This window comes from Bactrocera tryoni, chromosome 4 (genome assembly GCF_016617805.1).
Source record: "Bactrocera tryoni isolate S06 chromosome 4, CSIRO_BtryS06_freeze2, whole genome shotgun sequence".
NCBI lineage: Eukaryota > Metazoa > Arthropoda > Insecta > Diptera > Tephritidae > Bactrocera > Bactrocera tryoni.
This window is the reverse complement of record NC_052502.1, coordinates 33,287,567-33,359,655: the sequence shown is the minus strand read 5'-3', so window position 1 is coordinate 33,359,655 and position 72,089 is coordinate 33,287,567. Positions and strand designations below refer to the sequence as shown.

Below are 72,089 nucleotides of genomic sequence, written 5' to 3'. Positions count from 1 at the left end.
ATATTTGTGCAATTATGTATGGAGCTTTTTGCTTTGGTTGAAAAATCGCCTCTCCGCCCCAAACAGAATTTTAATATGCCTCTTCATTTCTAGCAGCAGCAATGCCTAATATTTTGTACAAAAAATACATACATTATTTTACCTAAAGTCTCCTTTCACTAAAATCAATTGGGTATTTACGTCACTTGACACATTCACAACGGTAAAACTTTGGTATATTTAAAGAAAACGCTTATATGACTATATCGAATACAACTCGCTGCTTTTTCTTGTACATGTAAATTTATTGACAAGAGTGCTGCGCGAGTTAAGGAACGTATTCCTTATAATACTTGTAGTAATAAACATCAAAACAATCTTTTCTTTCAATAAACAGAATGCATCAAAACAACACTGAGTTGGAACAATTGAAATGCACTATCACTACAACAAACAAACCTAAACAAACAAACATCAAAACAACCTTGAGTTTGAATATCACAACAACCTTATCTTAAAACAAAGCATATGTAAACAGACCTAAACAAATAATATAATCTGTATCTAAACAAACTATCAATTAGTAATAAGTATCATACTAGTTAGTATAAATAGAAGTAAGAACCATGTAATAAGTTAGTCTTAAGAGTATTAATAAAGAGTACACATTTCGGTGCAGCTCAAAATATATTTTTTTGACTCATTTTTACTTCTGGTAAAAATTAACACGCGCAAAGATAGCGAGCAGGAAAATGGCGAATCAGCGATGGCTAAAAAAATAACTACGATAACATATACATAAGTATTATTAACGATAATTCATGCAGAAAGTGCAGGAAGGTAGGAATGTGAAAGAATACCCCCTCTGCTTGGGTCTGACTTAGATAGAACTCGGTATAGATATCAAGGATATCAGTTCAAGGGAAGATAAAATATCATAAGTAGACGTCAACCCTCTATTAAACTTAGCTAAAAGCTTTGACATCCTGCACGACATAAAGTTCATGCCGCATGAAACTGAACCTCTATCTGTTATTACAAAGAACTTCTAGATTTCTTACCCAATACTAAAAGGTATGTGTGTTTTTGCGGCTTTGATGACCATTATAAGGATTGAATTGTCACTCAGAAGTATTTCAGGAAGAAAATTTGCTGCCACTTTAGTGTCTTAAATGTATCCTAAACTTTTAAATTTTTCCCGAAACAACTTTTGAAGCGTTTCTCAAAAACTATTACATAGTTCTAACCAAGCAAATTCACTTAACATTTGGCATTGATGCTCATTATATTATTATTTCATTACCGGAACTGACACAAAAACAATATTTTTGATTTGTGCTACTTTTTATAAATTCGAAAATGTTAAAAAATCACTGAAAAAATTGATATTTTTTCAAAACAGTCGAAATATTTTTTAACATCTATGCTTCCCATCGTGATGGGAAATGTGTTGACAGAAATTTTTACTTCCATGGGTTTCAGAAAACCAGACAAGCATAAATTGTGAAATTGCACACGTCTTTCTTCCCCTAACATTCGCCTTTCTCTACGAATTTTATACTTTTGAAAATTTTTTGTAAACTCTTGTAATATTAAAAAATAACCGGAAAATACTTTTTTATTTTTTTTTGTAAAATGTGAATTTTTTAATCGTATTAAATATATAAGCTTATAAAATGGTTAACTGTGTTAATTACAAATATTTAACTGTACCCGTCACTTGTCGCAACATTCATTCACATCACTCATACGCCGTAGCCCACCATACAACTCACAGCACAAGAGTCCCTCGATCACTCATATGAGCTTTCGCTTGCAATTTGAGGAAATCCAACTACCATTATAACAGCACTCCACTTACAGTGAAAAGTAATTTTGATTAGAGTGACAAACTGGTTAACAGGGTTCAAGTTTAGCATTGTGGACATTGATTGAGGTCAGCAAATGAGAGAACTGGAAACGAAATGTGTGATATAACAGCAATACAGTGGCTGTAAGTGGTGTGCTAGTGGACCATAAAGCTAATAATAAGCAAATTGATAGCAGAGGCTAGGCCAAATAAGCTTTCATTTGCAAGAAGGGAATTGAGTTGTTTCAAGAGCCATTTAATGGCAAGTCAACCAATTTAAATGTAGGAGACTGGGGCCTAAGTAAGTATTTATGTACGCAGCAAAGTAAAATGAAAGCGAAAGTGTCGCATTTAAACTTCAGAATTTGTCTCATATTATTCTCATGTACAGTTAAATTTGTGGCATGACTGAAAAACCGTACCCCTTATTATTTATGGCATTTACACCATCCATAAAAGTGTAAAATTCGTCCCACCACCTGACTTTAATGTGCTGTCCTGCAGAAAGTATCCAATTTAAATTAAAACAGCCGTTAAATAAAAATAAAAAAGAAATAACAAAAACGCAAGTCAACAAAATATTTATAATGAATAAACAGTTGACCGAGAAAACGCGAGAAAAAAATTTAAAAAAAAAGCAAGTGAAGCACGAGCTTTATCGATTTTCGCTTAAACGAGGCGGATTGCACCGCAGAATTGTCACATGCAGCAGCAGAAATAATACAACAACAACAGCAATTAATGCGACCGGCCGTGGCACCTGCAGCAATGCGCGGCTGTTTTTAAACAAGCGAGCGGCTGAAGATTTTAAATATTCCGCATTTGCAACTGTTCGCCTCTGCATGCGTATACATGTGTGTATGTATGTGCGCAATTGCTTGTTTACAGTAAGTAGAAATGTAGGTATGCTTGTGGCCGCCAGCCTTTGGCGTACTTCATTCACCATCATGTACATGTAGTTGCTTGTTGCCGACCACACGCAGGTAAACATATTAACCGCACATTCACGCGCAGCCGCAACAGCAACAGCATTTACGCAAATATTCAGCAAATATTTACACAAAACTTGCGTCAATATATTGCGCAATTTAATGTACGACACAGTGCCTGATGCAGTTGCCACTAATTTTTAGAATTTACACTTATATTTTAAGTGTAAAATATTCATAAGTATTTTCTTAGTAATGGTGATAATTTAGCACTTCTGCAATCGAAAAGGATGAAATAAGAATTGGAAGAGAAATTTTTCTTTATTATAAGTTTATTATCAGCAAACCAATTCCTTAATAAACTCAGATAAGATAAAGAGAAATTGAACCCATTTAATAGCCCTTTATGACCTTTATCAGCGCCTGAAATGCAAAATAACGTAACAACATTTTCGGAAATTTACACTGGCATGAACGAAACACGAAATAAAATGGAACATGAGTGAAACAAAATTTTTATATTGGTTAAAACTGGTTTATACCTGACCGCAGAATCTGAAAATGTTGAACATATGTATTATTATGTATGTAATTTGAAGTAATGAAGCGAAATCAATAAGACACTCAATTTCGATTTTTTTGATGATACGTTATTTTGCATTTCAGGTGACGATATACATATATAAATGATCAGGATGACGAGAAAAGTTTAAATCCGGTTGACTGCCTGTCCGTCCGTCCGTTCGTCCGTGCAAGCTGTAACTTGAGTAAAAATTTAGATATCTTGATGAAACTTGGTATGCGTGTTTCTTAGTACAAAAAATGTTCCTTCGTAAATGAACCTAATCGGACTACTGCCACGCCCACAAATCGCCATTAACCGAAAATATATAAAGTGCCATAATTAAGCACTAAATTAAGATAAAATTAATTTGGCACAGGGGATCGCAGTAGCATGGAGCGCCTGTGTGCAAATTTTATTTTAAAAGTTCTCTAATAAACTACTAGATGAAATCGGAAGATAACCCCGTCCACTCCCCATATAGTGGTATTGTTGAAAACTACTAAAAGCGCAATAAATCAATAACTAATCACATCAGTGATATTAAATTTTACCCACAAGATGATATGTGGGGGCTTTATTGGAGCCTGTGTGAAAATTGGACGATAAGCGTGGCACCGCCCACAATTTAGTACGTAGCATTATTCTCATCGGAAATCGGATTGCCACTACGCCTACCTTCCATATAACACAATATTACATACCATTTGATTCTGTCACTTTCCAGTACACAAATCAAGAAGAAATTAATATAACGAGATAAAAGTTTTGCACTAATACTTCCTTTAAAGTATGCCATCTTATGACAAAAAAATATTATCTAACCGAAACTATTCGAGCTCCTAGGTACCGAATATGTGGACCCCAGTATCCACAGTTGAGATATATAGTACAATTAAAATTCCAGAGAATTTTTTCTGATAATAGTAATTTTGTGCATCGAAAATGGGTTGAATCTGGTCAATACTTTTCTGAGCCCCCACATACCTAATAGAAAGATTTTCGAACTTCCAGGTGACTTTATATTGTATATATCGGTCAATATTTGAGTTATCTCAATGAAAATTACAGGACGTGTTTTACTTATAACAGTAAATCTGTGTGCCTAATTGGGCAAAAACTTGACCTAGCTTCCGTATAACTATTAACAGGATTTTCGAACATACGGCTGACTTTGCTTCATATGACTGTTGATTCTATGTGAGGTACCTTAATGAAGCATAGGTATTTACTTGTTTTTCGTTGCTTTCAGTCAAATATACGCAATAACAATAATCGTGTTCTCTTATCCAACAATCTAACAGAATAATCCTTTCCGATGAGGTTCACTTTCATCTAAGTTGTGCGGTAAATAAACAAAACTGTCTATTCTGATGCAAGGAAAATCCACAAGTTAATCATAAACAATCATTACATTCTCCTACTTTGGTGTGATTTTTAGTCTCGTGGAATCATGGGTCCGAACTTCTTTCAAAATAAAGCTAGTGACAAAGTTACTGTCAATGGAGAGCGATATAGATCGAAGACAACCAAATTTTTATGACCGCTATTGGAAGAAATGAATCTTGATAACATCTAGTTCCAACAAAAAGGGGTCACGTGCTACACAGCACCTTGAACAACCCAACTATTGTTCGAAAAGTTTGGAGATGTGATTATTACAAAAAATTTTCAAATTGAATGGCCTCCAAGAGGTTGGGATTTATTAAAAATTATTGGCAATAAATTAGACTCCCTTCAAGCTTTAGAATACAATATTGAACGTGCTGTTCATGACAGACGAGTTGATTTAGTGGGAAAAGTACGCAAAAATTGGGTTTATCTTAGTTCCTTAAAAAAATAGTCGTGGATGCCATTTGAATGATACCATATTATTTTTTTTTGATAAGAATTCAAATCACTTTTATTGAAAAGCCCCATATTTCTGAATATCCAAAGTTAGATTCTAAACCATCCTCTGCGCGGGAATATCGGAGCCGCGACTACAGAAGAATTTACTCCTAGAACCTTCGGGCAGTACCCTTCGGTGGGTACTGGCCGTTTGGCAAGCGCACCCTTAAATGATCCTACTTTTCAATTTATATATTCAAATTTCTAGAATACCTCTTCAGAAAAAATTGATAACTCTTGCAATATGCGGCAATCTCATCACCTTTTAATAAATATTGGTATTAAATACAGGGTGTCCAAAAATTAACGGCAAGTTTAAATTTGTCGCCATTTTGTAGTACAGTGTTGACAATACTAAAAAAACTGACAGTCGACTATTTTGGCTGGAGCGTTAAACGATAAATCAAAATGTCTTCAATATTGAACAATAATTTAAAAAATAATGAAAGTTCAAAAAATAGTGTCTATTATTAGTCTTCTGTAACAATATGATTTATTTTAAACAGAGTTTTGAACGAAGAAACAGAAAGTACGAGGGCGGAATAAGCAGCAGTAATATCTTGTCGTTAACGTAAATATAATACTACCATCAAATGTTATACGATATATAGAGTAATAATAATTATTAGATTTTGTAGCGCTGCCACCTATCTCAGAAAAATACTCTACGTTGTGTAAGTAATTAATAAATTTAGAAAGTATAAGTGTTTCATAAGACTTTAATTTGAAAATATCTTGAAAGTGTCATCTTTTACTTTCAATCCTTTTGTTACACCTAGGTTAAAGTATTTTTGGAAATAGATTTTATACAAATAACTGTTGATTCAAGTAAAGATACCTTTTTCAATAGCCTCTTTTTACAGATCACGCGTGTGTCGCGTCAAGCTGCCGAGATCTTAAATTGACAGCGTACAAAATACAGCTTGTGCAAGAACCGAAGCCGCTGGACCTTCCCAAACAACATCGCTTCGCTCTATCGGCCTTTGAAAAGTTCCAAGAAGATGCGACGTTTTGGAGCCAAATTTTGTTTAGCGATGAGACCCATTTCTGGCTCAATGGGTATAATAACAAGCAAAATTGCCACATTTGTGATGAAAAGTAACTTGACAAGATTCAAGAGCTGTCATTTCATCCAGAAAAAACAACGGTTTGTGTGGTTTGGGGGCTGTTGAAATTATGGGTTCATAATTCCACAAAAACGATGCCGGTGAGAACGTAACCGGCACTGGTGAACATTACCGCGCCATGAAAACCAACTATTTGACGCCTGAAATTTAAGCTCGTGATCTCGGCGACATTTGGTTCCAACAAGACGGCGCCACTTCCCACACCTCACTGTACTTATTGAGAGGACACTTCGATGAGAAAATACACTCGTAGGCACGCAAACCTTCCCACTATACTTTCTTAAATTTTTTTCGGACTTTTTCGTTCGTTTGGGATTTTTTTTCAATTTTGTTTCTTAATGTTTTTAGTTTGCATAAGTGAACTAAATATTATCTAATTATAATTATAGTTTTCAATTAATTACGTTTAATGAGTAAAACACAAAATAGCTTTTGTGTACTTATACAAAAGCGGCCGATTTTATTGTTTTTAAAGTGATACAACTACTAAACTTTCTGTTTCAATTAAAAAAAAAATAATATAGAATATTAATTTCAAATACATACCATCTTTCAATTAATTTATCTATAGCTGAATGTGTTTCGTTTTTAATTATACTCTCGCAACAATGTTGCTAAGGAGAGTATTATAGTTTTGTTCACATAACGGTTGTTTGTAAGTCCTAAAACTAAAAGAATCAGATATAGGGTTATATATACCAAAGTGATCAGGGTGACGAGTAGAGTCGAAATCCGGATGTCTGTCTGTCCGTCTGTCCGTCCGTCTGCCCGTCCGTCCGTCCGTGCAAGCTGTAACTTGAGTAAAAATTGAGATATCATGATGAAACTTGGTACACGTATTCCTTGGCTCCATAAGAAGGTTAAGTTCGAAGATGGGCAAAATCGGCCTACTGCCACGCCCACAAAATGGCGGAAACCGAAAACCTATAAAGTGTCATAACTAAGCCATAAATAAAGATACTAAAACTAAATTTGGCACAAAGGATCGCATTAGGGAGGGGCATATTTGGACGCGTGGCCTCGCCCACTTATGGACCGAAAACCATATCTCAGGAACTACTAGACCGATTTCAATGAAATTCGGTACATAATATTTTCTTAACACCCTGATGATATGTACGAAATATGGGTGAAATCGGTTCACAACCACGCCTTCTTCCAATATAACGCTATTTTGAATTCCATCTGATGCCTTCTCTGTATAATAAGAGTATATACATTAGGAACCAATGATGATAGCGGAATAAAACTTTACAAAAATACGGTATTTGAAAAATATGTAAATGACGTATAATGAACTCTCGATTATCACTTTATCATGCGAGAGTATAAAATGTTCGGTGACACCCGAATTTAGCCCTTCCTTACTTGTTTTTAATAATTTTGATTAACAACATGTCATTAACTTATTTCTAAATAAAAAATTTCTATACCGCCATAAGTACCGCTATAAAATGTAGTCAAATATGCAAAATTCTTGAACATTTTGAGAGGTAAGGTTTGCGTGGCCATGAGTGTAATTTCACGTTTTGGGCCGGTCAACTGGCCATCAAGATCGTATGATGTCACACCTTTAGACTTTTTCCTGTGAGGATACGTAAGGTCTAGGATCTATGCGAACAATCAATCATCGATTCAGATCAGATTCGCCAGTTACCCGTTGAAATGATCGAAGGAGGCTTCGAAAATTAGACTCAACGAATAGACCATCGGATACGTAGACATTTGAAAGAGATAATCCTCAAAAAATAAATGCCAAAGGCTGTTCTTTCGAATGATAATTAACACTCCTCATTAAATTTGAAGCTTCTTTGTGTTTTCTTTGAATGAGTAGAAAACCTCGAAATGGAATGACGAATCGAAAACAGCTAAAATAACTTTACTAGCTAGCTACAGTCCTTCAACATTTTCGAACTGACATCAAATTGATTTTTAATAAAGATGTCGGTCCAAGCTATACTTGATTTTCGAATGTTCTCATTCTTACTTATTTAATATAATTTTTTTTTTTTATATTTTATAATTTTATAAAGCACATCACCAATATTTAGCAAATTTTCAGCAGCCCTGTTGTAATACTGTGCACCTCGGGTTCGCAGGCATGTAGACACTTCAACAGTCTCCACTTGGCTGTCAGATTTGGTTTGTCTGAAGCTTTTGACGCTTTTCAAGTTGTTGTTGTTTGTTAACAGCGCCTTTGTTGATGTTATTGCCACTGTCATCGTCAGTCATCAGAATGAAGCCTTAAATAATTAAAACAGTTTCTGATTACCAACGCCATAAAATGACCAACAGCACCGGAACAACAATGGAACATCAGGGCAGCCCACAACAACACTGGTGAGTAGCTCTGAAGTATAAGCTTACAAGGGGGTAGCAACAAAAAAAGTTGACAAAAGTACAGAACATTTCGGCATTTGCGATATTTGTATGCAGATATGTTTGTATGTACGTATGAAGTTTGCGTGCGCTGAAGCCTAGAGTGGTGAGGGGCTACAGACTCGAGGTTGTTGTTGCTTCAAATCTCTGCTGCTGCTATTTTCACGGTCCTTGTGATGTTTGCCGAACGCCGTTGGAATGCAAAGTGACTACCACTGGCATAACGGTATGCAGCCGAGTGTCTACGTTAAGTAGACTTGTCTCTAATTAAACGACAAATAATAGTGCCAACAACAACTTGAGTGGAGCACCCGGCTTGCAGTTTTTGCATGTATACCTAATCTAACGGTAAAGGGAGTTGAGGACGTGGTTGGCGGAGGCTAACAATGGAGTGAAACTCGCTTTTTTGACCAAATGACAGCTAAGTTGACTCAGGCGCTGAAGCTGCAACGAACATTTATGGTCACTAAGCGAAAGGGTTGAAACCGGCTGAATTACAGGATGTGACGGCGCTGACCTTTTGTTGCGGCTGTTTTGATGGTAGCGGCTAATGTCCAGTTTTTTGTTATTTGAAACAAAAAATATTAAGTATATTATATCTTAAATTAATTTAAAAAATAATTGAAAGTTGCTAAGCCAAATAAAAAACTTTTATATATTTCTTCTTTTTTTACCTTCTAACCTCTTATTAATATTATTTTACTAAATTCGTTAAAACAATTGGAAAGTCTGGAAAGGTCATTATTATTTTGTTCTTTAAGGTAAGATTTTCTGTTAAGTAAGGTTAGGTTAGTCAGCGAAGCTAATTAGACAAGACCAGTTTTGGTCCTTTGCGATACCAATTCGAGTTCTGTCACGAGATGCATGTCAGCGCTTGATGTGATACTGTTGATGAAGCAATACTTTTTAAAGTGTGGAAACATGATGAAGTCCAAAAAACCAACACACGTCGCAAACTTGTCCAGGACTTGACGAAAACCTGAAAACGGATAGTGTACTACAAAAATGAACACCTAATTGGACATTAAAGAAAGCAAGTTTCGAAAATATTGGGATAACATTTGCCTTAAAACACCTTCTAAGTTTGTCTTAAAATTATGTACTGACAGCTTTTTCAGCTTTATACTCTCATCAAAGAGCTCAATAGAATATTGAATGTACGCAAATCTTCAAAAAATGTCACCGGTCGGATGCGTATACACTGCTGGTCTTAGGTTAACCGGACCAACGATATTTTAATAAATTGTCATATATATAATCATGCTTGTTCTTATTGTCCAATATGCTTTTCTAATCAAAGTTCGAGTCTTCTCCGAAAAATATTTGCTCATAGTTGGTTGATTTGAGAAAAAATAACTGTAAATTCGAAGATTCCGGAAATGTCTATGGCAATCAGCTTGCGGTTGGTCATTGAAATAGACGCATTTTACATTTCTTTGTCTTGCGTAAACAAGTGCAGGATTTTATTGAAAAAGTACTAAAAATAAACAAATAATTTTTTCGAGCTACATTCAAAGTAATAATGGGAAAAGCTACTATTCTGAGCTTATTGGAACGTGAAAAAGTAGATCTTTTTCACTCCCCAGGACTATCCAATCGAAACATCGTCAAACAGATAAAACGCAGCTCCAGAACCGTTGATAGATATTTAAAGGATCTAGAAGAATATGGAAAACACTTTAAAGGAAAAAAGAAAGCCCTATCTGAACAAACAGTACGCCACATTGTTAGAATTGCTTCAAATTCGACTAAGCCTGCAGCTAAGATTAAGGAATTAGCCCGCGTAAAAGCAAGCCTTTCAACTGTTCAGCGTACAGTCAGAAATGCAAAACACCTAAAGCGTTTACGAATCAAGAAAAATCCCCTCTGAATGAACTATGCAAAGAAAAACGGCTTCGATTCGCTAAAGAATACATGACGTGGACTGTTCAAACTGGCACTCGTCTTAATGATTGACGTTCAGTAGTCTGTACTGTTGAAAAACGTTTTAATTTAGATGGCCCTGATGGCTTTCAATACTATCAACACGATTTGCGGAAAGATGAGTTATATTTAAGTCGCCACCACAGCCGAGAAGGTGGAGTCATGGTATGGGGTGCCATCACGTTTTATGGAACGATTGACTTGGTTTTTATCGATCAGAAGATGAACGGCGCTCTCTTCAAAACATTGTTGGAGTCCGTATTTCCACAATTAAGAGATCTCTTTGGACCAATTCCTTGGATTTTTCAACAAGGCAATGCACCCATTCATAATGCCCGGGTAGTAAAGTCGTTCATTTCGAATCAAAACGTTAATATCATGATCTGGCCACCATATTCTCCAGATCTTAGCATAATTGAAAATGTTTGGGGCTGGCTAACACGGAAGGTATACGAAGGAGGAAGGCAATACGGAGATAAGGAAACATTAACTGCAGCTATTAAAGATGCTCGGAGGGAAATTTCCTTGAGCTACATAGATTCCCAGTATCATTCTATGAATGACCGGATATATGAAGTTATTACTAACAAAGGAGGAAGTACTCTGTACTGAAATTATTATTTTTTTATTTCTAATAATTCAAATAGTTATACGCACTTAAAATTTAAGATAAAAATAAATACTTTTCTTATAAAAAATTTAAAAGCTTAAGTGCGTCTATTCTAATGACCAAGAAAAAGGCACCTTTTTTGAGTAGCTTTAAGAAAATGTTTGAAAAACCCAATTTTGTTAAGTTTCAATAAATATTTGAATATTATATTTAAATTATCATTAATTTATCCATGTTGTTGCATTTCAACTTTTTTTCAGTTATCATTAAAATAATAAATATTTAGCACACTTTAGTTAATATTTTGGGTATGAAGCAAGCCAATGATAGACATGAACCATCATTAATGTTAATGAGGAGGAATAATTTAGGAATATTATGTGGAAACTGTCCAACAGTCTTGCGAATTCCGCTTCAAAAATTAACCGAAACCTAAAAAAGAAATATTCTGTAAAACCACTGAAGGCTTCCCAGCCGAGTTTTATAAAACACATATGAAAAATTAAATTAGGCGTTGAGATGCTGGACTTCAGGCTCAAAGAAGCCTATTTTCTAGGCGATAAGGAGTTATATTGAAAAATGTGAAAATAATGCTTTTTTATCAGTCCACATATCCTAGCGCTTTACTTGGCAGAGTAAATTCCAGACCACACTAAACGAGAGCGGATGGCAGCAGGAGCATGTGACTCACCAGCGGAATTAACAACATCTATGCAGACGATTTAAAAATGGCTAATAGGAACCGCAGTTTATTGCTCGAAGCTGGATCGCAGTTTACTGCTCGAAGCTGGATCTTAGGCGACCGCTCAAGCTTTCAGAATACTGCAGTATCTTGCAGATGAAAGTCTTTAGAGTCAGGAAAGAGGCAGTAACAATGCAGGAAACAACATAAAAAGTATAAATATATACGTCCATAGCCAAGTGGCAGAATGTCCTTAGAAGTGAAGACGCAGTAGATGTAGCGTCTGCATAGTTACCGGGTTCCAGGTCAGAAAAGAATTCCGAAATCGCGGTTGAGATTGCGAAAAGTGTCATTCCTCTTGCTATTGAACCAGTACAGGAAATATGGAAGTCACTAAAAACGATATAACTGTGTACTACTGTGATCAAATTGTCCATTTCATCTCCTTCAAAGTCATCCCCTCCCGCTACAATACACTTATGCCAACGATTTTTCCAGTCATTGGAAAAATCCTTCGTCGCGATGGCCATCAGAGCCTTCTTCGATTCAGCTTTTATATCCTCAATTGAGTCAAAAAGGTGTCCTCGGAGTGGACATGTGAATTTGTTAGAAGTTAACCGAAGGTAAATCAGGCAAATGCGGTGGTTGCGGCGCGATATTAGCTGAAAATGTGTCGAAATGATCACGAATAACCAATGCAGTTTGAGATGGTGAATTATCGCACTTCTTTGTTTAATAAATTCAGACATAGTAAAATTCGAAGACGCGTATCTCAAATACTAATAAATATTTAGACGTAAGGTTTAGTATAGATGTCACTCACAGTACTACCAACTTATAAAAAAAATTCACCGATGCGAAAAATACGCGAAGTATAAATTAAAAATTCGCTTTTCAATCTCAATAGACTGAGTTCCAGGTCACAAAGGAAACCAAATAGCCGAAGAGATTGCGAAACAGTGTCATCTGTTTGGCTATCGAACCAGTAAAGGTTAACCTAATAATAAAAGCGCGTATTTTTTACTTATGCGGTTTTTAAAGGAATGTTGGACTGTTGTTGGTCACAAGCCCACTGGCAAGGTGGATGGTAGGCGGTTGGTAGGCATGTTAGAGGCGCTGTAACACTTCCTATGCTTCTGTTCAGCACTATCTTGAACTCATCTTAAATATATAGTAACTTCGCAGTTCAAAGAACTAGACGAAGTATTAAACGTAGATATCATGCCACAAATAGCGTTGACATCATGGACAAAGCATTCTTGACCTCAAATTAAGCAGAACTTCCATCTGGTACCACTAAGAACCAGGAGATCTATGTATGGCCTGACAGTCGGCCAATATAAATTAACCTCACCTTTTACTTGTTTATTGAATTTTCCATAATTTTCTAGGACTTAGCACTGCTTATGGAGATAAGGTTAGAAACAGAAGTATCGTTTTGAAAAATATATATTTGAACAACATCTTAAAACGGTATATTAAACATAAAGTAATTTAATTAGGAGTAATACTAACAAAACATAAGGTGAAAACAAACACAAAAAGCCAAGCCAAATCTCACTAAACCGGAACAGACCAAATTAGAAAAATAAAAACAAGTACACTAAACATATTTCAGTCAATATTTCAACGAAAAAAAATGCAACAGAGTCGAAATAAAACTTGGCACGATTGCGAAAAAAGGAGAAGTAAGAATAAAGTCAAAAGAAAGGAAGCAAGGCAGAAAGAAAGAAATTCCCAAACTTCAAATATAAACAGCTTTGTGCTAATTAATACAAATGGTTTGTTGCACAACAATCGGCAATTTCAGCAACTAAATGCACGCGCCGAAAGATAAAAAATCGAGTGAAAGAATTGCCAAAGTTTTCCCATTACGAACTTTTGCTTTGCGAAACAAGCGCACGCACACACACATGCCGTCGCGAAATAGTTTACCATGCGCGAATTTTTCCTAATTTTCACCGCTTGTGTGCTTAAATTCACGCTTGAATTTCGCTTTAAAAAGCAAATAGTAAGACAAATTTTTAAAGCAGCTTTGGCCACATAACCGCTGTGCTACTTAAAACATTTGCTTTATTTAAAGTTTGCACAAACTGTGAGATTTGCGCCACCCTCTCTCCCTATCTCTCTCTCCATCCTCCTCCACCAATTTACTTGCCATTAACCAGCCGCTTGTGAGCAACTTTGCCCATTTTACAGTTTGTTCGTGGTCACTTTGCTTAGTTATTTGCCAGCTGTTGTTGTTGTTGCTGGTATATGCAAAACAACCGCCCTTAGTGCAAACTTAGAGGCATATGAAAGTTATTGTTCGTACTTAAATGTACTTTTGCTTTGTGGCCAATTTGTTATTGTTTGTGTTGTTTATATTGAAAATTATGTCGAAAGTTTACTTAATTTGCAGTAAATTACGAAATTCTTTGAAAAAGCAGACATGACGTATGAGTAACCGGTATTGCATTCAATTATATTATGTGAGATGTCTTCCTATAGATGAAGTAGTAATTTGGTTAATAATGCTAACGTCATATCCAAACAGAACAAAATATGCTTAATACTTATTCGAAAGATTCATATTTCATTTTGGAATTTCGAAATTGAAATAATGGGACTCCCTTCAATTACACCACTAGACATATGGAATCGAATATATTTTTATACACTTTATATATTCACAATATTAAGATATACTTTTATATGAGTGGATTTCGTAAATGGTTTCGAAATAAATTTTGTCTGAACTGTATAAATTTTAAATTCATTAATTGTGTAAATGTAATTAAAATCATTGTAATAAGAGCTACGTCTTCAGTAGTTTACTAAGACAACTTCTTTGAATTTCATAGCAAAGTAACTTTGTTAGTATCAGAAGATAAAAACAAAGAAATGCCAATTTTCAGAATAAAAGTTATTAAAATGATATTAAATTTCTTTAAATTAATGTTCTATTCGATAAGCCTAAAAGAGAGAAAATCGATTTCTTCTCCATACAGTGGGCAAAAAATAATAAGATTTTTTAATTTAAATTACGCGCGAAAACCCATTAGTTGAAATATTTTTTCCTAGATTGTTATGAAGTAACGTAATCGGTGCTTGAAAATCGACAATTAAAACTGTCAGTTCCTGGCATCGGTGAAATATCCGAAGGATCAGTGAAACCCGTTTTGAATGATCATGTGGGCCTAAGAAAAGCGAAATCAAGGTTGATTAGAAAATAACTAAGTTTTTCGAAAAACAGCACCGCCTTAACATGTGCTTTCTGACTACCAGAATCTCATGAAACGCATTATTACTATTACAATTACTATTACTATGAGTCTTGAATTTATGCTTACGAAACAGATGATCGGCCGAACCTCGTGGCAAAGGTGAGCCAAAACCGCAAAAACCACGTCAAAGCAGGTCAAAAATCAAAAGGCAAAGTTGACTATTTTTTTCGATTATCGAGGTATGGTGCACTCCGAATACCTTCCGACCGGCCAAACTATCAACAAGGAATACCATTTGAGTGTTATGCGTCGCTATTCGAAGCGCGAAGCTATACGTAAAAAAAGGCCGGAATTATGCGCCCACAACTCTTTCTTTTTGGCACCACGATAATGCATTGATTCCTGGTGAGTTTTTACCGCAGCCCCCGCATTTGCCTAATTTATCCCGTGTGACTTCACGCTATTGATCAAACTCAAACGACTGCTCCGGGGAAAGCATTTTAAATCAATTGAAGACATTAAACGAGAATTGAGTATTTAAGGCTATTTTTGAAAATTAACTTTAGCAACTATTTCGAGGATTGGAAAAAACGTTGGTATAAGTGTTTTGACTTTGAGGGCAATGACATCGATTTTGACGAATAAATTAAAAATTTTAAAATTATGAAGACGACTGTAAACAAAACTCTGAGTTTTTTCAATAAAGTGCTCAGTTAAATGGCTGGTTTTAGATCTGTAAAGCAATACAAAGACAATGTTGAATCTAAACAGTTTGCTTTTTGGTCGGAAGGATACTTGTGTCGAGTAAATGTGCATATGCGCCTATTGCTTTATTTATTCTTTCTTGCACTTTTTTCCGCAAAAATGTATACTGCCTACCAATTACTGATAGGTAAGGTCTTCGAAATAATCAATTCCTTTATTTTGTTTTCTGAAATGATCGTTGCTTTTAGTAGTCATTTTCATTGATTTTGTTTTTCTGATGTTGATTTTTAAACGAATTTTACTTGACCCGGCGCACAGATCGTTAACTTTTGCTTGCAAATTGGAGTACTTCACAAATGTTAAGAAAATATTGCCCGCATAGGCAAGATCTTCAAAATATTTGTTGAAGTCTAAGTAGAGTTATCTTCGCTTGTCATCTTTGGATTTGTGTAGAGCATTGTTGATAATATTAAGAAATAAAATATCGGTGATCCACGCCCGATCTCTGCATATTGTGATTTCTTTCAAGCTATCAGCTTTTCAGGAACTATGTTACTCTAGATCGAAGCGTCTCTCAAATATTTCGCGTTGTAAGCTGTCAAACGCCGTGCTGCATCAACGAAAACCAGATGAAGAATCGACTGTCATTCGGCCATTACCTCAACTTTGATAAGTGGGGTGTCAATCTGTTTAATGTACGAATTAATTGGTGGAAATTCGGCTTCTCACTTTCTAAAAACAATTTTCCACATTTCGACTTAATACGGTTTAAAAGTATACCGAACATTACTTTTGGCATGATGGAGAAAATACACCACCGGAGTAGTTGCTTTCCAGCCTTAATGTATTATTTGAGATATCCTCAAGCAAGGAAAAACGATCAATTTAATCTATATTATCTCCTATGTAACCGTACTCGACAAATTGACCATCGTAGTGTTGAACATCATCCACGTTATTTTATGCTGATAAGAGTGTATTAAGTTTGTCAAAAAAGTTGTAACTCTCGAAGACCCTATTACTCGTAAGTATGGTATATACCACATATAAGCCATCACCGTGTCCAATTGAGTCGATTAGCCATGTCCTTCTAATTCCCTGTCAGTCTGTGCATATGCGAATTAGTCCCTCAGCCTAATTCCCTCAAATTTTGCACACGTTTTTCCTCCACAAGAACCTGCTCATTTGTCGGAAAGCCAGACCCTTCTAAGAAAAGCTGTTTTATTTGCAAAGATCTGACTGGATTAAAATCAGCGAAATCCCAGGAACATATTCTTAACTGCGCTTTACAACAACTTATATATTAATTATGGTTTGATTACACGAAAAGTAAATAAAGGATGATATATTTCGATGTTAACTTGAAATTTAATGCGTAATGTTTGTTATCATTCGAAAGGACCGATGGAAGGTCAAAGGACCGCCCATAGAGCGAAGCGATGTTGCTTAGGAAGGTCGAGCGACTTCATATCTTGCGCACGTAAAATGCGTCAAGTCGTTCCATACGTCAATCCGAGTTGCTGCGAAGGACACCGAAACAACTCCCCATGGGCTTTGTTAACACTATCAGCTACGGCTGCCATTTTTTTCACAATAATGAGTGCTGGGTCTCAAAATGGGTGATGGTGTTCCGAATAGTATGCTCAGTAGGCCGACAACTTAACACAACTTACGCGTGATCTGTCAAAGAAAGCCTATTGAAAAAAGTGCCTCTACTTGGATGACCCGTTACAATTAAGTGACATTCTTTGTATGACAGTCTAAAAAATGCGATTTTAGATAGTGATTGAATCATTTAACGCCGAGTAAACCTTGAAGGAAATTATAAAAATTTAGTTTTGAGAACAACGCGATTACGGTTAAACGGATTGAACTACACGGTTACACTTTAAAAACCTATCGAAATGTGAAAAAATCGTTTTTTTTTGTTTTGAATTTCACACTAAGTATGCGCCTTAATGAGATCCTAAACAGTCAAGTTGAGCATAAAAAAATTGCTGCACCATCCGAAACTAACTTCGAAACCTAGCTTGACCGTATGTTTTATATTGTTTAGATATCGATTATATAGATTTTAGGTACATTAAATTGTTTCCGTTCTTCAGTTAAATGCGTTTGCTGTAAAAACAACGTTATGCTGCAACCTTAAATTCCATTCGTCATTACTTGCAACTATTTGGCACAGGCTTCAAACTTAATAGTCAAAATAGACAAAATACAACAGCACCATTTCAAGCCAAATGCACAACCAACAACAATAGAGCGAGTCTACGCCTACTCACCGAAGAAAACGCGCAAAAAAAGTATCCAGGTTAAGCAGAAGCGGCAGAAGCGCAACCAAAACAGACAAGCGACCAAAAGTGTTGACTACTTTGGTCTACAAAATCACCGAAGCGCCAACAAAGCAAGCAATAATAATAATAATATGCATAACAACAATGAAACGAACAACAACAACCACAAATTCGGAAGATGCACCTTACACAGGTGTAATCTGCTGGAATTTCCTTCGTTCTCCATTTTTCCTTCGTTGCATTTGACTTTGGCTTTATGCCAAGAACTGCACACAAACACCTGTAAATACAGACACAAATAACCGCAAGTACCGGCAAACAGGCAAACAAAGCACAGCTGCGCCGAGCGGCAGCGGCAGACACCTGCGCGCCTTATGCAAACGGCGAAGTTGAAGTTGCCGGTGCAACAACAACCGACAAACACAAGCGGCGGTTGCAGCACCAAAGGCAAACACGAAATAACTGGAGCGCAGCCGAAGGCTGGAATGACTTCCGCTACGCAGGCGGTAAGTAAGCCGTTGGCTGGGCGTGCTGTTGGTGCATGCCACCACCACCAGCAAGAAGTCGGTGAAGTGGCGTGAGCAGAGAAGCGGTAAGTGAAGATGCGCAAAGTCGCACAAAAGAAATTTATTTAAAGGTGTCTGCTATGAAAACATCTTCGCAACGTTGTGTGTGTGTGTTTGTGCGCGCTTGCCGTAAGTCGGTGGTGAGTGGTTAAGCATCGCTTAAGCGGCTCAGGCAAGTTGAGTCTATAATTTTAGTCTGTGGTTTAGTTGGAATAATGCGAAGTGTTCGAGCTTGTTCGCTGAGTATTTATTTGAATTATTTAAAGGTGTGCATTCGATGAATGTGCGCATATTTAAAGTGGCAGATGGATGGAAAGTCAGAAAATGCTGAAGGAGGATGGTAAGATAGGGGTGAAAGCGCTTTAATATTATTGCAGGTCAAGTTTCGCACTATGTTTTTGTGGCTCACATTGATCAATTTGGGTTACATAGGCAACTAATAAAGATTCAAGCACTATGAAAGCTTATATATAAGCTAAGATAATAAATTAACAAGTTTAAATATTTTTTGTTAAATAATTGAAGAGATCATATTGGGTAGTCGAAAAAGTCTTTTCGTATTTTTTCAATAGCTGTCGTTGCAGTCGTAGTACTATGTATCTCCACTGCTTCCAATCGCATTGTGTCATACGATATAGTGTTGGAAAGGTGAGATTTTAAACTCCATTAAACCAAAAAAAATTAACTTCGGGAAAGTTGAAAGTTACAGCTGTTCAAAAAAGAGTGAAAATAATGAAGAAATTCGATACATTTTGAAATGTTTGTATGAAAAAGGGAAGAATGTCACGCAAGCCACCAATGAAATTTGTATCAGTTCGTGTAGCACAACAATGGCTCGCTCGCCTTCGTTCTGGAAATTTCGAAATTTTGATTTACACTGATGAAAGTTTTACACTGATGGAATAATATCTCTAGCGGAAAAATTTCAAAAAGTGATCGACCCAAATGATACTAATTTGTTTATTTATTTATTAATGTACTATAAATATAAAAAAATAAGTTCAAATTTTATTACAAATACGAAAAGACTTTGTCGACTAAGTAAGTCAGAAAAAACGAAGAAGAATCATTTTTTAGTAAATAAATGAAACTAATTTATATTTAATAATTAGCGATCCATTCTGAAAATGTTTGGCTCCTCTTCACCACGTAGCCGCTTTCCAGAAGAACCATCGAAACAAACACCTGTTGGCGGTGAGGATGATTTCAAAATCATATTTTCGAACTTCGAAAACATATTTTCTAAGAAAAAGTACTATATGCTAAATTTTCTTCACTGGGTATTATGAGCAACTACTTTTATGAAGGCGAATAACGATATACCACATAACGGGTTTTTCAATAAGAGCACTACAAACATATTTTTAAAGAAAACAAAAATGGTTTGAGATAGCAATGAATTTTTTTATTCGCGTGAAAGTACATTCGATGCCATAATGTGTGGAACTCGATTTCTTTTGCGTGGCCAACACGGGCACGCTTGAAGAAATTCAGACGCTGAACTCAATTTTCGACGCATTTCAAGCATAAATCGGTCGATACTGCTGCAATTTCAAGTTCGATATTCATACAAAGTTCATCAATCGTCGCTGGCTTGTTGGCATAGACCAAAGACTTAACGTAGCCACACAGGAAATAGTGTAACGGCGTCAAATCGCACGACCGAGGCGGCCAATTGACTAGACCATTTCGTGAGATAATATGTTCACCAAACTTGGTTTTCAATAAATCGATTGTGACATTCGCTGTGTGGCTTGTGGTGCCGTTCTGTTATAACCACATATTGTATAAGTACATATCATCCAACTCGGGCCAGAAATACTCGGTTATCATTGAGCGGTAGCGATTCTCATTCATAGTAACGTGCCGGTCTTGATCATCACAGAAAAATAACGGCCCAGTTTTGTAGTGTGCCTGTGGATTCCAATTTTCCACTAAACGCTCAACTGTTGATCTGACAGAACGATTATGACGATCATAAATTGGACGTAGCACTCTTAAAGTTGAAGACACTGGATACCGGATTTCGGTAACAAATTTAAATAATATCGACTCGTTGTTGGCTTCTTTAAATTTCGTTTCAATACCATGCCTGAGTAAGATCAGAATGGGCGTTTGGTGAAGATAAAATGCAGAAGGAGATATAAAAGGCTCCTAAATACATAGGTTTAGTTAGGTTATTTGGTAAAATTTTGAGAATTTCTTTATACTATATAATATAGTTTAAAGTATCAAATTAAGAACTGTCTCTGCCTCTGGTGTGCTTACTCCAAAATGTATATTTGTGTACAATATTATTTTTTACCTTATTAAAATATAGATGCCAATTGAGTATCACTTTCTACTTTAATTGAAATAGAAGTCAGTCACTATTAACCCACCAAGTTATATTCCAAACCAAGTTATATTTATTTCGAATAAATAATGTTTCAACCGCTTATGTTCAAAAACCACTTCAATATTTTATGCCACTTGAACTGCATGATCATAAATATTTAAACTCTCGCACACTCTTTCAATTTCGCATTACGCCGCGCACTAGTCAATTCTTTTCTCCAACACATCAAGCGTGCGAAGCGTTGCTTGCATTGTAGATCATAGAACTCTAAATATATGCAAATCCTTGCAGTAGTAAATCGCTAAAGGAATAAAACAAACATACACACACTCAACAACAACAACTGTGAGCTAGTTGCTGCGCCTTAAAGTATACTTTCGATTTCCTGTGATATTTCCATAAGCAATACTGCAGACAGACATGTACCATCCGGTAAGTGCAATGCTGTGAATTGCTGGGAAGCTTTTACGACATACTCTACCATTTGAGTGTCTTTCATTGGATTATACCAAAACAGAAAATACATATATATATAATTATCTATATAGTATATACCTAAAATAGTTATACGAATACATGCATATTTGTATATTTATGTGACTAACGTCTTTCTCGCGCATGTGAGTTCACTTGCAATATAATAACGGGCAAAATAGCGCATCCTTGCACCACGCACGCACGTGGCACCCACATACCCACATATTGCAACGTCTAGGCGTCTGCCTTGAGATGCAAAGACACTGCAAAGTAGCTTAATACTTTATGCTCGCAATGAAATCCTTTTTATGATGCCATTATCCTTGTTGTTATGCCTGCTATACACAGGCTTTGCAGCATTTTGTATATGTATATATTTATCTATATGTGTATACTGCTCATGAGTGTTATCACATTCGCATAAACTCGGCGATAAACATATTTATTGCATCAACGCTTACCACACACGTACAGCGCGACGAGCGGAAACGAATGGCAAGCCTGCTGTTAAAGCCTTTAGTTGATTCAATTAAAGCGTTTATTGTCAATGAACTAAACGCTGATTGCAAGACGGGGCTTTCAGTGAGTGTTAAAAATAGCATTGGTATTTAGAGTTAATTAAGAAAATGTACAGACCACGTTATGAACATCAGTCAGTTAAGAAAATTACTTGAAAAAAGCGGACATCAATATCAGAATAGGGAAGAATCAGTTCAGTCTGTGTCAATTGAAGAGAAGGCTCCATAATTCAATGCAAAAAAAAATATTCTGCTGCAGTGACATAGTTTCGAAGTAAGCGCTGGTTGAACTATATACTGAACTAAAAACAACTAAATCAATTGTTGAAGTAGATAACAATTGATTTAGCTTTTGACTTAAAAGCATTTCAGTAATACTGGAAGAATTTTGTACCGGAGTTCTATAGCCGTTTTTCAAATTCAAATTGAATATATAGGCAAAGCGATAGTTGCAGATTGGTATCTTGCTGGAGGCATCTAACTTAAAACTTTACCAACAATATTGCCATAGTGAAAGAAGTATACTCAAGGACTTTTCTGTGCCAGAATATTTCTGCTAATGAACCTTCGACCTTCCTAATAGCCCCTTTGCATGGGAGTTAATTAAACAATTAATGGACGTTTGCTCGATTAAAGCGCTAATTGAGATCGATTTACTATACAAAATAAAGTACTTTTCTTACTACATTACTAGAATAAATTTTAATCGAATTGAAATCGGGTTTAAACTAGAATGCAACTCCGCGAATTGTTAACCGCACTGTGTTTAACTCTACCGGTTGCTGTCCAGGCTACAAATTTGGTTGTGTGCTTTGATAAAATAGCGATCAGCTGATGAACTTTAATCATTAGAAAAAATACAAAATGAAAAGCGCAAACAAATATAACAGCCGATGGTTAATCCAGCAGATCATTAATCGAGTAGCTTGCTCTGCGAAAAGCAAACACTAGTTTCTCAATTACAATCTTAATGTACTAAATTAATTTGGCTATGCGAGATCCTAATTTTGCATCTCGCGGGCACTACTGACTGACTGAGTAATCACGAAATAAGCTTATAAAATATTTCACAAAAATAATTCGTGTGCAACTTGGATAAAAATATTGCCTACATATAGGGTCGTAGTAAAAAAGCGAAACTGGGATTTATTGCAAGCAATAAGGGAAACGTTTTCTAAATGACAAAAATACTTTTATATTCATATTTAATAATTAATAATAATAATTGGGACTCGGAAATTTCCAAAAGGACTCGAAATATTTATTGAAACCGACTTGAAGAGAAATAAAAAGAAACGCATAAGATACCATAAGTTCAGAGTTCAAAAAAATCATAACAATGTTATAGTACATTACTTCACTCCCCATTAATCACAATAAAAAGTTATTGGGTTCAAAATACTCCCCTCACAATTTCATCCATTATCAGATTATAATTAATTCCTGCACCAAGAAGCGCATACTACAGTTTCCTAATTACTCGGCCAATGAACTTAATAATAATCTGATCAGAACTGACTCGGACTGCCGGAAAAACTATATTTTCATGAATCTTAATACAAATCTTTACTACTACCTTAAAAATGGGTTCCTTTTGAGCCAATACAACATGCCAACAATTAATCCAATTTTCCAAACCCTTCTTAGTCTCGATTGGGATCGCTTTCAGCGAACTTTCATTTTTTCGGTTTTGGCAATTTTTTTGGCATGCCATTCGCCAGATTAAATATTGAACAGTTTCGATATAATAAGCCCATAATTCATAATCAGTAATGATGCGTTGGATAAATATCGGGTCCTTAACAACGTTGTTAAGGCCTTTCCGACCTTTACTCGACGTAGTTTTTGCAAAAGATTTATGTCGTTTGCTACTAACATTAACCAAAATTTGTTGAGAAAATCTATAAGAATATATTATGATCGTCTGCTATCTCTTTGGTGTCAGTACGATGATTTCAAGCAGTATTTCTTTAACTTTTTCGATATTATCGTCATTCACAGAAGTCCATTTGGCACTTGAGTAAATTTTTGGATGACTTTAAGATCTTCGCTGAACGCTTTACGTCACTCAAATAAACTTGTTCATGATAAAGTAGACACCCTAAAACACTTTGCAATATTTTTAAGGATTTCGTAGCGGTGATTTTATTATGGTGCAATTATTTCCCATTAACACGAATATAAAAATAGGAAAAATATTTTTCGGTTTTATTTTCACGCAATTTATAATATTCTTAATTAAATTTCACAATGATCAGTAAAACGATCAGTGATCTGAAGTAAAAACTTATCCCAAGTTGTTTCTGTAAAAATAATATTCAATATTAAATTTCTTATTGCAATAGGGGTCTCTCCATCACAAACTATGATATAAAGCCATCATAAGCACAACACATTAACCAATCTTTGTTAAAGCCATCAACGCTGCCAAACCATAAGCACCACTTTTATACTTCACAGCGTCTTTGCCGGCATAAACTTGCAAGGACCAACAGCAAAGGGGTACAGCGGATGCATAACTGCTTCGCATGACACATAAGCCGGATATAAGCGGTAATATTGTTTTGTCGTCATATTTACGAATGCATTTACAGCTATTTATACTTGCTACTTATTTTGTGTGTGTCTTTTTTACACTTAAATATGAGAAGTAAAAGTATGTTTTATGGTATTTTTCGCCAGAGTAATACTTCACAAAAACACCAAGAAACACGTATTTGTTGAAAGTAGAAGAGTGTCAAAGGAAATTGAATTTCTCACACATGTTAAACAAGTAATACGAAATGGGAAAAGGGATGAGGGAAATACTTGTGTATTTGCTATGAAATTTGATTAAGTTTAAATAAGTAAATAGAGTAATAAATAACTAAATAAATGTGCACACACAACATGTTTGCAACAACAACAGCAAGAATTAGTAGCATACACATAAATAAACATGTGTAAATAATTCAGAGGTTGGTAGCATAAGTGCGAATTCGCTTTCTGGGAAATCACGCAGCAGTTAGTTCAAGCAATGGTTTTGATCCTTAAAGTAGTTACAGGAGAATATAATAACTAACTAGTGCAAAATGGACTACACGTTATTTAATATTATTAATTAATAATTTTATTGCGCTTCACTGGGATCAATAATTATGCTAAGAAGCTTGAACGTGTCCAAAGTAGAGAAATTTTCGGTATTTCCGGTGCAATCTCAATTCTGTAGAGAAATCTCCATCAATAGCTTTAGGCTACCGGGCCAATGTAGTGTTTTTTAGGCAGAAATACCGCTACGAAGGGCAGCCTCTCAGAGAGGTGAGCATTCACTCCGATGGAAGAGAGACATACTAGCGCTAATTGTATGATCAAAGCTAGTCAAGGAATAAGTGCGGAATCGATGGCAAATAGCAAAGCCAAAGAGTAATTCAGAGAAGGAACCCTTACTCTGTCCATATCAGAATAGGACCGAGTTCGCTCTTCATAGACGACCCGCTTCCCCAAGATCCTTTTGGTGGGGTAGAGTAGAACGCAGAAGATCTTCTGACTAATTACTCTTAGCAAAGTTCATCTGCACATTGTCCAAAAGGCATACATGCGGCAAGACTAAAAACTTTAACGGACTCAAGTTACCAAATTTCTATGAAGGAGGGTGAAGTGTAAACGTCCAGACACTTTTGTGCTATTGTCTAGCATTTTCAAGACTGAGGTTGAAACATCTCGTCAGGCTTATTTTCGGCAAACATGGAGACAGAGTCGCAACTGACATTAGCTGATAGGCTCAAAGCGCTTTGTCGATTGGTAAGGAACTTATTATATTTTATAAAGTAGTTTTAGTTATCACTACAGACCCTCTTTCGAAGCTGCCCTAGTGTGATCCCCATTATGAGAGACCTCTTAACTTAGCCTAACCTACCACTAGCTCAAATATATCTATCTATAACATAAGACTTCTTGAGACATTATCATAAAAACTAACCATCGTAATTCCAAGGAAATAACCACGTACCATTTTTGAGTATTTTTTGTAACGATATTTTTAGGTATCTTGATCCCAGTCTATTACGGTTACGTAGTTTCGGCTACCGTGCGAGCGACTCATCAGCAAATATAAAAACCTGTTGAAAAACTAATCGAAAATTCTGAGATTATTTGACTTTGCTTATTTTACTTTATTGTTATGACCGAGTTCCTACGATTTGTTCTTTTTAAGCACCGTTTCTTAACTTTATAGTTAAAATTAAGGATCAAAGCGTACCCTAACGCAAAATTATCCAACGTCTTGAGGACGGTATCTTAGTCTACCATTGGTTTTTCAATATGCGAGTTGCATAGCCTACTCTGTGAGTTCTGAAGCACGTTTCTTTTAACTTCAAGCATGAAAAGGTTTGAATACTAGAACAGTCACTTATATGACGTTTTTGAATGTCAAACGAATCTAGTCTTCATATAACCCACTCATAATAAGTTTCACAACCAAGCCACGTTTCTCAAGTCAACACTACATATTGGCGAACCGAAGCCAACATTGCTTTAACGCTTTCATTTAGCTTTTCCGCCAGTGCCAGCTGGCTATAATAACTTCAGTTGTTATTGGTGTCATTGTGTCTCTGACCAAAGTTGCTATTTATTGCGGACAAGTAGTCGTGTTTTCGTCTTTATCCAAGTTAGCTTGCGTGCGTGTGTGTGTGCGCGTGTGTTTGCATTGGTTTGCGGTTTGTTAATGCCTGTCCTCGACGGTTTTCGGTTATTTTGCGACAACAAACAAATACAAATGACAGACGTTACTGCCCGGTTACAATATGCTTTACCGTTGTTGCTGCAGCTGTGCATTGCAACTCCTGATTGGAGTTGGAGCTGGAGCTTGTTTCACTCCAGCGACACTGGCCATGGCAAGCGTTCGGTTTCGATTTCGATTTCGCATGCAATTTGCGGTTCATTGAATCGGAAGTTTTCCCATTTAACTTAAGCCTCTTTAACAAACAATTCTATGACCAAAATTATTGTACACTTTGTATGCATATTATACAACGACCTCTATGTATGTAAGTATGTGCGCGGACAAGAAGGTGGAAATATGTCTGTATATACATATGTATGTAGGTAGCACCGGTGCGGCATTCATAAGCCCATATATGTTTACAGTTATTGAGGTGTTCTGTTGCATTAGAGTCAGTTGCCCAATTCACTCACCTGGTTAATAACACTAAAACTATTAAATATTCATGTGGAAGTCGTGCGAAAGCACATATTTGTACAGAGACATGGTAATACTTGGAGAAATGCTTTACTTCGGTTTTGTATGGCCTAAGTCGATGTTATTATTTATTTGTAATAATAATTATTATTATCCGTATTTTAGTGCCGTTTTTTGGTAAAGAAAATACAAAAAGCAAGGCAAAGCAAAAGGTTACTTGGAAAGCAATCAACAAAAGCATTCTCTATGGGAGTCAAAATGTGAAAACATTTATTTGTCGAGTTTATTGAGTACAAGCCCATGAGATGTAGACCATACATTAAATACAATATAAAAATTATTAGTGTTTTCCTTTTAGGAACAAATGGCAATACTTCGAGGACAATACACCCCAGAAAATAAACTTAAAAAATTTTATTTTTTGATCCTAAGTGGAAACGATTATTTTACATACGGCTCAAGCAGCTTACGACTTCCGGTCTTAGACCAAGTATGCTCTTAGTAGCCAAAGAACATCCGTTTGAGAGCGAGCTAAAGTGAGAAGGCGAACCATTCCTCCCCTCAGTTGTGCACTAGGTTTGGGACTCGCTACGTAAAAAACGCCTCCAATGAAAAAGAAACAACAGCCTTGAATGAGAGACCCCCCTTTCGATGACGAACATGGCAAACGCAAGGACTACGATTTAAGAGCATGTACCTAGAATGTCCGGTCCCTTAATTGGGAAGGTGCCGCTGCCCAGCTGGTTGATGTTCTCGTAAAAACAAAGGCTGACATCACCGCCGTCCAAGAAGTGCTATGGACGGGGCAAAGACTGAGACAAGTAAGTTCTTGAGGAATTTACGACAGTGGCCATATAAAAGAGCGCAAAATTGGTGTGGGATTCGTGGTGGGAGAGAGACTCCGTCAGCGAGTCCTGGCATTCACTCCGATGGATGAATGCGGATTTGATCCGCATCAAAGCGACTTCAACATATATATCTACTGCTCTGGAGTAATGCCAAACAAGTGATTGCCCACTTTAACGATAGGGAGAATATACCAGCCTTGAACTCTTTAACCGTGCATCCGAGACTAATTAAGTGGTACTTCTGTCCACTATCAAAATCGTCGCGATAAAATTAGTATATGTTCCAGGTCATGGCGGAAGATCATAGCCAAAGGTCATAACAAAAGAGCGGGCAACTGGAATGCTGATGGGCTGACACCTTAGCCACCATATCATTAAAATGCTCATCATTAATTCGGAGCTCCGCTCTCTTCGTGCGTTTTGCCAATAGATAGATGTCCAAACGTGGGCATCGCAACACTTCCTTCTTGAATGTCCCGCCTTTCCAAGATCAACGATTAAATACTTAGGAGTTTAAAGCTCACAGCTTCCAGGCATCCCAGTGCGCTAGTTGAACTCCTTCCCTGACTTCCCAAATAAGTGTGTACATTAGCTCAAGTGCGATCCCTATCAGAATCCTAGCCTAGCCTATGCAAACTAGTAGAAAGAAAATATTCCAAGAAGGTAAGTTTTGGTAAATGAGCACAACCGGACAACGACTCACGCAATTTAATAAGATACAACACGGGAATCATTTCGGCAAAACTTTAGAAATGCTAGGAAATGACCATACCCTATTTTAATAGAACGATACATATTTCCAAAAATCAGCAGCTGACCAGTAATCTGACAGTGAATTAGAGAACCAACGTTTTCTATTAACGTAAATAAATTGTATTAATTTGACAGTTCTATTAACTTCTTTAATCTATGGTATTCAAAGGAAAGACGGGAAACATCAACTAAAGAAGAAATTGTTTTTTGTTTCCAAATAAAATTATAGAAACGTATAATTTAAATAGTGGCTGTGACTCGACTAGTTAGATATTCTAGAAGAAACAATAATGGTTAATATAGGTGATACACTTCTAGAAGTAATTTTGAAGATTTCTGTCCACACTGAGACTATTGCTGAGGTAGTGTGAATAGGTAAAGTAATGCACATTTAAACTCGTTTTTCTCGAAACTAAAATTTTCAGATTTGTCTAATCACTCTCATCTTCTTCCGCGTGTTCTCTATATAGTTATTCATACTCGTTTTTAATGCCCAAAAGACATTGTACGAAACCATAGTAAAATACAATTTTTTTGGTTAAATTAGCTTCCTTATTCAATATAGTTCCCTTTAAATCTAATACACTGACCATAGTGACCCTCCAACTTTTCGACACTTTTTTTGTAGAACGATTTGTCCTTTGCTTCAAAATCGGCATCAGTTTCGGCATTCACTCCTTCATTCGACGACAATTTCTTCCCCGCGAACATTCTTTTAAGATCAGAGTACAGGGAATAGTCGCTGGGGGCCAGATCTAGAGAAAACGGTGGATGCAGAAGCATTTCGAAGCCCATTCTTAGATATTTTTCACAGATTTGTAACACGGTGCATTGCCTTGGCGAAACAGTACTTTCTTTTTTCTCAAATGCGATCGTTTTTCGGTGATTTCATCAAACCAAACGATCCAATAACGCTATGTAATAATTAATGTTGATGGTTTTACCTTTTTCAAGGTAGTCAATAAAAATGATTCAATGCGCGTTCCAAAATACGGATACTCAAAACCTTGTCAGGGACTCTTGCGTTTTTCCTCGCTTTGGAATGGGTTCATCTTGTGGAGTCCACCCAGATGTCTGTTAATTAGACTTCGGAGCGAAATGATATACCCATGCTTCAATCATTGTCACATATCGACGCAAAAACTCAGGTTTATTACGCTTGAACATCTCCAAGTACTGCTCCGAATCATCAACTCGTCAATGTTTTTGATCAAAAGTGAGCTCACGTGGCACCTTCATACTTAAATATTCGCAAATGATATGATGTAAACGTTCATTTGATATGTCGAGAATGCCTCCTATCTCGAAAAACATCACTTTCCGATTATCCAAAAATATTTTGTGGACTTTCTTGATGCTTTCATCGGCGTAAAACTAGCTACCAATTCTTGATGATTGATTTTCCTAGCGCAGTGTACGGAAACTCGTCGTCAACCCAAATTTTTGCTTCAACTGTATTTTCCCTTTAAAAAGAAATATTTTATCAGCACGCGGAATATCCTTTTTATACAATTTTTTCACAATAACAAAAGTTGCTTCATTCAAAATGATACAATTCACAAACTAATGATCCGACAACTGTCTAGTTTATGCACGCGTATATTGTAGGTTAGAGCTAACTAAAATCAAACGAATTAGATTCTAGTAGCGCATACTTCTAAATTGGCCATTTATATTTTAAGGTCCCATCCGCGGAGAAGACTGGTATCACTATAGAAGGACTTTTTAGCACCACCAGAGATCGCGTGTAAATCTAAAAATATTTAATTTTTTCTTAAAAAATTTTACTTTGCATTCCTAAATATTGTGTACTCGGAAAATTTATGACGAAATCGATTTATTGCGGTGTACAAAAATTCAGCGTGTTCGCTTTTAAGTCTTTTTTTCCACACTCCAGCTTAAAAGCTTAAAGGAAGTTTAACTCTCCGTGGGACAGAACAAGTAAAGAAGAGATTAATTTGCTATAAACATAAAAATATAATAAGAAGAAATAAACAACCATTCACATTCACTTTTGATGCCATTTTATTTACAATTTTAAATCACCTACATTATATTTGTTTATGCGGTGAAGCGGTTTCCATTTAATTCACCATCAAATCATTTATTTACAAAATCCGCCACTCAATCCCACTCACTCTGTTAAATCACATCAAAGCTAAGAATACGCTTAACAGCTTCGCAAATGGCTTCTCAATCGCGCTCAACACTTAACATTCCATACACAATTAAGTACAAGTGGAGGTGCATCAATAAAAGAGCATAAACAACGCATTACGCATCCTCAAACCCACTCAGAGGCAACAACACCAACACCACAGCCATCACCGCCAAATAATCTGTCCTTAATGCCACCTCATTACTGTTAATTGATTTCAATTAAATCGGACACACAACGTGCTCCAATACAAGCTGTGCGCCGAACTGGCCAGCAGACGGATACACGCCCGGCAAACAGCAGATAACGGTGCAGACAACGAAGACAACAAAACCAAATGGTTGTATTTAAGGCTGTAGTAACCATTAATGGCTACAACAAAAAGGAAAACAAAAATAAAACCAAAAACAAGCCAACAAAAAAGACCGCTGGAAAAACAAAACAACACGAACAGGAAACCGGAAATGTTTATAAATAAAGCAAACATGATTTGGGATTGTGGCCAAGCAGGGTGTGGAAGGCGACAGTCTGTCATTGCCTGGAAAGGCACGTAAGTACGAGGAAGTGTGTGTGAACCGCAGTAGCAAGCAAAAAGTAAGAGGCCAAATTAAACCCAGAGCTTTTGGGTAAAGAGGAAAAGAGCGAGGCGAATCGTTTTTGTATTTATTTACTCAAATGGTCAGTAGTAGAAGCAACTCCTTTTTAGACGGACCGCGCACTGTCTCTGATACTCTTAAGCAACTTGCTTAATGCTCTATAGTCAACCCCCGTCAGCGTCTTCTTTAATGATTCACCACCTCACCAACTCTTCAGCTGGGTCCTTATCGCTTTTTGTTGGCGTGCTTTTTGCGTGCCACCCTCATAAATTAGCGCATCCTTTCCACACCAAGTTTCCATTCCTTTGAGCTGCTTAACTTAATAAAAATATACTCCAACCATTTTATTTTTTTCTTTCTTTCTTTGCTTTAATTCGCACTTGCAACTTCTTTGGAGTCATTCAAGTTGATTCTTGTGCACTTGTTCTTGTTTCCGTTTCCACATCCGTTGCTTGCAGAGTTGTGGTTGTTGCTTTTTTGGTGTTGTTGCTGAAGTCAGCTCACTTACAGCTGCTGCTTTGAACTTCTTCGTGCAACATTTCAGCGAGTTTTCTTACACCAAGCCGTTTATTTGTTGTTATTGCTGGTGTTTTTGGTTTTGCTTGTTAAGTGCTGCGGCAAGATTTTTCGGATAAAAGTTAATTACAACTCATTGGTTTAATTTTTTGTGTAATCTTTGTTTTTCAAACTGTGCAAACAGTAAATGTGTTGGTCGAAGGAATTATATGTATGTGGGTTTATATGTCTAAGAACATTAAAACTTTTATGTAGTATTTGTAATTAGCCAAAGTGCAATTTACTTCATAATACTCGAACTATTATGAACTCAACTTGTAAGTTTGATAGAGTTTTTAGGAAAACTTTCGGTGAATTCGTTGATTTTTAAAGTTATTTTGAATACATATTCTGCGGAATAATTTACAAATATAGTTATAACCATCATAAAAAAGAAATAGAAAGACTACACCATGATTTTATATAAACTACTAAATTTATTTGTTTTAAATAAATATAGACTTTTTATAAAAGACGTCCTGGCTCTTGTTAGTCATAGCAAAATTTCAATTTTGGCACGAAAAAAAATTGTTATTTCCTTACTGATTCTTATTCACTCTGAAGCCTTATGGTTCTCGGGGTTAATCTGAAACTACGAATTCTCTAAATTTATAAATATCGAAAACCGGAGTCGAATGATATTTGAAATCAAAAGATGAAAAATTATATGTCAGATTTATAGTGATTTTATATTCTCTTTTGCGAAATTCTGAAGCATCGGATTTTGCTTCTCTGAGTACCAAACGTAAGTACCGAATTTTGACATACAGTAATCTACTATAACTACTCAAAAGCCCAAAGAGAATTCCGTACGAGTCGATTTCGTTTGATCGGTATTGATAAATTCTTTCTCAATTATTACTAAAATAAACAACCTTGATATTAATGTCTTTGTTCTATAAAAATGTTCTAAACGATGCACCTTTACCTTGCCTTAGGAAAAGAAAACATTTTAGCGCTTAAATTGTAACTACAATATAATTCCTGATCTTTAAGCATTTTTATTAAATCGATTTCGACTATTTTCGTTAAAGGATCCATTTTCTAGTGATGCATTATTGTACAGGAGGCAAAAAAGTAGTACATCAATTTCGGTCCATTATTTAATGGTAATCCTACGCCATCGAGCGACATTTTATTATGTCCATAACCTTCTCCTTAAAGTGAACAATACTTTGTCGAGATTTTGTAGAACTCTGTGTCAACTTTCGCCATCCGAATAGATTAAAACACTCCAGCTCTGAAAGTATTCTACGCAGCACCCGCCGCAGAGGAAAAGGAAGGCCTCCACTCCGTTGGAAAGAGCAGGTGGAGAATGACCTGCTACACATGGAATCTGCAATCGGCGTCATACGGCGAAAAGGAAGAACGACTGGCGCGGTAAGCGGTGCTTACGCCAATAAACAGGAAGAAGTGTCAAGTTTTATAGAAGAATCAAACACATGTACATATATTAAATATTTTTAATTACAAAAATTTGTTGGTTAATTGACTAAAAATTGTTTATTGGAACATCATTTTAATGTTCTTAATTCAAAATCATTTATAATCTCATTACTGTACGCAGTAATTGATATATAAAGCGTCTATCAATAGGGGTGGAATGATTTTACCAACACGTTGGGGCCATGTTAATTTACGGGTTTGTGTCAAATTTTGTCATTAAATTGCTGACAGTTTTGTCATTTTCTCATGACAAGTCTCAGTTTGGGACAATGCTTAGAAATTATTTACGATTATTCACATTCTCCGGTGGCTAATATATAGTTATTTGCATTTTCATTGAGAAATCATTTTCTCAGATGAGGCCCGTTTCTCACTTAATGGCTTCGCCGATAAAAAAAAATCTCGTTCAGGATACGCATTGCATCACAAAAAACTGACCGTCATAGCAATGCCGCCAATAGAATAAATATGAATGGAAATAGGATTACCATCAATAGCAAGCGTTATAAGACGATGTTAACCGACATTTTCTAACAAGACCGTGCTTAAATATGGATACATATCGTGCAAAGTTTGGCGACTCGTAAGTTTCGTCAAATGGTCCAGTAAAATATTGTCAAAAGTCTTCGCGGCTAAGCCATGCGATTAAACGCCTCTAGAATATTTTCTTTGGGGGTATGGTAAATTAAAAATGTAGTACAATCAACCAGTAACGGTCGAGGAACTCAAAGACAACAATCAGCATACTATAGCCGAAATTCCAGCTGAAATGCCATTGGTCCGATTCCTAGATATTTGGCATCGCTTTAACTGATTTGTGATACGGTGCATTGTCTTGGTTAAACAGCACCTTATTTTTCTTTAAATGCGATAGTTTTTCGGCGATTTAATTTTTCAAACATTGTCGCATATCGATGCAAAAATATTCCACCTGAAATGCTGCACCGGTGGCGGCCATTGGCATAAAATTATCTGCATAAAAAAGACAACCTATTTTAACCAAATTTGAGTGCTTTATTTCATTCTAAGTCGTGATACTTATTAGTAGACCTTTCTAGTGCAAAAATATTTCGACATCATAAATTTCGGCACTATTCTTACATATTTGCTTGCTTTTCAAACCCTTCCCACTAACCTACATATATTGGGACCTCGTTTCTGGGACACACGAAAAAATCACGGTTTGGTGCGGTTTATGAGCCAATTGCCAATTTATTGAGAGAGAAAATCACTTTTCACCTGTCGGCAGACGACTATTAAATATTTTTAATTTTCCAATTTGCGTTTTCCTTTAATATTTACAAATATTCCTCTCTAATTTAGCCTCGCTGAGTTTGGGGAACTTCTCTTTATATAAAATTAGAAATGAATATATAGCTGTCACAAAAAAAAACATGGACGCGATGTAAACAAAATTACTATATATTGTTAATGAGGGTATACCAAACTAAACAAAAATCATCAAAAAAATTTAAAAAATGGCAGACATTCAAAAAGATTTTTCTTATTACTCATATATTAATTAATTTTTGTCTACCAAAATTTCACTTTTCATTACATCGAAAAAGTGCAATACCATTGTATGGAGAAATAAATACAAAATAAGCAAAAAAAATCAAAGCGATCGGATGATTTGTCGGCTGCGCCTTAAATGATTACTAATTTGTCTTTGATGAATGTATAGAATCTTGGAAAATTCAAACACCAATTATATTAATTTTTTCGAAGGTTCACAATAGGTGTCGTGCCCTTAAGTCGTACATAGAGCTATGGTAACACTTGTAAGAAGCCTTACATATGTCTGTATGTGTTAAAGGCTTTCACAAAGGCGTATGCATAAGAGAAAATTTATACCGAAAAATTAAAATTTTCTTCAAACGAGAAGAAAATTATTTTAAATTGCTCACCACACATTGCAAAACACTTTCATTTCGAAACAAAATTAATTTGCAAATAAAATATTACTCATACGCCATGTACCTCCTATTAAGGAAAATTGCTAAACTTTAACTATAAAAAGTTTTTAATGATATGCCATATTAATAAGGATATAATTTCATGATTCGAGTAAATGCGCTGAATTTTTTAAATATTTAGACACATATTTCCTGATTAACTGCAGGAAAATAAGCTGGCAACAATGAAGTTACCAAGTAATAATAATAACAATAAGATTTCTATTAAAAGTTGTAAAAGCGACCAAAGTGTTAATAGTAAACAAGCAAAATTCGAAGTTTGCGGTGCAAAAATTTCAGACAAATAATTTATAATCTCCACAGAAGTGTCTTATAAGGTGCAAAATTCGAAGGAGTAAAAGGAAAGGAGAATGATAGGTAAGGCGGGCAGCAAAATATTTCGTAGTGTACAGTACTTTAGTTCAGAGGCGCTGATTGTGGCAATAAAAGTTTTAGAAAAAATTGCAAACAAATTGCAAAAAAATGCTAGATTGGTAATAGGAAATTGTAAACATTTAAGCAGCAGTGTTGATCCTCCACACCGGCGCGAGCTATCGGGTACTATATAACTGACGCATTGTGTTGTTGTTAGTGTGAGACTATTTGTATTAATTTGTTTTTGTTATTTGTGGCTATTGTGTCGGGAGAAACGACTTAAAAACTTTGCAAAAGAGTGGAAACGATGAAAACGTCGAAAAAAGTGTGAATAAATGTCTTTGGAGGTACGATGGTGATAAAGAAGAAGAAGCAAAAAAAGCACGTAGACAAAAACAGGCATGCCGCTATCAACTGGCCGGCTGCAGCAACAACAGCAGCTTACACAAAGGATAACGGCCGGCAGCCGAGCAAGCAGAGGCTATCGAGCGATTCGTGTGAATTCTTCAGCATCATTGAACGTCTTAAATCGATGCGAATGGATAGTAGGATTGGCGAGAAAATTGGCTTTATCACAACGTCTGCTTATGGAGTGGCGAAAGTGGAAGATATGAGAGAAGGCAAGTAAGCGATATGCAGCGGAGATAAAGAAAACGGTAGTCGCCTTTTATTAGGCGCTTTTTGGGGTTCTATTTTATCAATTTTTTTTTGCATTGTGTCTGCTGTGCGTTGGAGCATTGAGAGCTGCTAACAAAATTGGCACCATTTTTCTTCATTCTTTTGCAACAACTTCTTTATTCATTGCATTTTTTGCTTTCTTCACTTGCAAAAGTTTTTAGCCAGCTAATCTGGCAACATTGAAAAAACAGCGTTGCAATGCGTAGAAAAAAAGTGGTGAAAAAAATCACTGGCAAATAAAATTGGCTGGGCGGCTTTTGTGGCTTTTGCACATGCAGTGTTACTGTATAGTTGCTGTGCTTGTGTTGCTGTTGTTGCTGCTGCTGCTGCCGCTACAAGCGTTCAATCAAAATCAAAGCGCGCAGCAAATGCCATTTAAAAAATGCAATTCAATCAATATTAAAAACACATGTACCTACAAATGTGCTGCACTCAAATGTGGCATGCAACAAGCCTTTAATTTTGACCGGCCAACCAACCAACCAGTCGAGCGACCGAGCCAATCAACCAACTAAAAGCATATTTTTTCCACTTTACAACGCCGCCTGTGTTGGCATTGTTGTTTTCATTTAATTTAAAAATATTTTAACGCTACTATAGCGGTCTATTGCCGTTTTTTCCCCAGCATTTTTTCGCTACATTTTTGCTTTTTGTTTGATTGATTACGCTCCGGTTCGGTTTGCTGATCTCTTTTGGTGTTGATTTAACTTTGACCTCAGATATGTTTGTAATTAAATGCGATTGCCTTTGTATGTCCGTACACACACACATACAAACATTTACACAATCGTGTATGTTGTGCTGAAAAATTTAGCGATTTTTTCAAACGCTTCGAATTAAATTTTTTACATTTGCAATTCAAATTGCTTTGATATTATCTGTTATTTTGGCCAAATCGAATTTAAACACCAATTTCAATTTCGCATGAAAATGTAAAAAACAAGGAATGCATACCAAATTTTTTAATTGAAAGTTTACAATAAAAATGTAAGGAATTTTTTGATAAAATGTGTTATATTTACATAAGAAGAAGCACCCTTCTACCAAATAACCCATATGAATTACGAAGTATGATCGGTCAGTAGTTGATCAAAAAGTAAGATGAGCTGATTATCAAGGTATGGTTCTCCTTAATACAAAAAAAAATCGAGTTCGCAGATGGCCGTATTCGGACCACTGTCACGCCCACAAATCGCCATTAACCGAAACCTATGAATTACCATAACTAAGGCACTGCCCACTTTTTGGTGAAATCCCATATCTCGGGACCCGAACAACCGATTTCGACAAAATTTGGTATGTGGCATTTTATTCATATTCTAACATCACGTTGTAAAAATGAGTGAAATAAGATAATAACCACGCCTACTTCCCATATAGCACAATCTTAAATTCCACTTGATTCGTTCAGTTTCCAGTACACAAATCAAGAAGCAATTATTATAATGGGATTAAACTCTGCACGAATAACGCCCTTAGTGTATGCTATCTTATGACCAAAAACTGTTTAAATCCAACAAATTTTGTTGAAGCCCCTACGTATCGAATATTTGTATGCCGAAAATGTCGGTCATTGTCTGAGATATATACTTGAAATTCAGGGAGAGTACTTCGCTGACAATGGTATGTCTGTATGTCAAAAATGGGTTGAATCTGACCAATACTTCCTTTTGTCCCCATATGTATATCAAATATAAAGATAATTGAACTTGCGGGTGACTTTGTACCGCATATATCGGCCAATATGAGAGTTATCTCAATGAAAATGAGAGAGCGTGTTTTACTCATATCAGCATCTTTGTGCCTAAAATATATAAATTTGAGCGGAAACTTGACTTAGGCCCCATATAACAAATATCAGGATTTTCGAACATCCGACTTTAGTCTATATGATTCGTTTTTTAGTATATATATAAAATCTGGTCGATATTACACTAACTATACATATAATGGTTTTCGTTTTTCTAACAAACCTTTTGCGTCTGACAGCATATGAGTTATATACAGTATGTATACATATTTATATAAAATTGCTTGTATTTCGATCCTCAGGTAGACGTTTTACATCTTAAGGTATTTCCCTTACTTTGATTCCTGCAAGTTGAAAGAGTATAAAATGTTCGGTTGCACCCGAACTTCCTTACTTGTTTCAATAGCCTTTTTTTACAGATCACGGGTGAGTCGTATCAAACTGTCATATTATCTTTATTCAGTATTAATTGGCATTTCATTAAGGAAAGACATACGTCTGAATAACGTTGGCAACAATTCAACCTTAATATGAAATATTCGCTCAACAAATGGTCAACATAATCGGTCTACTAAATATATTATTCGAAACACCATCACCCATCTTAAGACCCAGCATTCATTATTCGATAATATTCAACCAAACAGACCACAACCAGCACGCAGTGAAGAAAATATAGCAGTCGTAGCTGAGAGTGTACATGAAGACCGTGGAGAGTCGATTCGGCGCTCTTCGCAGCAACTCGGACTGACGTGTGGAAATTGAAATAGTACAAAATACAACTAATTCAAGAACTGAGGCTACTCGACCTTCCCAAATGACATCACTTCCTTCTTGAGCTCATGAAAAGTTCAAAGAAAATCCGACGCTTTCAAGCTAAATTTTTTTCAGCGATGAGGCTCATTCCTAGCTCAATGGGTAATGTAATGAGTAAATAAGCAAAATTGCCGCATTTAGGACGAAGAGCAACCTGATGGAAATGTCATCGAAAATTGGATACCATGGGTGGACCGTTGGAAACGTAGCCGCGGCCAACATTTGAAGGAGATAATATTAAAAAAATAAATGTCAAGGAAGTTTCTTTTAAATGATAATAAACATTCAAAATTAAACTTGAAGTTGCTGTATTTTTCTTGAAAAAAGTAGGAAGCCTCGAAATGCATCACCCTTTATATAAAATTTCTTGAAAATTAATTGTATATATTTTATATATTTTAAATTGCCTTTAATTAAAGTCTTTTATTTATTTTTTATATCTTTACATTCCACCTTTTCACTTGAAAAATATTTTTAATGTGTTACTCAAATTTTTATATTATAAAATAATTTATCAATTTTTAAATATGAATTTGGGGTTAAAAAATTTATTTCTAATTTTCATCTCAATTTTCGGATTAAAAAGTTAAGTTTCAAATTCAATCATTTAATTCCGATTTTGGCGAAAACTTTTAATTAAAAATTTCAACCCTGCAACAAATAATATATTGAAAATGAAGAATTCCAATATTTAATTTAACCTAACGAATATATTGAATTTAACCTATCGAACCTAACCTATGTGTATCAGATATCTATTTATTATCAAAAAGAACGCAATCAGTTTTTCTAAGCAGAAAGTATATCTTGTTCAGCTAACACTGAAACTAGCGCTCCTTTAGATTCTAATACTCTTCCACATATTTCCGAAACAGTTGCCACCCTGTATCGATAAATAAGAGTGGCAACAAAACCAATCGCAATGCTTATGACAACAAACACACACCGATATACCGCTTTCTAACAAACCGAACTTTAATTGCAGTTGGAAGGGTTGCTGTGGGTGTCAGTGTTGGGTGTTGGCGCTTGAGTAAAGCTGGCTGAGCGTTTATTATTTGGAATTTACACATGCATAATTAATTATGATCAAAAATTTATCACGCGCACACAACCAGAATACACACTTGAAGATAACGTAACATATACATACACACATATATGTGTGAGAGTGCATTAGTTTGGTTGTGTGCCCGCATTTTAGGCAGACTTTGCCAGTTGTTTTCGGTTAAATATTTACAATTCGTGCCAAATTTGTATGCAAATCGCTTTTGGCTGCCACATCTCCATAAACAAAAACATCAAACAAACAAATAAATACATGCACAAGTACATACATACAAGTACAACAGAAAAGGGTGCTAAATGAAACTGAAAATACACTGCGAGTCCTTGCTCACCAAGGCTAATTTCCTCTCTAACACTTTGGCTATTGTGTTCATTCATTTCAATGATGTGTGTGTGTGTTTGTTGTAGCGCAGTATATAAATCACAGCAAAGGACCAGCAACAATAGCTGAAGTGTATTATTTTGCCATATATAAGACAAATAGTAATGCTTGCATAGAAGGAAGTAAGGAGTCGGTAGTGACATGATGTCTGTCCATTGCTTCAAATGCCGAGAATTACATCGGCTGTCAATTCAAGGTCTTTTGCAAGCATAAAGGGAAACAATTAACAGCGTAGACGAGTTTGTCAATTTCAGATTTAAGGTGGTGCCACTGATAGTCAATGCCGCTGGCAATTTAAACGGTTTTTGTCATATATTTATATATACCAATCAGAAACAATTGTCACATAAGAATACGATAAAGTTTAGCAAACTTTTGACACTGCTTCAAATACTGCTTCTATTTGGGGAATAAATACAACCAGTGCGCAGTAAACGTCTTAAAAGCCATAAAATCTAAAGGTTTTAGACTAGAAATTTAAAAAAGTAGTTTCAAAAAAGCTTCGAATACAAATAAATACTATAATATCAGGTTGTTCAATAAGTTTTGTCGTTCGTTCTTACTAGCCCAATATATTTTTGATTTTGTTGGTACACTCTTCATATGAATGTATGTGAAGTTTCACTTTAAACTGTCAATTCATTCTTTGTTTACGAGGCATTTAGTGTCGTCGTGTCACAGTATTTTTTTAGAATGGAAAAAATTCAATATCGTGCAGCGATAAAATTCTTATTTTTTGATGATTTAGTAGACGCTCTACACATCGCATTAGACAGTGTGAGCCATACTTTAAGTGAAATTTTTGGGTTTTAGAAAGCTGTATGCACAATGGGTGCTGCATTCGCTAACAATGGAACAAAAACACATTCGAATGCGACTCGGCAACATTTGGAGCGTTTTAAAGAGAATAAAATGGATTTTGTGCGTCGATTCATCACTATAGGTCTATCATCATTATCCTGAAACAAAACAAGACGCTAAAAAGTGGTGTGACCTGGTTGTTCGGCGTCGGAACAAGTTCGTGAGTAATCGGCCAAGAAGGTTATGGTATCAGTTTAATTCGGAATATTATTGCAACATTTTTGACAAGTTGAAGAAAAAATTTCTTGAAAAAAGACCCAGTTTGCAGAAGAAACAAAATCGTTTTTCATCAGGACAATGCGCCGTGTCACAAGAGCATTTTCACCATGACTAAATTATATGAACTAAAGTTCGATTTGGCCCCCAGCGATTTCCATCACATCAGGGATGGGATCCACAGATTGGAAGATGGTTGGGGAAAGTGTATTAATATTCAGGGAGATTATACTGAATAATAAAGTATATTTTGAATCATAAAATTTTGTTTTTCTTATCAAACGATAAAACTTATTGAACGACCTGTATAATTATCCACTAAGCAAAAATATTTTTTGGAGCAAGAATTTCAAATTCGAAAAGTCTGTTCCCTTCAAATTATCACAAATAAACCTGTATTTTATCTATCAGGTATTCACTAGTAAGTATAAGGTAGGATCCAGGTTACTGCAGACTGTGGTTAGATTCAGTTATCGGCAACGTAGGTTAATAGGGTCGCACTTGATCAGTTACAGCAAAGATACTTTATGGTTTCAAGAATTCCTAAATAAGAACAAAAAATATTATCAAGTATCAAGAAAGTGCTTTAAGCACTTTTAAAGGAGCACTCATAGTGTGTCTGCCTTTAAATATTTTTTAAGAATACACAATAAAATACTTGAATTTTTCGAGTTACATGTGATTTCCGACGGCCCTAAACACAAGGTTCTCTGTTGTTGGCCTGAAAAATATCTCCAAAAATATTGTTCGTATAATAAGCTACGATGGAGAAATTAAAAACTGGCAAAATGGCGGTCAAAACCAAAATTGGTCGACAAAATCTTCCGCAGAACCCTGCCCGAGTTTAATAGATAACACAGTTGTCACGACTATGGCAGATATTGACTGGAAACTGTTGCTGTTGAGGCGTATCTAGCTAAATTCTGAATTTGTAGCTCAATAGCGCAGCATTCAAATAAGAAGCTTATCATGGTTAGAAGTACAAACAGGTCTGGATCAAGACGTCATGCGAGCCTTCCCAAGGATCGGCCTGGCTGGAGATTCTTAAAATCTAAATCCTAATCTCGAACGCAGCCTTCATAATAAGATACCCTTATTTGCCTAACAGGAGCTATGCGTAAGCGGATCATAATTCCCCCACCCAGGAGAGGGTGCCAAAATGAACCAAATTATTAAAAACAAAAAAAAAAGAAATAACATAAGTAAAGTGGGGCTAAGTTCGTTGCAAACGAACATTTAATACTCTTGCAACTTGCACGAATCAAAGCCAGGGAACAACATTAGTGTGTAAACTGTCAACCAGAGGATCAAATTACAAGCAATTTTATTTATGCATAGACTATATATAACTCATACTCTGACCGACATATTCGGCATAAGGTTTGTTATAAAAACGAAAGTCATTATAAGTAATAACTTTATCATAAAGTACATCACATTCAATCGCCAATCTCATGGAGTAAAGTCAGCCGGATGTTCAAAAATCTTGATATTAGGTATATAGGGGTCCAGTTGTATGAGATAATCCCTAGAACATTTCACGCATGCGCGATTTATCTAATACACATTTATATACTTGTATATGTATATTTAGGTATAATTATACTTACATAACTGATTAAAGGAAAATACATATATTCCGCACGTACCTGAAATTGAAATTAAAAATAAATATTAATAATTATGTAAATATTTATAATAGTTCGATTTCTTAGATTTATATTATTATTATTATTATTTATTAGAGTAATATGAAATATTAAACTAACTTGAGTAAATACACACTATCTACCAGGGCCTACGGTGCGATTAGATTTATATATAAAAAAGGATTCTTCACAAATATTGATATAACAGGTACATTCCTTACTAAGTTCGGGTGCATCCGAACATTTTATACTCTTGCAATGGCCGATAAATGCGATACAAAGTCACCCAGAAGTTCGTAAATATTTATATTAAGTATATAGGGGCTAAGCGAAGTATTGATCGGATACATCTAACTATTGACATATAGACAAACCATTATAAGAGAATGATTTGCGCTTAATTTCAGTTATATACAGATATTTTCGTTCAAAACTGAAGTATGGGTAACGGGGTCAACATATTCGGTACCTAAGGGCTTGAACACTTTTTGTTGGATTTGAATAATTTTGGGCCTTAAGGTGACATACACTAAATACATTAGTCGTACAAAATTTTAACCCGTTATATCAATTCTTTCTTGATGTGTGTACTGGATAGTGAAAGAATCAGGTGGTTGTTATCCGATTTCGTTCATTTTCGTTCAATAATATAAAAATATGAGAGAAAGGCCACGTACTAAATTTTGTCAAAATCTGATGGCTGGATCCCAAGATATGGGATTTCATCAAAAAATGGGGGGGGTGCCACGCCCATTGTCCAATTTTCACAGCGGATCTCATAGAGCTCCCTACACTATTTCGTTTGTAAACTTCTATGTCTTTGGCGTATTTAGTTATTGATTTATCGCGCTTTTAGTGGTTTTTAACCGTACCGTTATATGGGAGTGAGTGGGATTATCTTCCGATTTCATCCAATTTCACACCGTCGGTAGGAGTTCTCATAATATTTTAGCTGGGCGAATTTGATTATTGTAGCTTTAGTGTTTTAGGAGATATGTACATTAAACTTATTAAAGGGCGGAGCCACGCCCACTTTTTTGACAAATTTCTTACCACAAGTGCCCCTGGCTACTACAAACCTTGTGCCAAATTACAGTTTTATAATATATCTTAATTAATTGTTTAATTAAGGCACTTTATAGGTTTTAATGGCGATTTGTAGACGTGACAAGTGATCCGAATACGCCCATCTACGAACTCGAACTTTTTTTTTTTACTAAGAAACCAGTGTACCTAGTTTCGTTAAGATATCTCACGTTTTACTTAAGTTACAGCTTGCACGGATGCACGGACAGACAGACATTCATCCGGATTTTAACTTTTCTCGTCATAAACGTCGTGCTGCCTATCTGCTCAGAAGGGTCCAACTGCAACCGCCAACTAATAACGAGCTTACTTATGAGCACCAGAAATCCAACAAAGGTCAGCTATCCTCGATCCTATGTGCTATTAAGAACTGCCATTTAAGACCAAAAGACACTTATGTATCTATGAAACGATTTGAGCACTTTGTTTAGGCGACTAATGTTGTTTTCAGTCAGTTCGCACAGGCCACAAAAAAAAGAAAGCTGGACTATAGAGTATCTGCTTTTTGAATCGATTTTATATTGTCATGGCCTGATCGAGATCTAGTTATTATCACACAAAAAAATTAGTTTAAAAACAACGAAATTTTTATCTAAAAATCTAATTAATGCGCAAATAACTTTCTCAAATTTTAGTCAACTTGCAATCAATAAAAAACACCAATTAATCGAATAGCCAAGTGAAATAGTGCGAGAATATAATAATCTTATGCCGCAATGCTATAAATCAACGCCACGCGAGTCGACCGACTTTACGCGCGGCTTATTCCAACACCAACTCAAAGCAACACCATAGCGATATGTAATTATAACCTAAGCACACCGTTTCAACAAAACATTATTCACTTCGGATCGAACTACGCTGCGTATACGTAACCATATAAATTTGTATCAAAGCACTGCGCAGGTTAGCGTATTATAAGCACGGTAACGCCGGTCAGGTACCCACAAGCATAGCAATCGGATACCGAATTCTAATTGGTAGTAGTTATTGTGATAAATTTCCTTTAACTCCTTTGTTTTTGCTCGCTACATTTTACACACAGCGATTCTATTACAGTAATACATATGTAGCTGTGATTGTTGTTTTTGCAGTTAGTCCACTCGGTTATCGCCATTGTTAGCGGCAAACGTTGGTGTTATTTTGCGGTTGTCTGCCATTGTCACTGTTATTTTTGCGGTTTCCTAAACAAGCATTTACATGTGAGCGTGAGCACGTTCGCACACTTTCACACATACATTCGCACTAGTGTCAGTTAGGTCTGCCTCTATGCAGCGTGTTTGTTTGTTTAGGTATTGGCCGCGGCTTGTGTGGCTCAAATTACCACTATACTCTGTTATCATTGTTTTTGTATCCGTTCATAAAAAATTCTAATGTTGTCGTTCAGCGGTGATACCGTTTGCAGATGTATACGTTCGTAATATGATACTCAGCTCTGCTTGGAAAAATTTGTTTTTCCTGCTATAATCAGTTTGTTTCTTATAACTAATCGATTGGTTGCTTTAAATGGGTTTAAAGTTAATTAAGGCAAGTAACGAAGTTACCAATTAGCGATTAACAAATATACAGAGAAATAAATATCCACAGATATGTGCGAAATACATTTACTAATTTGAACATTTCTCACTAAAAGTTGTGCAAGCACTATACTTCAGACTAAAAAATTCCAATTTTTATATCTATATATTAGCTTAAGTTCACTTTGCAGTGAAGAAAACATAGCAGCCGTAGCTTAGAGTGTATACGGAGACCGTGTAGAGTAAATTCGCAGCAACTCCGACAGACGTTTGGAACGACTTGTCGTTGAATACAAATCACAGCTTGTGCAAGAACTGAAACCGCTTGACATTCTTTAGCGACATCGCTTCGCTCTTAAAAAGTTCCAAGAAGATCCCACGTTTTCGAGCCAAATTTTGTTCAGTGATGAGGCTCATTTCTGGCTCAATAGATGTTTAAATAGGCAAAATTGCCGCATTTGACGAAAAGCAACCTGAAGAGTTCAATAACTGCCATTTCATCCAGAAAAAACAACGGTTTGATGTGGTTTGTGGGATGGTGGAATCATCGCATTTCTTAAAAAAAAATTGCCGCTGAAAACGTAACCGTCAATGGCCTTTTTTGATAACTGAAATTGAACCTCACGATCTCTGCGACATTTGGTTTCAACAAGACGGCGCCACTTCTCACACATCGCATCAATCAATGGATTTATTGAGACAATACTTCGGTGATACTTTAACATTTTGGGCCAGTCGATTGGCCAGCGAGATCATGTGATAGGACACCGATAGACTTTTTCTCCGGAGATATGTAAAGTCTAAAGTCTATGCAGACAATCTCGCTTCTCCGAATTCGGAGCAAGCGAGGCAGAACAAAGAATTTAGAAATCAGAAAACTAAATTCGTTTTATAACAAACCCTCAAAATACTTAATAACTCCACTTTGAAATACTTAAAAGCAAAGGCGATGACAATATACCGAAAAATATAAGGAATTTTCATTTGCGAAAAATGTTTGATATTAAATTTTGCATAGCCCCAACTGCCGGTTCCCAAATTTGTAAAGAAACTAAATGTCTTGCGACAAAGTTTATCAATGTGTAACTTTGAACAGCTTGCATAGTTTGTTCGATACGCTACTCTCTAAAGCTTGAAGAAGCAACTGCAGTTAATGAAATATATATATAAAATTAGATCCGGCTTTAAGCTGGGAACGGAAGCCTAATTGATGAAAATTTCTTTTCCGGGATTAGTACAATAATTTTTTTATGTTATAGTGAAGTTTGATCTCCAAGTATGGATTAGTACGTATTTTGCAGATGTTTGTTTACTAGGAACATTTTGTCTGACGATTTTTACCTTGAAAATAAAAAACTGAAAAACAGGTTTGTTTGAAATCTTGTTTTTTGAATAGAATCATAGCAACGGAATTGTTGGGAATACTGTAGAACAAGAATACAAATATTAAGTAACACAAAGCATTCAGTGAAGAAGACTTGCCGAATCAGCCATCCATCAACCGCTGTTAATAACAATATTATCGAAAAATTTAAAGAAAAAGTGTTTGAAAATCGTCGTTAAAGCATGGTGCACTAAAAATAGGCCGTAACAAAGAAAAAACAAAATTAATGCACAGATGATAGTCCTAATTGAAGCTTGGCATGTCAATTGAAAAGTCTCCGGTCTTACACATATATGTCGCTACAAGAATTAAATCCATATGATAAGTTTAGCTAAGTTATTTAGCCCTGACCTTCAAAACGCGCATGATTAAATTTGAAGGGTGTGGGGTTATTAGTTTGTGAGTTATATCATTTTGAGTGAAGCAACGCGTGTTGATAAAATATTGATTTTTGAAGTAGAAAATACAGTTATAGCAAAAATTTGGCTATGTTCAGTTTATACGTGATGAAATGAGCACTGATGACTGTATTCGTCAGAGGTTGTTACCGACGAAAACATCAAAAAGAAGTCCACAAAATATTTTTGAATGACCGCAAAGAGAAATAGCAAGCACTCTAAAGATATCAACTGAATGTGTACATTATTTTCAGTGACGAATATTTGCATTTGAGAAAGCTCTGTCCAAAAGCAACGACGAGTTGATGATTCCGAGTATTGTTTGGGGAAGTTTAACCGTAATAAACCCGAGTTTTTGTGTCTATATGTGATGTGGCATTAGATGAAACATGGTTCCATCAATTCACTTCGAAGTCCTATATCCGAGCGGACTGCACACGAAAACCCTATTCAAAAGCGCCGAAACAGTCGACTGGCAAGGTTATAGCATCTGTATTTTGGGATGCGCATGTAATAATTTTTATTGACAACCTTGAAAAAGGAAGGACCATCAATAGCTACTATTTTATAGCGTTATTGGATTGGAAAGCGGTCGTATTTGACCAAAATTATGCACCGTGTCAGAAGTCAAGAAAGCGATAACAAAAATTCAAGAATTAAACTTCGAATTGCTTTTTGTTCTCAGATCTCAAAAGAATGTTCACCGGCATGAAATTTTTGTTGAATGAAGAGGTTATCGGCGGAACTGAGGCCTATTTTGCAGCAAAGGGCAAATCTACAACAAAATTTGTATCGAAAAGTTGGAGGTTTGCTTTAATCAGTGTATCACTTTGAACGCGAACTATGCTGAATAAAGACATGAATTTAGTCAAAAAAAAATTTCTTTTACTATGATAGACCGCTGACTTTTCAATTGATTGTTATGGTATACAGCTGCCGCACAGACTGAGCGGTCAAAATCGAGTTCTTTAGGAATCTTTTCTATTTGGGAAGGATATATATTGTATATGCCTCAGTGCAACCGAAGTTAACTATTTTTTTGTTGTTTTGTTAAGTCTGGGTCAAATTATATTAAATATGATTTTTAGTTTTTTTCGCATCGAGTCACGATTGTGACCGAATTTAAAGCCAAAAACGCAATAAATACTATCGATCAACCGCCGCACTCACCAAATTTGACTCCGAGTGATTTTTTCTTGTTCCCACCACTGAAATTGCCGCTCCGTATTATAGCCGCAGTGTAACCGAAGTTAACCATTTCTTTGTTTTTTTGTACTGCGAGTTCTTAGCTAGATATACCAAAAGGTTTAAGCAACCAACAAATTACCGGATGGGCTGCATCAGGAAATTCATAGGTCAAGAGACTATTTTACTTAAAAAAAAAGCTGTAATAAAGTGGTACTTCAGATATCTGTTAAACAATCATTCCACATATCAATATCCGCTGTGTCTCTAGTAACAATCCTTTTTTAATATAATTGCGGAAAATTTTCTTGCGTATTCGGATTTATTTATTTAAAATCCGTACATAATAATTATATAGGCACATACATACGGACTTAAGTTTGCAATAAAAAATATATTAGCAGCAGGTTTAAGAAAAAATGCTGTGACTTGATTAGGCGGCGCATAGTTTCCGAGCCACTGGCTATTTTAATCCAATCACGATGATGATATACACTAGTAAAAATGGTCGGTTTCCCCTTTTCGCCGCAATGTGAACCCCATGAAACAATAGCAACTACTTCACCATTACAAATTAGTGGACCGCCTGAGTCGCCACGACAGGCATCCGCATCCCAAACACCTTGCTTGCCAGCACAAATCATCGTTTCATGAAAGTGATGCCGATAGAACATTCTACAATATTCCTGCGAGTATACCGTTAAATTGGCAACAATAGCATGTGCCGAATATGGACCACGCTATTCGTATGAAAGTAAAGAAAAATTATTTACAGTTTGTATAGAAATTATGAATGTATGCGCGTACTCACAAAAAAGAGTTGACCCCAACCAAGGATTTGACATGAGGTGCCTGGTTGCACCATTTTATTAGCTAAACCTATTATTTTAACAAAATCATTATCGTCGGGAAAATGGTGAACCAGCCGAAGGAGTGCGATATCGTGAGCTCCCTTGCGTTTAAAGTGCTCGTGAGGCAAAACATCTTGTACCTTCATTTCAACAGTGGTCTGTAGTTTTTGAAAACGATTCGGTGCGCCAGCAACAACAACAAGACGATGCGGACGCGTGACGACCTTTCGGCGACTAGAAGCATATAAGAGAATTGTATAAAATCAACAAAAGGACCTAAACTCTCACTCAACCACTCACTCAACAACACAATGCGCTGCGGTCATTATTAAATTGTCAGATATTATAGAGCCAACACAAAAGTGATTATCGCCAAAGTATGCAGTCGCCCGGGAGGTACGTATGGATACCACATATTTAGTAAGAGTATTCTTCAAAGGCTTATAGCCACCAGCAATTAGCATTTGGTATTCGCCGCTGTCATACGTGATATTGGGCAGATCTGTCGGCAGCTCGAGCTCTTTGCTATGGTTATGATAACCTCTGCCGTGTAGACCAAAGGCTTTTGGTACGCACAACAGCAGCGGCAAGAGATGGTAGAAAATATGCAAAAGATCCAATAAAAGCACCATCGTCATTTATTTTTTTTAAATAACTTCCAGTTTTTTAATACAAAAATATGAATAAATAATAGAAAGATTTACAAATATGCTACTTCGGAAATTTTTATGTGTCATTTGAAAACATACAAGTCTGATGAATATGATGAACAGAACAGAGTGTCGTCTAGTTTGGACTATACGAAATTTGAAGAAAATTTATTATAAAGGCGCAATGAATCATAGATTCTTTTATTAATTTAAACCGAAGGCGATCTTCATGCTCGTTACGATTTCCCTGATCTTCGCCGGCTAAAGTGACGTCACAACTATAGACCATCTAAAATGTCTTCTTACGAATTACAACTTTTTCAAAAGTTTTTCTTTTGACCACTTCTCGTGAATACTCACGGCTTGAGATGCTGACAAGTAATAGTTGGGCCCGAAAGTTTAATCCGAAATTAAGACAGCAAACAAATGGGTTTAAGTCCTAATAACAATACGCTCGAAGTTTGGAAGAAACATTCATCGACACTTAAATGGCGAAAGCAGTGTTGGGACGGATGAAGAAAAATATGCACCAACTATCTACTGTGACAACGTTATCGTCCCACCATTCGTACGAGACGAGGTGAGTACAGCTCGAAGAGAACCACGAAACCCCAGGGTCCGATGAATAACCTGATGAATTGTTTAAAACCGGCGGCGAGGAGCTGGAAAGGCGTATGTTCTAGCTGCTAAGCATAATTTGATTGCATGAATATACATATGTATACGCAATGATTGGAATATATGTATACTGTGCCGTAATCCCAAAAACGAAGATCCCGCAGTCTGCGCTAATTATCGCGGGTTCAGCCTTCTTAGCATTGTACATACAGTATTGTGTGTCCACCCTGGTAAGCCCATAGTTAATAAACTGATTGAACCTTATCAGTCAGGCTTTAAACCTTGAAAATCCACCATAGATCAGATTTTTAAAAGTCAAGTTCTGGAGAAGATCCTCCACAAACAGATCGACACCCATCACTTTTTTTATCAATTTCAAAGCCGCTTTAAACAGCACTTATAGGAGCTGTATATTTGATGTCTAAATTGGTTTCCTTGCAAATCTTATACAATATACAATTTTGCAGAACGACGTTGAGCACAACCATCAGCTCTGACAAAATCGGGTAGGATGCCTCAAAGCCATTTGATACCACACAATGCTTTGGACAGGATGATTATCTCTACTGCGCCTTCTTCAATATAATTCTGTAAAAAGCGGGACGCACCCCTAATATGAACCGCAATGGCACTATCTACTCTAAAAGTGCAATGTTACTGGGCTATGCGAAGCGAGAAGCGAAACAGCTAGTCTTATGATGAAAGAGTACAAGATAAAGTATCTGGAGTCCACATATAAAGATTTATCACGCCTTGGCGTCTATGTCAGTGTTGGCAGCGATAAATTTGAAATGGTAAAAGACATTATCTCTCCAGCATAAATTCAACAAAAAATATAATGATAGAAACAAGCGCAGAATAACTCTTTCCTACAGGTGCTATTTTGGAATCGATAGGAAATTGAAAAACAAAGCCCTCTTTTGATGAACAATAGCTACGGTCTATAAATCCTTTATCATTCCCGTCGTAATATACGGCGTAAAAACATGAATCATAACGAACCAAGATTAAAAACCACTTGGATTGAAATATCTGGATGGTATCACACATGTTCCTTTACACCCAGGGAGGGTTGATATTGCAGATTGGCGCAATCGGACGACCACAAAACCCCATTAATCGAAAACTTACAAAGTGTCTTTACATTAAGATACAAGGCCCTTATTTATTCCATCAGGAAGCGGCATCTACGGTTGAAATCATAAAAAGTGGGCGTAGCACCGCCCTTTAATAGTTTGAAAATATAAACCTCCTAAAAAAATCCAAAGATATTAATTGAATTCTCTCATGGAAAGTCTTTTTGGCATACCAAACCACCTTATGAAATACTAGGAGAATATCCGATACCAAACATCTAGATCACTGTTTCTATTGCGAACCTTTTAGCGAAAATAGTATTCCTATAGTATATGTCAAGAATGGATCTTACAGGGTTTGCCCGGAAAGCAATAGGACTTATTTTCTTCCGCCGCGACTGTATTTCGGAGCGGGCGCGCACCGACTTGATTCGGTAAAGAATATTCCTAGCTCTTGGAGAGTCAGGACAAACATTTCGCACGACGTGTTTCTGTGAGTGGTGCAAGCCGAAAATACAGCGTTCGTTAGAGCAGAAATACACGATTAAATTATATGTGAAACTCGGTAAATCTGCGACAGACCCGTTTGATATCATCAAGCAGGCTTACCCAGATGTTGCTTTAGCAAAAAGTGGTGTGTTTCGGTGGCACCAGGCCTTTTTGGAAGGCCGGGAAGAGGTCTCTGATGAAGACAGCGCTGGGAGATCTGCTACTTCGACAAACTCCGACAATGTGACTTGTGCGCGCAAAGTTTTGAATTCAGATCGTCGACTAAGTATTCATTTAAATTTCCCAGATGTTAAATTTATCAAAATCTATGGTTTATGACATTGTGCTGGCGCACTTGAACATGCGCAAGGTGAGCGCGAAGATAGTCGCAAAAGTGCACACTCACGACCAGAAAAATTTAGAAAAATTGAAATGTGTGAAAATGACCCCCAATTTTTGAATAACGTAATCACAGATAACGAGTCATGGATCTTTGAATAGGATCCCAAGACAAAGAGGAATGTTGAGAGAACAGAAGGCTACCAAGCAGCTTGCACCTCGGGTCTCAAAGCTATTCCGGAGAATGCCTACTGTGACGCCTTCAATGCTTGGAAATCGCGCTGGCAGCACTGTATCGACGCAGAAGGAGCCCATATTGTTTGAACTGTCGTCCAACGTTGTTCTTCCGATTCAATAATTAGATCACCAAGACCTTCAAAATAGTTTTCTAACAACAAAAACATTAGTTGAGAACGAGTGAATGATTTACCAGAAACTTCCATCTTGACGGTGTGATGCTTTAGGTAAAGATAGCGTACTTCAAAAACTGAGACTAATCAATATAGTAGAACAGGAAAATAAAATATGAACTTAAATATTTTACTGAGTGGTCCGTACTCGACTTTTTACTTTGAAATCACCTTCCTTTATTTATAGGTAGAATATTTCAATTAATAAAATAACAAATTTAACGTGGAACGCTGGCAAAACAGTATATGTCTAAGGCCAGGGTGCATAGCCGTAGTCACCGCTTGCTATCCCATACTCTTTAGCGTTTCACAGGTTTCGTGCATCAACAGTATGGAAAACCCAAAAATTTACAAAGGGGTAGTATTCACAACGGATAAATCAAGACCTTACAACAACGTAGTAAACGGACTAAATCTTCACAGCCCACTTGGCTCTGAAGCTAAGTTACATAATAGTTTCAAGCCACAGTCAACACTCAGCTCACACAAATTTATATGAATTAATTTAATTTATTGGCAATATTATTTCAGAGGACACTTCTATAATATTTTTTGTAAAATTCAGTTAAATAATATGTCTAATAATGTCTACATGCTCGAATCAAAAGTTAATGCTCACTCTGCTCACACTCACATAAGCTATACGCATATGGATATATAGAATCATTTTAAGATATAAATGCACAGCATATATAATAACGAGAGTAGTGATTTTAGTGACTTTAATATATTTGCACAGCTTGCCCTTTTGATCCAATCACGATGATGATATACGCTAGCAAATACCGTTGGTTTCGTGCCTCTTCCACAATACGATCGCCAAGAGACAACACCGGCTACACGACCACCGCAAATTAGGGGACCACCCGCGTCACCACGACATGTGTTAACATCCCATGCGTCTGCCCTGATGGCACACATCATAGTCTCATCAAATACATTTGGATAAAATTGTAGACAATAGTTATAAGAAAACACAATCATAGCACCATGTATAGCATCACCTGAGTAGGGACCACGCTGTACCAAAAAAAAAACACAAAAACCACAACAGAGTAGCGTTAATACTATAAACTCGCAGTAATACAAATAGTATACACACATAAAAGATTTGACCCCAACCAATGATCGTGCATATTGTGCCGTTTGGTATTATTCCATTGGAAAGAGGAATCACTCGAATAAAATCATTGTCGTCGCGAAAGTTGTCAGCGAGACGCAATAATGCTATATCGTGAGCACCATCTGGTACAAAGTCGTGATGTGGGATCACATCGAGTACTTTCATTTCGACTGTTCCTACGTACGGATTCAAACGATTTGGTGTACCACCAACCACTATAATACGATGACTACGTGTCACAATCTTGCGGCGACTAGAATTTTTGATGAAGAAATTTGATAAATAACAGCAGTCGCTAATAGAGACAAAACTCTACTCACTCGATTACGCAATGCGCCGCAGTTAATATTAGATCGTCCGATATGATTGAGCCCGCACAAATGTGATTATCTCCGAAGTAAGCGGTCGCTCGAGCGGTGCGTATGGAAACGATGTTTCTTTGTAGCACAGTGTAAAAGTTCCTATAGTTCCTCTCAGTATGTCCTTCCGTAACAAGCATTTTATACTTTCTCTCCTCCTGCGACAAATTAGATATGTTCATAGGTAATTTGAACTTTTTACTTGGCTGCTGATGGTGGTAATAATCGTGATGGCCGCTGATGTTCTTAAGACTGCGGACATTTTCGATGAGTAACAAATATAATGTGATACAATAGAGAATAGGCGAAAATTGCAGAGATGTCGACATTGATGTCACAAAAATTACATTTTTTTATTAGACAAATAAAAAGTGAAATTTGTATAATAGATTTGTAGATTCATTGAAACAGATTGAAAGGTACACAGGGCATAGACAAAATAATTGTTTATTATAGAATTGAGTGATGTCAAGAGTAAGATCGAATGATAAAAAAAATAAGAAAAAACGTTAACTTTGACTGCACCGAGGCTATAATACCCATCAAAAGAGTATTTTCATAGCAAACCAGGGTAGAAAGATATACTTATTCCAATTTTGATAGTGGTCCGATCTGTACTATACATTCGAAGATTGTAGCGATGCTTTGGAAAATAATCTCTGCCAAATTTCGTGAAGAGTAGTTCTCCATACAAAGACATGAGTTTGATCGGACAGCTTGTACGACAGCTTTATGCTATAATTGTCCGATATTAGTACTACCAGCATATGAGCAACTCAATATCTCAAAAACTGAAAGACTGGTTTGTTTATTTACAGACAAATATATCAAACTGAAATCTATGTAAAGAGAACTTGAATCTGTGAAGGGATTTTTAGCTTTGGAAGCATTTATTTAGCATAGTTTGAATGATCGGCTTTAATTTCATAACACCTCTCTAATAGAAACCCTCGTTCCTGTTGCCAAGAAACTGAAGCAGTCGATTTTCACAAGCTTCTCTTGAGGCGAATTTTCTACTAGCACAATCATTTGCTTTAGGTGAGTATGGCTATAATCGCTTGAAGCCACGTCCGAACTATAAGATTGTTACATAAAAGCCTCTCAACAAACCTCCCGAAGTTTCTGCCGAGTCCTGTCAATGTGCGTGGCCGAACCATTGATGGCCAAAGCTGGCCGCTTTTGGGCCCGAATTAGGAGTTTGACAGTAGAATACCAGCTCATAATAGACCTTTCCCTTCCACACAACAAAAACTTTCTGACAGTCAATCCCGACTAGATCCACTATGTCCAGCACCGGAACGGTGGTGTCGAAACCAAAATTGATTTGACTGTTACAGTATCAGAATCGTGATTTCGCCTTAATCGAAAGAGCGTCAACAAACTGATTGGAACTAATCACTGGTGCTTTAGACCTGGAAAATCAACAACCGACCAAATATTCACCAGACGCCAAATCTTAGAAAAGACCCGTGAAGAGAGAACCGACACGCACCACCTCTTCGTCGATTTCAAAGCTGCTTTTGACAGCACGAAAAGGAGCTGCCTTTTTCCGCAATGTCTGAATTTTGTATCCCCGCAAAACTAATACGGCTGTGTAAACTGACGTTGAGCAACACGAAAAGCTCCGTTAGGATCGGGAAGGACCTCTCAAGGTTTCAGACAAGGCGACTCCCTATTTTGCGACTTTTTCAATCTACTGTTGGAAAAATTATTCGAGCTTCAGATCTGCAGCACGAGAAGATGCAATCTTTTATAAGTCTGTACAGCGTACGTCGATGATACCGATATCATTGGCCTCAACATCCGCGCCATTAGTTCTGCTTTCTCCAGAATGGACAAGGCAGCGAAGCAAATGGGTCTAGTGGTGAACGAGGGCAAGATGAAATATCTCCTGTCATCAAGCAAACAGTCGCCGCACTCGCGGCTAGGGTCTTACGTCTCTGTTTACAGTCATAACTTCGAATTCGTAGATAAATTCTTCTATCTTGCAACCAGCATTAACACCAACAACAACGTCAGCCTTAAAATTCAGAATAACTCTTGCCAACAAGTGCTACTTCGGACTGTATACGCAATTGAGAAGTAAAGTCCTCTCTCGACGAACAAAAACCAAACTCAATAAGTTTCTCATTATTCCCGTCCTGCGTCCACGGAGAATACCGCATCCGCTGGAACGATGAGCTGTGTGAGATATACGACGGCATTGACATAGTTCAGTGAAATAAAAAAAGCGGCTTCGCCTGCTAGGTCATGTAGTCCAAATGGACGAAAATACTCCAGCTCTGAAAGTATTCGACGCAGTACAAGCCGGAGGAAGCAGATGAAGAGGAAGACCTCCACTCCGTTGGAAAGACCAGGTGGAGAAGGACCTGGCTTCGCTAGGAGGAAACGACTGGCACGCTGTTGTTAACTCGGCTATAACCGCCTAAGCGGTGTCTACGCCAGTAAAGAGTAAGATATATTGGAAAAATAATGGATTTATTTTTACTAGACCTTGGATTAACAATCTACCGCGTAACGTCCATAAATTCCAATACATGATATTAGTGGCCATGTATATACCACATAAATAAAGCAAGCTTGTTATTTGGCATGGATTTAATAAGTTCTTACGAAGAATACAACAATACAAGATATATTAACATTAAAATTTCGAGTTCTTTTAACACTGATAAACGGCTTTGCCCTGCCATTACCGATTTAATCCATTTCAAATTGTAATATATATCAGTGTATAAACTTGGGGTTTCACTCCGACCACAGCCAAGAGTCCAGGAAACAACAGCTACGAATTTGCCCCTGCAAATAAGTGGTCCACCAGCATCGCCGGTGCATGGATCATGATCGAAGCGACCTTGAAAGCTAGCGCATAAGTCACCCGGTGAATAACGGGGATGAGCCTTTTTACAATGCTCCTCGGTAAAAAGCTCCAACCCAACATGTGACACGCTACCCGCATACGGTCCACCCTGCACCAAGCAAGCAATAGACGATAAGTAGAACTAAATCAAACAAACCGATATCTGGGGATTAACTTACGTAGTAAAGTCTACCCCAACCGAGAACTATACAAATCTCACCATATGGCGGTGGACCTGTGGGTAGCGGCATAATTTGTACGCGTGCATTGAGTGTAAGACGCGACTTCAATCGGATCAATCCGATATCATGAGTGCTGTGCAATGTGAAATTCCGATTTACAACAACTCTATCGACGGCCATAAGACGCGTAGTGTTACTAGGTATTATGCGATTCTCCGTGCCAATCACAACAATTATTGTACGCGGACGTCGCGGAATTTTTGAAGAACTACACACAAAAATATACATAAATCATCAAATTCTACAAAATATTTGCAGATTTTAAACTAAAATATACATACTAGACCATACACTGCGCCGATGTGACTATCCAACGGTAACTGATAATGACGCCGGCACAATAATGATTATCACCAAAGTATCTGGTGGCGGTGCGTTGGCGTAGTGAAACCATGAAGCGGGTAAAGTTTTGCACGTCCTGCACACGTTGGCCTCCGGCTACCAGAAATTTGTAATCACCCTCCGATGTTGAATTTTCAATAAAGGTCCTACATAACTGTGATGATTGCAGTAATACGAAGACGGACAAATATATATTTACGCTACACATTACGCGAAATATTATATAAAATTTTTTAACAGATATATGTAGAATGTATGTGAATATTATAAGAAATTTACACATGTCACGTGCCCTACACAGGGTGTACCGCTTATTTTTTTTATCGTTTATCATGAGTCTTAATTTCTTTTTTTGTTTTTGGGTAATATAGTTTTTAACTTAAAACTTTTAATTGAGGTAGCGGAAAAAATCAACCAGCATCCATTTGACTAATATGACAGATAACTTTATAAACAGCGATTACAACAACAAAATACTTGAGTAGAGACAAAATAAAAAATTGCAAATTCCGGCCTCTACTTCATCGAAAACTTCAGCACTTAATGAAAACCTCTACTGCAACGGGAGAAGGTTGCGGTGGTTGTAGTGCTACTGCCAAACCAGCTGTACGGCGCAAGGTTGCCACAGTCCATAAAGACTCAGACCAAGAAAGTGCTGTAAGCATTAATGCAGAAAAAGAAGAAGAACTTCTTAGCTCTCCTGTGCAGGCGGCCGAGGATTCCAACTCTGGCAACAACAGAAGGCCCCGGAAGAAGACAAGAGAGAGGAGTTGAAAGCAAAAGCGAGGTACAAGGCGGCGGTCAGAATATGCGACCGTCCCGAAGCCAAGTTCAGCCAGAAAGAAAAAGAGGTGAAACGGCTGGCTAGGACTAGAGAAGAGATGAAGAATGGCCATGCACACTTCGCCACTTGAAATTGGTTGAATGCCTCGGATCCAGCGTACGCTAATCGCATTGAGGAGCACATCACTGGAAAGAGGCAGCGTCCGAAGGAGAGCGAACCGAAAGTGCCCTCGAAAAAGAGGGAATGCAAAGAGGTAGCCAGGAATTTAGACGTCAAGCACTCGGATGACAAACCGACAACGTCCAAGTCAGCGGCGGTATCCAATGAAATTGCGAAGCGGTGTTTGACCGTCGCGCCAATAGACCCCAGTAACTATTGGAAGCTCTCTTCTCGAGAATGAATGTCGAACGGTTATGGAGCAGGATGGCTTATCGGAGTCAAAGTTTTTAAATGTATGGGTAAGGAAAGCGGTCAGAACGCTACCAAACCTGTGGGAAGGAGCGAAACTGGAGGTGGTGGACCGCAGCAGTATTCCATCGGTGCCCAAAGTGAAGGTAACCATACCTCACGTGGTGGTACAAAGACAGAATCCGGACGTGCCAAATAGTGACTGGAGGGTATTAGCGTGACGAAATCAATCCGCAGCAGTATTCCATCGGTACCCAAAGTGAACGAAATCAATTAACGAAGATGGAGGCCAAAGCTTCATCCTCCAAATCAATAAGGCGGCAGAGAATATTCTGTACATGATGTTGGGAACGATGGCGTGGGGCGTGGGAAGCGAGTTCCTTCGTCTCAAGAAGCGCCACCACGCGGACGGCAGCAAAAACATGTTAAAAATCTGTGAAGTAGAAAAGGATCTCGGCATAGAAGAGATAATGGCTACTTCATTTGTCCTACAGGAGGTGGAGGTGAAGAAAAAACCCAGTCAGCAGTCTGATGGCCCCGAACCAAGGCTGAGGGTACTCCAAGTGACCCCCCAAAACAGTAAGAACGCCTCTGCTGAGCTTCTTCTCAAATTAGAGAAGGGCGGCTCGACGTAGCTTTAGTCCACGAATGTGGTCGCTGCGCTGAAGTCACAAAACTACACATTACGCTCGGGGTAAAGTTCAGCGATATTGGTGAAGAAAAGTATATTTTCCCATAATGAATTCAATCTTTCCACAGATGATCTGACGGTTGTGGTAGTCAAGGGTGCCAAGGAAGAGTATCTTTTCCTTCCATTCTGCTATATGCCACACGATTGCGAAGCGCCAACCGCAGAGATGCTAACGCCCATCTTACGGTTTGTGGCAGCGCTGACATCAATCAGCAAAGTAAGTCCCTACTCAATTATATTTTACAAAATAGTCTAGCTAGTCGAGGTGAGGGAATTACCTACACACTATACACATGTACAGATGCATGAGTAGAAAACTGGAGAGTGCTAAGCACAGCGTCGTTCTGTGACCATAGGTATATTTACTTCTCCATTAGGTCGGAAGCAAAGATCAGAAACGAGATAAGGAAAAATCCCAGGAAAACAACCTGGGATCAATACAGGGAGATACTATGAGGCATGAGACTTAGACCATGCGTGTATAACTCAGATGAAGTGCTTGGCGCCACAGTATTTACGAAAGTCCTAAATACAGCTCTTCGATATGCATGCCCTACGCTGCGACTCAAGCATCCTTGGTGGAACAAGGAGCTTGAGTTTTACAGATGCAAAGTACGGGAATGCTTCAACTGAGCCAAGTTACCAGAAAGCGAGGACTGTTGGAACAAACATAAAGATGTTCTAAGGAACTACTGCTATTTAGGTAGCATCATATCTAAAAACGGTGGATCAGCAGCCGATATACGAAACCGTATATACAAAGGTCGCGCTGCATTCGGAATCTTGGATAAAGTCTGGAGATCAACACATATATCCATATGTACGAAGCTAAAAATATTCGATTGAAGCGTGAAATCCGTTGTATTATATGGCTGCGAGACGTGGAATATTGCGGCGAATGTTTTACAATCGCTGCAATCCTTTTTTAACCAATATCTTCAAAAAATTTTGCGGATATTCTGGCCTAACGTTACTAGCAATGCTAACCTCTGGACCGTAACTAAACAGCTACCGATCCATATCGAAATTCGACGTCGTAAATGGAAATGGATCGGCCACACTCTACGAAAGCCTCACGACGACATTAGCAGAACAACGCTAGATTGGAATCCGCAAGGAAGCCGAAGACGCGGGAGACCAGCCAACACCTGGAGGCGGGAAGACGAAGCAGAAGCACAGGGAAGTGGTTATTCTTGGAGAGAAATTAAATTTATAGCTGTAAATAAAATGAATTAGAAGTTGTTTATTGAGGCATTATGTTCCACCTAGGAACTACGGGAAAAAATATATATAGTATATATAAGGAACTACAAAAAGTTAGTGCGCAGGACAAAGCGAAGCGGTTTTGAGCAAATTAGTTTGAAATTTTCGAGGCACTAGACTAAAGGAATAAAATTGTGCTTCATTCCGTTTTTCTAGAAACTACTTTTTTCGAAGCGATCGTTTCAAGATCTCAATAAGTAATCAGTCGGTTCATGAATACTCTCTAAATACTTCTCTATCGTATGAATAAAAAAAAACTTAAAATTCCGATTGGTAAGATTTCTAAAAAAAAAAGTAAAAAAATCGCCCATTATTTTTGATAATCTTACGTTTTATAATAAAAAAAATGGTTAATTTTAAGAGACCGTCATTGGTTTATTTTTGAAAGGACTTTTCACTCCTCTAGTTGAAGGACGCATAACATTATGCAAATATATAATGTTTGTTTTTTGAAACTTATTTTATGTATTTTTGATGAATGAATAAGCAAATAGTTCAAGTATTCTTATCAATTTGTACAGAAAGATTGAAATTCCGATATCTAGACTAGAATGCACACTTAAATCGATTACTAAAACATAATGTTATTGTTTTATTGTTATTAACATTGTTAAAACCACATAAACAACAATGTCATGGTCGATATATCTTCAAATTACACCTGAGAGCCAACACATTTTACTAACATATACATAGATGCAAATTTAGGTGAGTATAGTAGATGCTTTTATGCAGTCTCTTGCCCAAAAACGATTCAGCAAAACTTCATAATTGCTTCAACACTCTGCTGGGCAAAACTGCTTGACGGTGTCCTTGCAACATGAGAGCAAGTACATTATTCAAATAGGTGAGTGTGTGCATGTGTGCGTTTTTGTAGAGCTACATTTTCTGACAGTTTATGCAAAATTCGCCCCCAAAATGGCAATTTGCAAATTTAATGGTGTAAACAAATTCAATCAATGCATGTAAACAATGACAGGCACCAGCAAAAACAACTGCCACTGCAGCGTTGGCAGCAATAACGTCAACAATAAACAACAACATAGCGATACGAGTGAGTGAGCGAAGGAGTAACCAGCAATAAAAACGAAACGGAAACGGAAGTGCAAGTGCAAGGCAAGAAACCGCAACGATGCAAGTATGACCGTTACCCACGTACATACACAGATTACACAAAGTGTTCTCTGTGGCGTACACAGTGTGCGACATGTGCTTAGCCACATTTGATTTGATAATATAATATTTATACATTTTCGTGCCCTACAGAGGATATATTCAGTTAACCACGAACTTTGTAACATCTGGAAGGGCGCGTCGAAAACCATATAAAGTATCCATATAAAAGCTCAACGCGACGAATTGACTCGATTTACCCATGTCCGTCTATCCATCCGTCCATCTGTCTGTATGCGCACAAACTTGCCTTGAAATTTTACATTCGTTCCTTTTTCCCCAAAGCGTTGATCGTTAATCACAAGCACCGATTTCGAAACTGATCGTTCTGATAGGTTAGTAGCCGAAGTTAACGTTTTTTTCCTGTCTGAAATTTGTAGACTCCCAAAGAAACAGACAAATTTCAAGAATAACAAAAAATAATTAGTAATTTTATATATCTAACAAGTAACAATTACACTCGTGGCCACGCAGAACTTACCACTATACTTTTTTTGAAATTTTTTTATGTCTTTTTGGTTCGTTCGGGATTTTCTTCAATTTTGTTTTTTGTTAAGTTTTTAGTAAGCAGAAGTAAACTAAGTTATATTATCTAACTATAATTTTAGTTTTTAATTTATTATTATTATTTAATTTATTGTTTTTAAAGTAATACCGCCATTAAACTTCGTGCTTTAATTAAAAAAATAAAATAAAAAATAAAACATTAATTTCAATTATAGTGTAATGAAATTAAATTAAAGAAAATCACCTAATTCACTTAAAATTGGGCGGTGTCACGCTAATTGCCCAATTTTGACTACGGGTCCTTTAGAGCAATCTCATACCTCTCGATGATAAAATTTAAGGCATCTGGCGTATTTATTTATAGATTTAGCGCGCTTTTAGTAGTTTTTAACAGTACCCTTATATGGGGAATGGGCGGGATTATCATCCGATTCTATTATCAGAATGTCGGTTAAGTGTACTTATAAGAGTTATCCGAAGCGCTTAATTATAGCATTTTGTAAGTTTCCGCTTAGTAGTGTTTTATAGGTGTGGCAGTGGTCCGCTTACGCGCATCTACGAACACGTTCTTAATTTTTCGATAAGGAACACGTGTCCCAAGTGTCATTACGATATCTTAATTTTTATTCAAGTAGCACAGATGAACAGACGGTCGAACCAAAGAGTCACCCGGATATATCCTTTATATATGTATATACACCCTGTCATAAAAGTGTCAGGAATTTACAAATAAAACAAAAATTTTTCAATCATCATCCAAATTTATTTTATCGCCTTCAAAGTAACATTCATTTAAAGCGATGAACATGTGCCAACGCTTCTTCCAGTCGTCAAAACATTTCTTATAGCCACTTTCCGGGATGGCCTTCAGCTCCTCGCGTTTTAAATTGAGTCGAAGCGTGTTCCCCGAAGTGGATATTTCAGTGTGGAGAATAAGAAAAAGTCACAGGGGCCATATCAGGTGAATACGGTGCTTGCTCAATGATATTTGTTGAGTGTATGGCCAAAATTTAACACAAATACGTTAAAAAATTTTGTAAATTCGACAAACACTGCTGAGGTCGACTGACATAAGCATCATAATTAAGGACAGTTGTACCAAACTAGGAAAAAAGTTTACCTGCCTTCCATATAAGCGGGAGATGAGAGGGGGAAATGAAGAAATCCCGATACTTTCTTGACAGGGTGTATATATCCCTACATCTATCTCATTTAGTTATACATTCAACCATTAGGTGAACGAAACTATTATACTTTGTAGCAACATTTTGCAAGAGTATAAAAACAGTAGCCTTTCTAATCCCATATTTTTCAGATAAGTCTTCCTGGATTAATATTTATATATAGGTTTAACAAATTTAATATAGAGGAACGTATATGACTTTAGTCATTAAAACTATAGTCGTTTGAAAGGGAAATCTAGAATGTGTGACGCAACCCTTTGGCTAACACTCATAACTTTGAAGTCATTCTCACGAGTAGACAAATTCATCTCTATTGGTATTTGCTAACCCGCTGAAAAGAATGCCAATCTCAAATCATTTTGCTAATGTGAATTGAAATTATTGTCAACTTATCTGATAAATAAGTGATCTCTTGAAAACAAAACTACCAAAGTCTCTGATTAGAAGTCTATTAAATGCTAACATTAGATAAAGTTTGGAGAGCGGTGAAACGAACAAAAGAAGTATGAAAACAATTTCCCGGAAAATTCAGAATAGAGGAAACAAATAACAATGTTGTCGCTTTAAAAAAAACAGAGAGTAGATTTCAAGCAAAATATACAGAGAATTGCGAACCGAACACGATTAAAGTTTCAAGAAAAAAACCAAAGACTGAAAAATAAAGACATATAAATAAAACAAAAGAAAATGCGACATGTTGGCACTAACCAATGGTAAATGAACAGTGAATTCTTTGGATGATATTTTCCAAGCCTGAGAGAATCGTTTGGGCATTGAATTTAAAAATTTAATACTAATACTATTATCAACAAATAAATTGGTCCAATCAAGAGTCGCAAACTGTATAATTCCTGTACAAATATCAATATTAACACGTAAATGTTACATATAACGGCACATATGCATACGTGTAAACTGCAAAACCTTTACCCCTCCAAACACCTCGCAAATATAGTAAGTGGTATGGGGCCACAATCAGCGTTGTGGCATCAGTCTGGGTCGCAATAGTTAAATGGTCGATCAATCGTTATTGTTATTCACCTAGACCCCACACGCTCACCCTCTGATCCACATTGCATGTGAAAGTGTCCAGCTGCTGGTTGGGCTTTATTTTCTTGCTGTTGATTGTTTATCTGTTTGGGCCGAGACAAAACGATTTGCGCAGCAAAAGCGGTGATGGCGTGGGGAATGGTTGCAAGAGAAGTGCACTGAGGTTCATGTATATAGGTATATATATGATTTCATAGGTTTCGAATGCTTAACGCGTTGAGACTTTCATGCAAATGCAGTGAAATCACACAAGTATGCGCTCAAATATAGCACACATATTTTTATAGGAGCCGGCAAGTAAGTGCATGTGCTATAAAAGCATAAAAGTGTATAAGTGTGTTATTCTTTCACTTTGCCTCACATTCTTATTTACTAAAGTCGCTTAAAGCATTTCCAAAATTATGAATTCGTTGGAGAGTAAAACAAAAATTGGTGGATACACCAAAATAATAACTGTTTTGAAGGAGAAAATCGGTGAAATGGTACCACTAAAGAGAACTAGATTGAACAAAACAGTTTCACTCAATTTTATTGAGATATATAACTTTGATCATATAGAGTCAATTGCTGACTCGCAAAAACTCGATACTTAGATGACTGCTAGTCATCACCCGCACATTTTAACTTCGATCCAAAACACTTGGATTACCAGGTCCCCGAGCACGGTCCCAGCTGTCGTTTTTCTGCAACACATACCTTCGAGCGAAGTATGGAAAATACCGCTGGAGGATCCATTTTCTATGATCCTAAGCTTGCTGTAAGGGTTGGAGAAGAAGTACGCCTTGCGAACTTTTCATCAACTCCACTTTTATGCTTCCTGACCATCACAGCGTCTTCCAAGCGAAAATTACTGCCATGAAGACAGCAGTAAGTGTACTGCTCCGTAGCGGCGACCCTTTCATAGTGGAGACCATCTATTCCGATAGTAAGGCAACGATATTATTCTTGAGCTAGTGAAGGTATGCCTAGACACTTTAAACCTGGCAATATTGCAAGAAACTGCACAGCTGATGAGTTTACAGGCCAGGTACTTCAGTTTCATTAGCTTCAAAATGGGAATGGATAAGGCAAATGTTAGGATTTCTGGTTCACTACAGGATGGTTGGGCCTCGGACCAGCTCAGCAATCGTTTGTCAACTACTAAGAATTGTACAGTCACAAAGTCAAACTTCATAATCGTTAGAACTACAGTGAATCCCGAATTTTGCATCGGCCCTTCTTTATTGGCCTTTGTCAGATAAAGGCCAAAGCCTCCCAAAACTAATACTTTCTAACATCCTGGTGAAATAGCGATTATTGTGTTAAAAATCCCACTTTATCATTTATTCATTTTTATTTTGTGCGAAAATTCTATATATAAATTAAAAAATTGGTCGAAGAATTTGTGACCTCTAAATATTCATCTCTGAATAAGCAGGAGGATGGAGTCATGTGTAGAAGTTCACGCAAGTGAGGAAAGTTCTCTGAGTACCATTCACTTGGAGTAGCCAGAAACGATTCTTTTACATATGGTTCAAGCAACTCGCGACTTTCGGTCCAAGACCAAGTATCCTCTGGATAGCATACACTTCTGTTTGAAGGCAAGCTAAAGTGAGGCGAGTAGCCGCAATGACATTTACTACGGTGGCCATAAAACGGAGCGCAAATTCGGTGTGGAATTCCTGGTGATAAAGAGACTCTGTCGCCGAGTCCTGGCTTTTACCCCGGCGGATGAAGGTCTAGCCACAATTCGCATCAAAGCGAAGCCCTCCAAGATATCGCTGTTTCGCGCCCACGCCCCGACGGAAGCAAAGATGTGACCAAATATGTCTCTATGAGTGCTTGGAGCGCACCTATGAGAACTGCCCCCGCCACGTTGTCAAAATCGTGCTTTGGTGACTTTAACGCCAGGGCGGGTAAAGAAGGAAAATTCTACAAAAAGATGCGGCGACTAACAGAAGGTTTCAAGACCGGAGCATACTCTAGTAAAAGCCCCAGAGGTGACCTAGTGACTGATGCCCTAAACATACTAAAATTATGGTGGGAACACTTCTCCAGCCTGCTGAATGGCAATAAAAGCATAACACCCGGAGATGGCGAATCCGTTTTCCCAATCTATGATGATGGAGCAGATAGATGGATAAAGAGTGATAGTATAGCACAGTATAACCAAAAGCAAATACATATTATGAAGACGTTAAATGTTTAAGATTAACTAACACAAAATTTCTACACGAAAAGATTAAATATATGGAAGGTCACAAAAATATGACTTCATCACCACCATATGAAGTGTCAAAGTAAAAAATTATATTAAATAAAGTAAGCACAAATTTTGCTTAACAAATTGCATTCCCACTACTCAAAAGTAATATAAGAAATTTGCGCCCACATATAGCAACACATACATATGAGTCACAACAACACTGCTGCCCTGTACACATTTGGTACCTCTACAACGTCTTAGAATGTAAAAAATCCAACAAAAAAAAATGAAAGAGAAAATTCACTCGCCAGTGTCTGCACTTGCAGTGATCAGCGATATGAAGCATGAAAAAGTTTAGGTCATAAATAATGTCGACGTCTGGAAGCAGGTCACACTTACTGTAACTTAACCAACTCAGCAGCACTTGTTTTGGCGTTTCGAAATGTCACTTCTGTTGTTTTTTTTTTGCATTTTTTTGTGTGCTCCACCTCTCGCTGATGATATCTCAAGCTGTCTTTAATTTGCTGCATATGAGTACTTCAGCAAGTACTGCCACATATACACATACCATACGAGCATAAGAGCATGCATATTCCGTTACTTGAATACAAATATGTTTAGGAGGGTTAGAGAAGGAAAATATGTATTAGTGTACACTGGGCGAAAATGATAAGTACTCCAAACTCTCTTAACTAGTCGTATGAAATACCGCAACTTAATACCTAGTTTTTCAGAGTTACAGAATTTCTCAGAGAGATAGCTGTCAAAGTAAACATTTGTGCTTGACATTTACGACACTTAAAAATTAATATGACTTTAAAATAAAACAATTTATTATTAAATTAAAATATTAAAAACATTTTTAAGAGTCGTCACAAAATTAAAGATTTTTCCAAGAGTTAAAATTTTTAGTTTCTACTTTTACTAATAATCATCCCACTTCAATGACCCTCACTAATATGACAATGTAGTCGCTGCCGTTTACGCCCAAACTACTTAAGTAAACTGCAGCAATCACCACACCAGCACTCATTTTATAAGCGCCTATTTTTGGCCTCTGTTTTTAGGCTCGACGACACACATGGACCATTCAGCTATTTGAAGACATTTTTGTTGTCAGACTCGCATAAGTAGCATAGAGCTTTCAATATAACCAACATGTTGCCAACAAAAACCGAAAAAGAAGAGAAAATAAGAACAAAATTAAGTAGTTTCACTGATATCAGTGCCTTGCAACATGAGACTCAAGGAGCAATGTAGCGACTCAAGCTTGTAATGCGTTTTGTCTACGTGTGTGAGTGTCGTGCGAGCGCAGATTTATTTTCTTTTTATCAGTGCTATGCAGGCTGGACCTTGTAGTCGCAGAGTATGCTGACGTAAGTAGACTTCTGAGAGATTTTTAGAGTTGAATGTATGTATAATAGCTAAATAGAGACTGCATGTTTCAGTTGGAAAACATCTCTGTATTATATATGCAGCTAAGTAAATTAATATTTCTTTAAATGTACTGTAGGTTTAAGATGTTTTTATGGTAATATTTTACTTCTTACAAAATAGTGTTCTATTAACTATCAAACAAGTCCCGATTCTATTGCTTTATAAGAAGTTCTTGGCCTCAGAAAAATCTTTTAAAAATCTAAATTTGATATTAATTTCCATCTTATGAGATATTAAGATATTCGAACCAAAGACCTGTAGACAAAAATGCAAAAAATTCCAATACTTGTACAGAGGTTTTTAATGACTTAGTTTAACTATTTTTCTGCAATGAAAAGTTTTGAAAATTTGACTGTTTTCAAAAAACCAGTTGATATTCAAAGTCCTGCCTGTGTAAGAAGGACCTTTACCTCCTTAAATACCCATTTTTAACATTAAATAACTCTTGCATATATAAAGGTATCCCCGAATCGATGAAAAATATTTTTTAGATTGGTACAACCTGTTTTTTATATTTGGCAGCAGTTGTTCAGGATGCGAAAAATTTGCCTGGATTTTTTCCATGCAAACAAATTTGAACACCGAATATGCTTGAAATTTTGTATTTTCAGTAAAATGATGGCTACGAAATTTTTGAAAATATTTTCGAGGTATTTTGGGGAGTCTACCTTATTACCAATTCAAGTATTTGAGTGGCACAAAGAGTTCAGTGAAGGTCGTGAAACCACCGAAAACCTGCATCGCATTCAACCACCTCTGTTAATAACAAGGGCATCGAAAAAGAAACCATCTAAAAATCGTCATGTTGGAAAGATAAAGATTACAGAGAATCTCATCATCTCCAATGTGTCGACTCAAAAAGTTTTGGTTAAAGGTTTGGGTATGTAATGTAACAATGCTACACTCATACCAAAAGACCTGAAACTTTTGCGAAGACGACTCCAAGTAGTGGTCATAAAGTGATTGAGCACCCTTCATTTATCAAATTTTTAATCCAATAAAGATGGGTTTATGAATACGACGTCGAAACTGTCCAACAATCTAGCGAATCGCGCTATAGCGCTCCGCAAATGAACTGAAACTGAAGAAATGAAATTCGTTGAACGTCTTCCCAGCCGAAGCCTATTACAAGTGTATAAAAAATTGGATTAATCTTTGAAATTTTTTATAGGTTCGAAAGGATTTTGAAGGTGATAAAAAATTAGAATTGAATACTTGACAATGTAGTTTTTTTTCGACAGTCCGAGTCAAATTTGTATATTTCTTTACGATAATACATAAAACCAGAAACCGTACGGCATATTTGGTGGACGTAAAGCCCACAAACAAATCGGCAAAACAAATAATTGCATTATTCTTTAAAATTTTACTATACTGAACTCATATCAATTTTCACAACTTAATTGTGTTCTGCCCAATCCACAAAAAGGCAGGCCCAACAATTTGCTCCAACTACCGTGGAAAAAGCCTCTCCTTCTTTCGAAAGTGTGTGAATGATTAAAGGCCACCGTCAACAAACTGATTAAACTTTGTCAGTGCAGCTTTAAGTCTGGAAAATCAAGAACCAACTAGATATTCACCATGCGCCAAATCTTAGATATGACCCGTAAAAAAAATATCGACCTCTTCGTCGAAAAGGAGCCGCTTATATGCCACAATGTCTGAATTTGGTATCCCCGCAAAACTAATACGGCAATGTAAACCAAACAAGGTTTCAGGCAAGGACTTCTTCAGTATACTGCAGGAGAAAAAAATTCGAACTGCAGAACTGAATAGAGTAGATACAATCTTTTATAAGAGTATACAGCTGCTGGCGTATGCCGATGATATGGACGATGACAACATCGGAAGAGTCAGCGTTACGAGTTTTCAGAGAAAAGTTCTGCGGAGAATTAATGGTATTTGCACATTGGCAACGGCAGAAACCGCAGCCTATATAAAGATGAGCTGTACGAGCTATACGACGACATTGACATAGTTGAGCGAATTAAGAAACAGCGGCTACGCTGGCTAGGTCCGAATGGATGAAAACACTCCAGCTCTTAATGTATTATAAAAAAAAAATATTAGAAAAGTAAGGTATAGTATATCTTAAAGAAAAATAGAAACTCAATACCTAATTGCTTTATTTTCTAAGGACGCGATGTAAAAGACATTGTTTACCTGAAAACAAATAGCAAGCAAATACTATTGACATAACAATCATTCTGGATCAAACTTACTCGTACTCCAGCCAGTATAAAAATGCTCGCATACATATCTTAAGTCGCGCTGGACCTTTCCGATCCAGATAGATGGTAAGTTCTTAAATAAAACTAAGGAAAACTTAATATGGGAAATTTTTTTGTATGAGAATAGATGAGAATTTAAGAAAAGAACTATGAAAATAGGTGGTAAAAGCTAAGTGAATTCGAAACGAGTGAACATTTGGCTAGATCTAATAGAAGCTACAAGTCACCGCACAAACGTTTAGAGGCCATTTTTTGGTAATGTTCAAATTTATTTAATAGTCACGAAGTTATCAAACAGTATTATTATACACTATGTTTTGACCTTAATAAAAATATCCATATTATTTTGTCCACTCAATAAAGTCGTTTAATTACCATCACACAATATAATTAACATTTTTTTATCACTTGCATTACACAAATTGCACTTTCACTTATTTTTAACACCATTTTTTTTACTTTTTTAATTTTCATACACAAACGAAATCGGCCTCTTAGTTAAAAGTATCCAAGCTATTTACATAAGTAGTCGGCTTTTTATGGCCAACGCGACCTTTTCAGGCCCGACAACTTTTAAGCCCAATCTGTTACATTTATCCGCATTTCATTTCTATTCGTTTGTATTATACAATATAACTTCAAGTGTTTTGTACGCGGCGTTTGAGTGCTTGTAGATGCTGCGCACCGCCAGCTCCAGCCCTACAGCCAGAGTCTAACCCACTGTCAACGCGTCGCATATTAATGGCTTAAACATGCATAAACTCTACTTAAGCCGCCGCGCACCATTGCGCCTTACAACAACAACAGTAACAAAAACATGAACTACCAAGAAGCTGCCACCCATTCTTTCTTTTCACCGTATTCTGCATGCTCTGGCAACTTTGTGACAAAAAAATACTGTATAAAAAAGTTACACGCAAAGAAAAATAAAGCG

At 36.7% G+C, this 72,089-nt stretch overlaps 3 protein-coding genes across 3 annotated transcripts; all 3 read right to left on the bottom strand.

Annotated features, from left to right (window-relative positions):
- Positions 1–49,257: 49,257 nt before the first annotated feature.
- Positions 49,258–50,396, bottom strand: LOC120773794 (trypsin-3-like). The gene is made up of 3 exons (XM_040102895.1): positions 50,035–50,396; positions 49,695–49,968; positions 49,258–49,623 (listed from the first exon to the last, which is right to left on the bottom strand). The coding sequence occupies exons 1-3, from the start codon at positions 50,370–50,372 to the stop codon at positions 49,258–49,260; spliced, it is 978 nt and encodes a 325-aa protein (XP_039958829.1). The 5' UTR covers positions 50,373–50,396.
- A 3,549-nt stretch (positions 50,397–53,945) lies between these two features.
- On the bottom strand, positions 53,946–55,201 carry LOC120774284 (trypsin-2-like). The gene is made up of 3 exons (XM_040103776.1): positions 54,760–55,201; positions 54,419–54,692; positions 53,946–54,336 (listed from the first exon to the last, which is right to left on the bottom strand). The coding sequence occupies exons 1-3, from the start codon at positions 55,125–55,127 to the stop codon at positions 53,980–53,982; spliced, it is 999 nt and encodes a 332-aa protein (XP_039959710.1). The 5' UTR covers positions 55,128–55,201; the 3' UTR covers positions 53,946–53,979.
- A 2,194-nt stretch (positions 55,202–57,395) lies between these two features.
- Positions 57,396–58,496, bottom strand: LOC120774286 (trypsin-1-like). The gene is made up of 3 exons (XM_040103779.1): positions 58,182–58,496; positions 57,838–58,108; positions 57,396–57,767 (listed from the first exon to the last, which is right to left on the bottom strand). The coding sequence occupies exons 1-3, from the start codon at positions 58,448–58,450 to the stop codon at positions 57,408–57,410; spliced, it is 900 nt and encodes a 299-aa protein (XP_039959713.1). The 5' UTR covers positions 58,451–58,496; the 3' UTR covers positions 57,396–57,407.
- Between the last annotated feature and the right edge of the window lie 13,593 nt (positions 58,497–72,089).

Excerpts from the sequence above, each read along its gene's own strand:
- LOC120774284 (XM_040103776.1), bottom strand. The coding sequence starts at position 55,127 with ATGTCGACATCTCTGCAATTTTCGCCTATTCTCTATTGTATCACATTA. Across the intron at positions 54,693-54,759 it reads GCGGCGCATTGCGTAATCGA|TCGCCGCAAGATTGTGACAC; the intron begins GTGAGTAGAGTT and ends CAAAAATTCTAG. Across the intron at positions 54,337-54,418 it reads GTTGGGGTCAAATCTTTTAT|CGTGGTCCCTACTCAGGTGA; the intron begins GTGTGTATACTA and ends TTTTTGGTACAG.
- LOC120773794 (XM_040102895.1), bottom strand. The coding sequence starts at position 50,372 with ATGACGATGGTGCTTTTATTGGATCTTTTGCATATTTTCTACCATCTC. Across the intron at positions 49,969-50,034 it reads GCAGCGCATTGTGTTGTTGA|TCGCCGAAAGGTCGTCACGC; the intron begins GTGAGTGGTTGA and ends ATATGCTTCTAG. Across the intron at positions 49,624-49,694 it reads GTTGGGGTCAACTCTTTTTT|CGTGGTCCATATTCGGCACA; the intron begins GTGAGTACGCGC and ends TCATACGAATAG.
- LOC120774286 (XM_040103779.1), bottom strand. The coding sequence starts at position 58,450 with ATGTGTAGCGTAAATATATATTTGTCCGTCTTCGTATTACTGCAATCA. Across the intron at positions 58,109-58,181 it reads TCGGCGCAGTGTATGGTCTA|TTCTTCAAAAATTCCGCGAC; the intron begins GTATGTATATTT and ends TTTTGTGTGTAG. Across the intron at positions 57,768-57,837 it reads GTTGGGGTAGACTTTACTAC|GGTGGACCGTATGCGGGTAG; the intron begins GTAAGTTAATCC and ends TGCTTGGTGCAG.